Source organism: Schistocerca cancellata, chromosome 12, assembly GCF_023864275.1.
Source record: "Schistocerca cancellata isolate TAMUIC-IGC-003103 chromosome 12, iqSchCanc2.1, whole genome shotgun sequence".
Lineage (NCBI taxonomy): Eukaryota > Metazoa > Arthropoda > Insecta > Orthoptera > Acrididae > Schistocerca > Schistocerca cancellata.
In genome coordinates this window covers 74,447,029-74,519,117 of record NC_064637.1, presented here as the reverse complement: position 1 = coordinate 74,519,117, position 72,089 = coordinate 74,447,029, and the positions used below count along the sequence as shown (strand labels likewise).

Sequence of the window (72,089 nt, the reverse complement as noted above, 5' to 3'; positions counted from 1 at the left end):
CGCCGGCCGATGTGGCCGAGCGGTTCTAGGCGCTTCAGTCCAGAACCGCGCTGCTGCTACGGTCGCAGGTTCGAATCCTGCCTCGGGCTTGGATGTGTGTGATGTCCTAAGGTCAGTTAGGTTTAAGTAGTTCTACGTTCTAGGGGACTGGTGACCTCAGATGTTAAGTCCCATAGTGCTCAGAGCCATTTTTTTTATCTCTGCGTCTCCAGGGCACTCATTTTGTACATTAGCAGATAATATTTTTCCTGTCATAGCTGTTAACACAACACTGTCAAATGAGCCCTGCTAAAGACTGACACTGCTAAAGACATGCCACTTCGCACTCAAGAGGTCCCTTGTGATCGCACCGCCTTCCAGTCCTACCACCAAGGAAACATCCCTGGCAGTACCGGGAATCGAACTCGCGTTCTCTGCATGACAGTCGTCGCGATGACAACTCTGCTACGGAGGTCTTTGGACTAAGATTTCGTATTCACGAGCAAACGTCATGAGTCAAAGCAACTGTCTAGTGATGGTCCGTTCATTCGAATCAGGAAGTGTATCGCTATGTTGTTATACTCGCGCATCGCCGTTGTGCCTCTGCAGCTAGTGGCCTGTTGGAGGTGCTAAGTGGCGCTTTATGCCGCTAACCAGACGTACCGTACCACTGTCACTCCACGCTCATGCTGAAACGGAAAACAGCTCCACATACTGGCTCTCCCGCACCATTATACTGCCTGAAACCAGACCACTCCAGCAAAATTTTTGAGGTTGTTCAGGGACATTTTGTAAGTATTTTAGTTCAAAGGATGCATGGCTCACCACAGAGTTTGTTTCATTTCTTATCTCCCGCGTCCCTTTAGCTTTGTATCTGTTGCATTCGGGAGGACGACGGTTCAATTCCGCGTCCGGTCATCCTGATTTACGTTTTCCGTGATTTCCCTGAATCGTTCCAGGCAAATGCTGGGATGGTTCCTTTGAAAGGGCACGGCCGACTTCCTTCCCCATGCTCCCGCAATCCGATGAGACCGATGACCTCGCTGTCTAGTCTCCTCCCCCAAACAACCCAACCCAACATTGTATTGCACTGAAAATATGTCCGCCCCCGGTAGCTGAACGGTCGGCGCGACGGATTATCAATCCTCTGGGCCCGGGTTCGATTCCCGGACGGGTCGGGGAATTTTCTCCGCCCAGGGACTGGGTGTTGTGCTGTCCTCACCATCTTCCTACCATCCTCATCGACTGCAGGTCACCGACATGCCGTCACATTGAAAGACCGGCACCTGGCGAACGGTCTACCCGACGGGGAGCCCTAGCAATACGATTAAATAAATAAATACTGAAAATATCTGGACAACATTGCAAATGTGCACGGTATACACTCTGTCTTGTTTGGAAACAAACTTGTTTAATTCATTCGCGACACTGTTAAGGGGCTCCGGAACGCCCTATACTTGCAATGTTAAAATAACGCTTATAAATTACATCTTTCCCCACAAAGTATTTGAGGTAGGAAGTTGAACTTTTTACAGATTATTTATTGGAATATGGGCTACAACTTAACACAAGGATTTTACAAAATTTTAGTTCAGTTATTAAAGATGATTTTTATTTCAATTGTAATGAAAATTCACAACATTTTTTTGCAATTTTTTATTTATATATTCAAAAATATACAGTTTTTTTGGAAAAAGGCTCTGTTAAATTATGCAGAAGGTACTGTGTAACATTTACTGAAAGTTTGAAACAAATATGTTTGGAAGATCCTTAGAAAACATGTAATTAGTATGAGAAAATAAAAGTTTTGGGAATCGAGCGACAAAGATTGGATTAACTTTTTAGTGCATTCCAGGTCCATAGGATGGATTATCTTCATCCTCTGCAAACTCCTCCTCCAGCTTCCTCTTGTTCCTCCTCCTGTTTACTCTTGCTTGTATTTCTAGACTCTTTACAGCCCTGTCTGCAGCCCAAAGGCGTTCCTTGTCTAAAGCAAGCATCGCTCGTACCATGTTAGAACCTATCTTCATTCCCATATTTCTAAATACCTTGCACCTTACAATGTTGCCATCATTGAAAGTCGCAACATTATCATACACACCAAAGTGAAGTGTTTCTATTTCAACAAATACAGTCTTGGGGATTCTCGACCATATAACACTATTTACACTTTCATTGGGGTTTTGAGTTTTTCCGTGAATACACTTTTTCAACAGTTCAGGTGCTGCTAAGTCTCTGAAAATAGGTTTTATCACCTCCATTATTGCATTTCACATCACTAAAATGTACCTGATGAACACGGACGTTAATAATAACACCATTTGACAGCAGTTTAACAGCGCCACAGTGGGGCACGCCCATATAGAACACATTTAAAAAAAATTTAAAAATAGTTGTAGTCTTCGGAATTGAATAAATTATATATCTATTAAAAGGTAATAGTCTGCAGATTCGGAAAACGCAAAAAAGTAAAAATTGAACTTTTCATGATTTTGAGCCTTTCCGGAGCCCCTTAACGGCAGTATTGGCCACTTTACTCTTCCCTATCAGGCATCACTCACTGTAGCTCGGTTCTATCTAGGGTTTGCTTTCCGGCAGTGTCAGTTGTGCGTTAGCACCTTCTCTCCAAAAATCAGCACGGAATAAGAAAACATCTGTCACGCGAAAGGTTGCACTTTTGTCGCATGATATCCTAAGAACCAGCGATGGAGGCCACTAGGGGAATTCCATATTCCTACACTTCCGGGAAGCATTTGATACGATGCCTCACTGAAGACTGTTAACGAAGGTCCGAGCATACGGTTAGGTTCCCAAATAGGTGAGTGTTCGAAGACTTTTTAAGTTATAGACTCCAGTACCTTGTCGTCGATGGCGGGTGTTCATCAGAGACGAGAGCATCAAAAATGGTTCAAATGGCTCTGAGCACTATGGGACTCAACTTCTGAGGTCATCAGTCCCCTAGAACTTAGAACTACTGAAACCTAACTAACCTAAAGACATCACACACATCCATGCCCGAGGCAGGATTCGAACCTGCGACCGTAGCGGTCCCGCGGTTCCACGCTGTAGCCCCTAGAACCGCTCGGTCACTCCGGCTGTTGATTCCGCAAGGCACCACTGCGTAAATTTAGAGAACATGCATTTGAGGCCGCCTGCCAACGTAACTTTCACGTAGGGACGATGAAGATGAGATGCGAGAAATCAGTTTGTATGGAGGAATTTGGACAGTCCGTTTTTCCCTCGCTCTGTCTGCGAGTGGAACAGGAGAGGAAATGAGTCGTAGTGGTACAAGATATCCTCCGCCTCTCATCGTACGTTGTTTTGCGGAGCATGTATGTACACTCCTGGAAATGGAAAAAAGAACACATGGACACCGGTGTGTCAGACCCACCATACTTGCTCCGGACACTGCGAGAGGGCTGTACAAGCAATGATCACACGCACGGCACAGCGGACACACCAGGAACCGCGGTGTTGGCCGTCGAATGGCGCTAGCTGCGCAGCGTTTGTGCACCGCCGCCGTCAGTGTCAGCCAGTTTGCCGTGGCATACGGAGCTCCATCGCAGTCTTTAACACTGGTAGCATGCCGCGACAGCGTGGACGTGAACCGTATGTGCAGCTGACGGACTTTGAGCGAGGGCGTATAGTGGGCATGCGGGAGGCCGGGTGGACGTACCTCCGAATTGCTCAACACGTGGAGCGTGAGGTCTCCACAGTACATCGATGTTGTCGCCAGTGGTCGGCGGAAGGTGCACGTGCCCGTCGACCTGGGACCGGACCGCAGCGACGCACGGATGCACGCCAAGACCGTAGGATCCTACGCAGTGCCATAGGGGACCGCACCGCCACTTCCCAGCAAATTAGGGACACTGTTGCTCCTGGGGTATCGGCGAGGACCATTCGCAACCGTCTCCATGAAGCTGGGCTACGGTCCCGCACACCGTTAGGCCGTCTTCCGCTCACGCCCCAACATCGTGCAGCCCGCCTCCAGTGGTGTCGCGACAGGCGTGAATGGAGGGACGAATGGAGACGTGTCGTCTTCAGCGATGAGAGTCGCTTCTGCCTTGGTGCCAATGATGGTCGTATGCGTGTTTGGCGCCGTGCAGGTGAGCGCCACAATCAGGACTGCATACGACCGAGGCACACAGGGCCAACACCCGGCATCATGGTGTGGGGAGCGATCTCCTACACTGGCCGTACACCAATGGTGATCGTCGAGGGGACACTGAATAGTGCACGGTACATCCAAACCGTCATCGAACCCATCGTTCTATCATTCATAGACCGGCAAGGGAACTTGCTGTTCCAACAGGACAATGCACGTCCGCATGTATCCCGTGCCACCCAACGTGCTCTAGAAGGTGTAAGTCAACTACCCTGGCCAGCAAGATCTCCGGATCTGTGCCCCATTGAGCATGTTTGGGACTGGATGAAGCGTCGTCTCACGCGGTCTGCACGTCCAGCACGAACGCTGGTCCAACTGAGGCGCCAGGTGGAAATGGCGTGGCAAGCCGTTCCACAGGACTACATGCAGCATCTCTACGATCGTCTCCATGGGAGAATAGCAGCCTGCATTGCTGCGAAAGGTGGATATACACTGTACTAGTGCCGACATTGTGCATGCTCTGTTGTCTGTGTCTATGTGCCTGTGGTTCTGTTAGTGTGATCATGTGATGTATCTGACCCCAGGAATGTGTCAATAAAGTTTCCCCTTCCTGGGACAATGAATTCACGGTGTTCTTATTTCAATTTCCAGGAGTGTAGATGTAGACGAGGATAAACAGTAGTATGCCAAAGTTTACTGATGACGAGGTGGTCGATATCTCGTGTATGGATTCACTGAAGATTTCGAAGAAATCGAGGGGTGTAAGTAATGCAGGCTAATGATTTTCAACGCAGACTGCCATTCGATTACACTGCGCAAGACTGCAGCGCCCAACTTCTATAGTTTTCACTTCAATACAAATGAGACCTCTTTCAGCAGTGGTGATGTTTTCAACTGCCGCAACAACCACGCTTGGCTTAGACCACCAGCAACGATTCCTTATCAACTTGGGGGCTGGAATCATACATCAGCTAATGGTTGAATTCCTTTCGTTCAGCACATATTACCTGATGTTCAGTCGAGATGTGCTGTCGGAATTGCTGAGAACTGTACCTCTTCCTCGTGCGAGGGTGTGTTTTCAACACGTGTTACACCCACTTTGATGACAATGTGATTGAATATCTGACCAAAAGATGGTCTGAATGTTTAATTCCAAGTGTAAGTGCTGTCCCTTGGCTAGTCTTATGGATTTTTTGGCATGGAGTTACGTGATATCGTTGGTGTATTGGTGCGCCCCTTTCCGTCCCCCCTACCCCCCCCCCCCCCCCCCAAAATGGGATGTTTATTTTGGTTAGCGACCAGTTTCGGTCTATAAATTAGTCTTCGGGCCGCATGCGTTGCAGTACAATAGTAATATATATTCAGGGGATTTCTGTGAAAAGAGATGCTAACATGGCTAAAAACATCTAGAATAAAAGCTACGATAATTATAAAATGAAATTTTGTGCCCACCATGGTTACTGGTGGCACTGGACGGAGCATGCAGCATTACATAGTGCACAACCATTCATGTATTTACTACGGGGAGTATGGTACATTAAATGGTATGGTTAAAATTTACCAGAAAAGGAGGCAGAAAAAGCATACAGAAATTACGTACATAATGGTTCATAACAAATCCTTTCATAATCTTTTTAAAATAAAAAATTGCAAAAACAGACACGATTTGATCGCTTTGGTGTGTAGACTGCCCTCTAAGGGCGTCTGCACGAACTCGTTGAAAGGAGTCGTAGCCGATAAGGCTGTTTCGGTTACCATGGCAATGGCTTGCCGATATCGATAGTTACGTTCCAGCGATGCCCGCCACAGACACCATAGTAGAGGACGGAACGCTGGGGACACGGCAGCTGTCCTATGGCTTGGAATTCAGTGGTCGTGTTTCATAGAGGGCAGTCTACACGCAAAACGGATAAAATTACGTCTGTCATTGTATTTCTTTATTTTAAAAAGATCATGAAAGGATTTGTTGTGAACTAATATGAATGTAATTTTTGTATGTACTTTTCTGTCTATTTTTCTTGTATATTTAAAGTATACCATTTAATGTAACGTACCTTACATAACAAGTACGTGATAGGTTGTCAGTGACGTAATGTTGTATGCGATGGGCGGAGCTTACAGTATATATTCTCGAGAAGTGTTACCTTATTCAGCAGTGTTCTTACGGATGTTGCTGCGTCCACCGCCACCAGCCGCTCTCATGGGTATAACACTTTACTCTGTTGCTATTGTAGCTTTTATTCTAGATATTTTTAGCCATGTTACCAATCCTTTTTACAGGTTTCCTTCTGTATAAGTGTTATTACGGTACTGCAGTGCTTATGGCCTGAAGATAATCTAAATGATAGACCAATACAGCCGGCCGATGTGGCCGAGTGGTTCTAGGCGCTTCAGTCTGGAATCACGCGACTGCTACGGTCGCAGGTTCGTATCCTGCCTCGGGCGTGGATGTGTGTGATGTCCTTAGGTTAGTTAGGTTTAAGTAGTTTTAAGTTCTACGGGACAGATGACCTCAGATGTTAAGTCCCATAGTGCTAAGAGCCATTTGAGCCATTTGAAGACCGATACAGGTTGGCAACCAAAATAAACGTCGGTTGCGATCGAGACTGTTTTATCGAAATTTAATATTTTACAGCGATCGCTTAAAGACAAATGCATATTTCAGACTGCTAGTTCCTTATCTTCGAATACCGAGTTCACAGACCTTTACCTTATGTGCAATTTACATCGCACAGTGTTGGGACAACGCGAATACTTCCAGAATGAAATTTTCACTCTGCAGGGGAGTGTGTGCTCTTATGAAACTTCTTCGCAGATTAAAACTCTGTGCAGGACCGAGACTCGAACTCAGGACCTGAGTTCGAGTCTCTGTCTGGCTTACGCAGTTGTAATCTGCCAGGAAGTTTCAATGCGTATACTGTTCTCTACTTGCCACATGCAGACTGCCTCAGATTTCTAAGAGGAGTCACTGCAGCGGCTGCGTGGTTGACGTCAGTTGTTATAAGAAAACAATGGTAGGTGCACCGGCAGACAGTTCCCTGACAGGTGCGGCAAGCATAATAGCGCGTCTAAGTTCGCTTCGGCCAAGGTTCCGCAAGGCACAGTGCTGGGACCCGTATTGTACCTATAGTAATAAACGCCTTGGAAATTCCGTTTTGGGACTGTGTGTTTGTATTTGATCTCAAGGGCAGTCTTAGTTTTATACATAGGAAATTGTGACACTGTGGAGACCGCGTCGCTGACTTCTACAAAGCCGGAAAATCTAAATTTGCACTAAAAACGTGCTGCAATCGTATTAACTTTCAAAGTATTTTATGTCAGAGTGAATGTCAGCTTCATTCTCGACTAAACGCTGAGGAGAAAGTGAGAAACCGAAATCAATGTATCGTCGTCGGCGTAAAGGAGGGAAGAGGGACGCCTCGTCGATAACAGAGTCATTGGCGTTGGAGCAAGAGCTCTTGTTCTTTCCAGAGGAACTGTTCCCGCATTTGATACCAGCCGTTTAGCGAAGTCCTAATTCTGTATAGCCAGACTCGCTTTTCAGTTTTCAGTCTGGATCTGCACGCCTTCCCCCCACCCCCCACCCCCACCCCCCCGTCCTCCCCTCCACATGTTGGTTTGGCTTGATGACAGTGACGATGTCGTAATGCTGGGAGACTGTTGATCCTGGAGTGGTTGTGGTTTCACTGGAGGAGGTCTTGTGGAGCTTGATGACCTGCTGCAGGTAAAAATTTGTACAGGGGCAGATAATAATGTAGTGTGGCGAGGACCTCCCGTCGGGTAGACCGTTCGCCTGGTGCAAGTCTTTCGATTTGACGCCACTTCGGCGACTTGCGCGTCGATGGGGATCAAATGATGATGATGATGATGATTAGCACAACACAACACCCACTCCCTGAGCGGAGAAAATCTCCGACCCAGCCGGGAATCGAACCCGGACCCTTAGGTTTGACATTCTGTCGCGCTGACCACTCAGCTATCGGGGGCGGTCTACAGGGGCAGTGGGAGGAAGTGACAGCATGGGGTGGGTTATGGGACTGGGATGTGGAAGCTGGTGTGGGGTTGTGGGACGGGGAAGTCAGCTTTTCAAGCGAGTATTGTGAGCATGCAGTAGCATCTGGGTATCTGATTATGCTTATGTAGGGGAGAGTGAGTGCAGGAGAGCAACAGGTTCTGCCCAGAATTAGATGAGATTGTGATTAGATGAGTGTCCATACTGGAACAAGTGAAGTAGGGCTAATCTGGAAGTAGGTGGCGGTGGCACTAAGATGGAATGCCGAACGAATGGGGAGTATGGTGCGATGCAAGGGCTCCAAAGGCTTAATAATTTGGAAGACACTTTTACATCTACATCCATAACTTGCAAACTACTGTGAACTGCATTTTACCACGTACTAGGTTTTCCTTTCGCGGATTGAGCGTGTGAAGAATAACTGCGTAAATGTCTCTGTCCGTCTGTAATTAGTCTAATTTTGTTTTCGCGGCCCCTACGATACATGGGGATTGCAGTATATTCCAGGATTACTCAATACTGGTTCCTGGAAAATGTAAATAGCGTTTTCTGAATAGCCTGATTTAATTTGGGAAGCTCCATTATCGTTGTATTAATTTCGTTGGTGTTCGTCTTATAAAATTTTTTATGATACTGTTCATTCAGTTGATCTGATCTCCCAAGTCCTTTGACGTCTCTGACGACATTTCAATGTCATCAGGAATCCTCAAAGTTCTTGTTATTTCTCTCTGAACTTTAAGTCTCCATAAAATTTTCTCTTTGGTTTCTTTTACTACTCGCTTGATGAACAGATTCAATAATATGATGAATAAACTACATTCGTGTCACACTCCCTTCCAAACTACTGATTACCTCTTGGAAAATTAAAACTGTGTGGCTGGTCGGGACTCGAATCTTTGTCTTTTGCACGCACTTGCTCTACTACAAAGTTCGAAATGAGCGCACAGTACACTGCAGACCGAAAATTCTTTATGCAAACAGTTCCCCAAGCTTTGTCTAAGCCATGTCTCCGGATTATCCTTTTTTCCAGTAGTGCTAGTTCCTGAAACTATGCAACGGAACTACTTAGATGTTTGGAAGATAGGACATGAGGTACTGGCGGAAGATAAGTTACGAAGATTAGAATTATATTAGTACCGTCAGCTGTTTACGGTCGTTGATATAGATTAACGGGGGCGGGTGAAAATGTGTGCCCCGACCGGGACTCGAACCCTGGATCTCCTGATTACATGGCAGACGCTCTACCCATCTGAGCCACCGAGGGCACAGTGGATAGGGCGACTGCAGGGAGTATCTCGCACACGCCTCCCGCGAGACCCACATTCTCACCTTGTATGTCCACACACTACATTCGTAGTGCCCCACCCCAACACACTCATTACTCGTGGAAGACATTCTTACCAAGTCCCATAAGAGTTCTGGGAATATGTGTGCATCTGCACTGAAGAAGAAGGTCAAGGCCGGTATTGCCAGAACTATATACTTATATGGATATGGTGTCTGTTCTAGCGGACAAGTCGACATTTTTGTCAGAATTCCGAACATCTTGCACCATTTTACATTGTCAAACGCTTTTTCAAGTCGACAAATGAACGTGTCCTGATTTTACTTTAGTCTTGCTTCCATTATTAACAGCAACGTCAGAATTGCCTACCTAGTGCCTTTACCTTTCCTAAAGCCAAACTGATCGTCATTTAGCGTATCCTCGATTTCCTTTTCCATTCTTGTGTATATTATTCTTGTAAGCAACTTGGATACATGAGCTGTTAAGCTGATTGTGCGATAATTCTCGCACTTGTCATCTCTTGCCGTCTTCGGAATTCTGTGGATGATGCTTATCCGAAAGTCAGATGGTATGTCGCCAGACTCATACATTGTACACACCAAGATGAATAGTCGTTTTTTTGCCACTTCCCCCAATGATTGTAGAAATTGTGATGGAATGTTATCTATCCCTCTTGCCATATTTGTTCTTAAGTCGTCCATAGCTCTCTTAAATTCTGATGCTAATACTGGATCCCCTGTCTCTTCTATATCGAATTTTTCCGCTTTCTCCTCTGCATTTAACAGTCGAATTCTCTGTGCACTGTTTATGTTACCACCCTTGGTTTTAATTTCACCGAAGATTGTTTTGACTCCGCCACACACCGTCAGGTGGCTTGCGGAGTATGGATGTGGTTGTAGATGTAGACTTTTTGATGTGCTGAGTCAGCCCTTCCGATAATAATTCATTTGTTACTTAAAATCCGTCTTGATTGCAATTTTTTTAGTATTCATATGACCGGTTTCGGTTCATTCAGAACCATCTTCAGATCTTGTGACGTAGCATGTGAAAGTTGCTGGATTTGGACGGGTTACTCCTGTAACTGAAATATCAGATCTGAAGATGGTTCTGAATGAACCGAAACCGGTCATATGAATAATAAAAAATTTGCAATCAAGACGGATTTTAAGTAACATTATTAAATCACTGATTGCTGTTGTCCCATAAGACATTATGTCTGTTTTTGCAAAATAATTCATTTTTCTATTTCTTCACATTTTTCATGCAGCCATTTCGGCTTGTATTCCCTGCACTTCCTGCTTATTTCATTCCGCAGCGACTATATCTCTGTATTCCTGAATTTTCCTGAACATTTTTATACATAATCAAAATATCCACGTGTGTGCTGCCGGTCTATAGTGTCCAACGGGCACAATATTTCGGCGATCATGCATGTCGCCATCATCAGGTGAACTGACGGACTGAGCTCCTGTGAAAGTGGGAACTGAGCAGCCATAGCGTACGGATCTCCGTGCCGGCACTTTCACAGGAGCTCAGTCCGTCAGTTCACCTGATGATGGCGACATGTATGATCGCCGAAATATTGTGCCCGTTGGACACTATAGACCGGCAGCACACCCGTGGATATTTTGATTATCAAATACGCCGGGAGAAACTCAAGAATCACATTTTTATACATCTTTCTTTCACTGATTGTCTCTCATATCCGTAGCGGGCAAAAATCTTGTCAGTCGGCGTGCCATCACGGCGTAGCGACCTCTGACAGCTCGTTCGGGCGTCGTTAACTGCGGCGGAAGGCGGCGGGAACCGCTTGCGCCACGGCGACACCCGCCCCCGCAGAAGTCCCTCATTAATTCGGTTTCCGCGGCAGATCTGCCCGCGATAGCGGCTGCGCTGCGTGTGGAAGGGGCGGCCGGGGTTTTCACAAGAGCCCGCGGCCCGCATCAGATGGAGAAAGAAAACGTTTCATAAGCCGGTGTCGCAACTGCCCTCCGCCCTGCTCCACGCAGAGTCCACTCCACTCCTGGCGATTGTTCTCGCCGCCTGGCGCGCCATTGTCTCCCTCGCCTATGCACGCTGTCAGATCCTCCTCCCATCTGCCAGATAAGGCCTTCGGCAGAATACAGTTTTTGTGCCGTTTCCCCGTGTTTCAGCCTCCGGGCAGTTGCTTATTACGGGGGCCGCTTGAATAGCAAGTAGAGATTGGAATCACGGCTACTGTCCTCCGACAATATCTCTGCTGTGATTTATTACCACAGGCAAACAGTGATCGGTGTTATAAGCACAAGGCTGCAGTGTGGCGAAAGATTAACAGATGGCGCTATCATCATCATCATCATCATCATCATCATCATATTGAAGATTTATGCCTACAGGAAAATACCTTCTTCGAGAGAAGTTGTCCTCCCATCTGGTGAGGTACCTTCTACGTGAGTAAACCCCTCGATCCGTAGTCTCTAAAGACTGGGACTCCTATACATAAAACGTCTTCAAAAGACTGATTTGGAATGAGCTGATGTGCATAATATTTTTAAATATTAGGCTTTAAGCACGTAAGCGAGAAAAGGTTAAGATCATCCATTTTGGTTGCCTTAGAACCCGAGACTATTTGGTTCAAATGGCTCTGAGCACTGTGGGACTTAACATCTATGGTCATCAGTCCCCTAGAACTTAGAACTACTTAAACCTAACTAACGTAAGGACATCACACACATCCATGCCCGAGGCAGGATTCGAACATGCGACCGTAGCAGTCGCGGGGTTCCGGACTGAAGAGCGTAGAAACGCTCGGCCACCGCGGCCGGCATTCTGCTCTGTTCAAATGTTCAAATGTGTGTGAAATCTTATGGGACTTAACTGCTAAGGTCGTCAGTCTCTAAGCTTACACAATACTTAACCTACATTATCCTAAGGACAAACACACACACACCCATGCCCGAGGGAGGACTTGAATCTCCGCCGCTAGCAGCCGCACAGTCCATGACTTCAATGCCTTACATTCTGCTCTCTAACGCTAATGACTACTGTGGTCGCTGATATGGAGTACCTGGCAGCAGGTGGCAGCTTAATGCACCTAATATGAAAAACGTATGTTTTTTGGGGGTGTTGAAAAAATGGCTCTAAGCACTATTGGACTTAACATCTGAGGTCATCAGTGCCCTAGACATAGAACTATTTAAACCTAACTAACCTAAGGATATCACACATAACCACGCCCGAAGCAGGATTCTAACCTGCGACCGTAGCAGCAGCGCGGTTCCGGACTGAAGCGCCTATAACCGCTCAGTCACAGCGGCCGGCTTTTGGGGGTGTTCTGTACATAGTTCCACGTAGTCAGCGCGTACACAACTTTCCCACTAGAGCGCGCCCCGCTAAGCACAACAGCGCAGGCGCAGCGCTCGTCCGTCTGTGCACTACGAGATGGCGCTGCCATAGAGACGGACCAAATTCTGCTTCCGCCGATCCGCGTATTAATATGTCACGCAGCCAATGAGATTGCTGCTTACGTAGAACCTTTTCTCCTCGTGGATCACACTCGCGCAGTGATACCTGAACGCGCGAGGTATTATAACGAGTGTACAGACCTCCGATTAGTCAGTCTGCATTAGTCTGTAGTCAAGTTTCAGTCTGCGCATAATAAGATTAAAATGGTTCAAATGGCTCCGAGCACTATGGCACTTAACATCTGTGGTCATCAGTCCCATAGAACTTAGAACTACTTAAACCTAACTAACCTAAGGACATCACACACATCCATGCCCGAGGCAGGATTCGAACCTGCGACCGTAGCAGTCGCTAATAAGATTATCATATTGCTGTACGTAGCCATGGAGAGAAATGAATAGACACTTCGTCAAGTATCAGAGATATACCAGAATAAGATTAACGTACCAATACCAAAGGAACTTCATATTGTCAATTGTAAACAGCATCCAGAATCCAGTTACGCAATATCTATGAGTTTTATTATATTAATAAATGTGTATGAAAATTAATCAAGTTCTGTTTAAAGTTGGTCACCGTCAATCTGCTACTCTAAGCGTGCAAGTGGCATTTCTATCGTCTGACCCAACGGCAGAAGATAAACACGCCACGATAAGACCACGAGACATATTGCTGACACTCGCCTACTTCGTTAGAGCGACAACTCAAATAATCTGATGGTGTCTGTACCGAAGGTCTTACAGTGCGCACACCACAGAGGGTGTGCGGATAGTTTTGATCACATAGTGTAGATGTAGATAGGAAGTGTTTTCAGTTATGTGGGAGCCATTGCGATGTTGCACGAAGGAGACGTACAGTGCTCGCGTTCTGACAGCCTCTATAAATGGCTTGGAGAGTGTCGGACTAGCGAGGAGATGGCGCAGCGGTCGTCGGGCGTCGCGCTGTTCTGTTCATCTGATCGCAGAGTTACCTGCTCGTTACTGCGGCCGCAGCGCTATGGAGCGTTGGAAAGCTTGTAAGCGTCCCAAGTTGAGCTGCCGCGAGCGCACGCCGAGGGTTACATAGTCAACAACGGCGGCAGCCGGCCCGTGTTGGGAGGCTGCGACCGACTTTCACTGCGCAGGAAAGCTGGGCCGCCGGCCGGAAGTGGGCAGACCGCACCTCACACCGCAGTCGCGCGTCATCTCGCCGCGTAGCCCGGTATGGGCACCGTCTGATCAGGCGTACTCCTGTCTAATGCGGAGTTGACTACTAGATGTTGCACAATGCGGGGACATAGCGTTGTCGGTGGAGAGCCAGCACCAACATAGATGGTCGGCCAGGAGAGCTCAAACGTGGGCTAGTCGTTTGATGTCACTTTGGTAACAAGAAGGAGAAAGAAGGTTCAAATGGTTCAAATGGCTCTGAGCACTATGGGACTTAACTACTGTGGTCATCAGTTCCCTAGAACTTAGAACTACTTAAACCTAACTAACCTAAGGACATCACACACATCCATGCCCGAGGCAGGATTCGAACCTGCGACCGTAGCAGTCGCGCGGTTCCGGACTCAGCGCCTAGAACCGCTAGACCACCGCGGCCGGCGAGAAAGAAGGGAAAAGGGAGTTAAAAATCTTCAACATTTCGCGGCCCTGTCAGCTACTGTATATATATATATATTCGTTTTAATAATCAACAGCCTCAGTTGCACCGTTTACCTAGAATTTACCTAGGTTTTAGTCGGGATAGCCCAACTTTCCTCACAAGGGAACCTCCCCATCGCACCCCCCTCAGATTTAGTTATAAGTTGGCACGGCGGATAGGCCTTGAAAAACTGAACACAGATCAATCGAGAAAACAGGAAGAAGTTGTGTGGAACTATGAAAACAAATAAGCAAAATATACAAACTGAGTAGTCCATGTGCAAGATAAGCAATATCAAAGAAAATGTGAGCTCAGGAGCGCCGTGGTCCTGTGGTTAGCGTGAGTAACTGCAGTACGAGAGGTCCTAGGTTCAAATACTCCCGCGAGTGAGAAGTTTATTTTCGCAAATTATGAACTGTCCGTTCGGTCATTGACGTCTCTGTTCACTGTAATAAGTTTAGTGTCTGTGTCTTGCGACCGCACCGCAAAACAGTGCGATTAGTAGACGAAAGGACGTGCCTGTCCAATGGGAACCGAAAACATTTGATCGCAAGGTCATCGGTCAACCGGTTCCTCCACAGGAAAAGACGTCCGATATATTTTATACGACACTGGTGACGGCATGTGCGTCACATGCCAGGAATATGTTGTCGACCCACCTAAGTTGTACACTTGGCGAATGGGTAAAAAGATTCTTCTAACTTGCCCGATTTAGGTTTTCTTGTGGATGTGATAATCACTCTGAAAAAAGTGATGAAAACATAAGAGTTTGTCACATGAACTGCAACAAATGAATGCAACAGTTTCACAGTCGCACAGTTTTCCCTGTGCTCTGTCAAAAGATGTTTTTAACGTTTTCAAATTTTTCCGTGTGTAGACCGTCAAATCCTGCATATGTCAAAGCAAATCTGAACATGTCCTGGAATTTTGGAGAGCGACCTTGATATATAAAAAATTAAACTTTCCAATCGAGGGAAGACTTGAATCAAGGACCTCTCGTTCCGCAGCTGCTGACGCTAACCACGGGACCACTGTGCCGCGGTGCTCTTAGTGTCCTTGATGTTGGCTATGTTGCGCATGGACTACTCAGTTTGTATATTTTGCTTTTTTTTTTTTTCATAGTTCCACACAACTTTTTCCTGTTTTCTCGTTTGATCTGTGTTCAGTTTATTAAGGCCTATCCACTGTGCCATCTTATAACTAAATCTGAGGGGGGTGCGATGGGGAGGTTCCCTTGTCAGAATAACACTATGGACAAACGGTAGTTACTGTTATTCTGAAGAAGGTCGGGTTATCCCGACTGAAATCTAGGTAAATTCTAGGTAAGCTGTGCAACGCAGGCTGCTGATTGTTAAAATTAAAATTAAGAAAAGCTAGTTGTCTGAATTGTGTAATCAAATATACGTGACCAGGAAATGGCCGAAGGTCTTAACAGAAAGTATCTTTAATACCTATAGAAAAGAAAAAGAACAGCAAAAAGTTTGAGGAACATAGAACAGTGAGCCTGATATCGCACGCAGCCAAAGTCTTGCTGAGGACGCTCAACAGAAGGCTAAATGGAAAGCTGAATTCCGTAATAGGAGATTTGGTTTCAGGCGAGGAGTGGGAACTTGAGATGCCATTGGGCTGCTGAGAGTGATAGGGGAAAGGTACATGGGGAAGAAAAGGAAGGTGTATGCTGGGTTCGTTGATCGTGAGAAGGCTTTTGACTGTGTCAGATGGGACGAACTGATGATGGAAATCCTAAGGAAACATGAAGTTGACTCGAGGGATATGGTTCAAATGGCTCTGACCACTATGGGACTTAACTGCTGTGGTCATCAGTCCCCTAGAACTTAGAACTACTTAAACCTAACTAACCTAAGGACATCAGACTCATCCATGCCCGAAGCAGGATTCGAACCTGCGACCGTAGCGGTTGCGCGGTTCCAGACTGTAGCGCCTAGAACCGCAGGGCCACTCCGGCCGGCCTCGAGGGATAGACGGCTAATTAGAAATTCATATTTGAACAAGAGAGCAAGAGTAAGAATAGGAGGTGTGATGAGTGAAGAAATTGAACTGGGAAGAGGTGTAAGACAAGGTTGTTGTTTATCACAAACACTGTTCAAGATATCTCCGGAGGAAATTATTGATGAAAGTTTTGGTAGAAGGAGACGAGTTTGTATAGGGGGTTGGAGAGTGGAGTGTATAAGATTTGCAGCCGACATGGTTGTGATGGCAGAGAGTGCAAGAGAGATAGAACAAATGTTAGACGATCTAAACACAAAATTAGAAGAATATAGAATGAAGATCAACAAGAAGAAAACGAAAAGCACGGTAATTGGAGGAAAGGGGACAAAATGCCGTGTGAAAATAGGGCGAGAGGAAATAGAGCAAGTGAATAACTTCAATTACCTGGGGAGAGTAATAATGGATGATATGTATTGGTCAACAGAAATTAGGAAAATAATTGCAATGGCAAAAGAAGGATTCAAGACGAAACAGAAATTACTTTGCGGACCACTAAACAAAGACCTGAGGAAAAGACTGGCCAAATTTTACATCTGGAGCGTTGCACTGTATGGTTTGGAGACCTGGACATTGAGGAAGGAAGAGATTGGATGCACTAGAGATGTGGATAAGGAGAAGAATGGAAAAAGTGAAATGGCATGACCGAGTAAGGAATGAAGAAGTATTAAGAAGAGTTGGAGAAGAAAGAAACATGCTGAAAGTCATCATTTGCCCGGGTTCCCGGGTTCGATTCCCGGCGGGGTCAGAGATTTTCTCTGCCTCGTGATGGCTGGGTGTTGTGTGCTGTTCTTAGGTTAGTTAGGTTTAAGTAGTTCTAAGTTCTAGGGGACTTATGACCAGAGCAGTTGAGTCCCATAGTGCTCAGATCCATTTGAAAGTCATCAGAAAGAGAAAACTGAACTGGATTGGACATTGTTTGAGGAGCGACTGTTTACTGAAGGAAGGAATAGAAGGAATGGTAGAGGGGGAAAAAGGGCAAGAGGAAAAAGAAGATACAGACGCTGTACAATATCAAAGGAGACAAATATTCAGAAATGAAAAGACTGGCTATGGACACACAAAAGGGGAAGGGGCTTAATCCATGACAAGACCTGCCGTAAGGCAGAATACCATACTACTACTGGTAACAAATCCAGTAGGAACATTTCAACCCTCCTAAGACCGCCCAAATCGACTGTCTGCGATGTGATCGTGAATCGTGAAGGAACATTCACAGGTAAAACATCAGGGACACCTCACGTACTCACGAACAGGGACTGTCGAACAGTGCGGAAGAAGGTGGTACGTAATCGCTTGAAATGAGCGGATAGAATCAGTCGTGAGAGCCAAAGTGCTACCGAGAGTGCAAATAGCTCAGTGACTGCGGGTAGGGAGAAAAAAGGCAGGGTACAGTGGTAGAGCCGCTCCTACTAACTGTAGTCAGTGCTAAACGATGCTTGAAGCGGTGTAAACAACGACGCCGCTGACAGCGGATGACTGGAAGCGAGTGATTTGGTACGATGAATCAACCTATGCCATGTGGCAGCCCGATGGAAGGATCTGGGTTTGGCGAATACTTGGAAAACCGTACCTACCATCATGTGTAGTGGCAACAGTGAGTAACGTTATGGTATAGGGGTGTTTTTCATTGTTGGGAGGATGTTACTGTTACTGCGCTTAAGAAACAATTTATAGCATTGTGTACTGCGTGCAGTAGAGGAACAGGTTGTTTGTATTACCATGATCATGCACCTGTCATAAAGCAGCATAAGTGAGACAATGTTATGTCCATATTGACGACCTAAACCCAACTGAACACCTTTGGGATAAGTTAGAAAGTCAACCCCTCCAGAGCCGCGCGGGATTAGCCGAGCGGTTTGAGGCGCTGAAGTCGTGGCCTGTGCAGCTAGTCCCAGCGGAGGTTCGAGTCCTCCCTCGGGCATGGATGTGTGCGTTAGGATAATTTAGGTTAAGTAGTGTAAGCTTAGGGACTGATGACACCTTAGCAGTTAAGTCCCATAAGATTTCACACACATCTGAACATCATCAACCTTTCCAGACCCCAGCGCCCACCATCGCTGCCTTCCCTGGTGTCGGCTGGTGAGGAAGGATGAGCTGTCATTCCTTCACAGATGCTCAGACACCTCACTGAAAGTCCCCCCGACAGAAGTGAAGCCGCCATAAAGGCGAAGGGGGGATACACCCCGTATTAATGTGGACTAATAATTCCGAAGACGGCAAGAGCTGACAAGTGCGAGAATTATCGCACAATCAGCCTAACAGCTCATGCATCGAAGCTGCTTACAAGAATAATATACAGAAGAATGGAAAAGAAAATAGAGAATGCGCTAGGTGAGGATCAGTTTGGCTTTAGGAAAAGTAAAGGGACGAGAGAGGCAATTCTGACGTTATGGCTAATAATGGAAGCAAGGCTAAAGAAAAATCAAGACACTTTCATAGGATTTGTCGACCTGGAAAAAGCGTTCGACAATATAAAATGGTGCAAGCTGTTCGAGATTCTGAAAAAGTAGGGGTAAGCTATAGGGAGAGACGGGTCATATACAATATGTACAACAACCAAGAGGGAATAATAAGAGTGGACGATCAAGAACGAAGTGCTCGTATTAAGAAGCGTGTAAGACAAGGCTGCAGCCTTTCGCCCCTACTCTTCAATCTGTACAGCGAGGAAGCAATGATGGAAATAAAAGAAAGGTTCAGGAGTGGAATTAAAATACAAGGTGAAAGGATATCAATGATACGATTCGCTGATGACGTTGCTATCCTGAGTGAAACTGAAGAAGAATTAAGTGATCTGCTGAACGGAATGAACAGTCTAATGAGTACACAGTATGGTTTGAGAGTAAATCGGAGAAAGACGAAGGTAATGAGAAGTAGTAGAAATGAGAACAGCGAGAAACTTAACATCAGGATTGATGGTCACGAAGTCAATGAAGTTAAGGAATTCTGATACCTAGGCAGTAAAATAACCAATGACGGACGGAGCAAGGAGGACATCAAAAGCAGACTCGCTATGGCAAAAAAGGCATTTCTGACCAAGAGAAGTCTACTAATATCAAATATCGGCCTTAATTTGAGGAAGAAATTTCTGAGGATGCACGTCTGGAGTACAGCATTGTATGGTAGTGAAACATGGACTGTGGGAAAACCGGAACAGAAGAGAATCGAAGCATTTGAGATGTGGTGCTATAGACGAATGTTGAAAATTAGGTGGACTGATAATGTAAGGAATGAGGAGGTTCTACGCAGAATCGGAGAGTAAAGGAATATGTGGAAAACACTGATAAGGAGAAGGGACAGGATGATAGGACATCTGCTAAGACATGAGGGAATGACTTCCATGGTACTAGAGGGAGTTGTAGAGGGCAAAAACTGTAGAGGAAGACAGAGATTGGAATATGTCAAGCAAATAATTGAGGACGTAGGTTGCAAGTGCTACTCTGAGATGAAGAGGTTAGCACAGGAAAGGAATTCGTGGCGGGCCGCATCAAACCAGTCAGTAGATTGATGACAAAAAAAAAAGTGTGGCAAGGGTCCAAGACTGATAAGGAATTTTCAAGCGTAGGCGACTAGCAGCGTTCAGTAATTATGGTAGTCATATTATTTGGTACAGTACCATGGTCGTAGCTGATGACTTAATTGACTCTTCAGCGAAAGGGGTTTGCAGATATGAAGGTCGTTCGTCGCTGTCTGAGCCCCACCACAACGTACTGGCGTTCGGAAATTCTCGAGTCAGGTGGCGCCAAACTACGCCACTGCACTTGCTGCGATGCGATAGCACCTGCGGGTGATATAAGGCCGATGCAGTGACGGGGGCGGTGCTAGAAAGCATCCCGGATGCTGTACGCACGCCGCGTAACCAAGGACGGCGCAAGGACGGCGGTGTGGGGAAACCAGGCCGCTTTCCACATGTCTCGTCTCGTCTTGTCTTGTCCTGTACCTCACAGCCGCTGCCCACCTGCGCCGACAACATACCGCCGGCACACGCCAAGGTGCCCGCAGCTCAGCCACTGACCTGGGCTAACAGCCTCTCCGCCTCCCGCAGTGGGTCACACCTCGATCCACGCTTCATGCAACATTCCTCCTGCATCTTGCAGTCGTCATCGTTATCACCATCGTCATCAGCCATCAAAAGTCCACTGCTAGATAGACGCCTCCTCTAAGCTCGTCCTTACATTCCGGTCTCAAATACACACATCGTTGCAGCTCATGCCTGCCATTGAATGCCATACACTGATCGTCCATCAGGTCACCTATTTATCTTTATTTACGATTCTAGCATAGAGCATTCTTGAGCCACCTACCACCGACTCTCCTGCCCAAAAAAAAAAAAAAGGTTCAAATGGCTCTGAGCACTACGGGACTCAACTGCTGTGGCCATCAGTCCCCTAGAACTTAGAACTACTTAAACCTAACTAACCTTGGGACATCACACACATCCAGGCCCGAGGCAGGATTCGAACCTGCGACCGTAGCGGTCGTGCGGTTCCGGACTGTAGCGCCTTTAACCGCTCGGTCACTCCGGCCGGCTCTCCTGCCCACTTGTCCGATCAAACCTCCACTTCATGTTCATCATAGCTGTGGTTACATTTGTCTCTTCACTCTGTTCGCTTACCCCTCTCTTTGTTTCCATGTCTCTCACAGTAACAGATTATAAGATCAATATCAACAAAAGTAAAAAAAGGCAACTGGAATGTAGTCGAATTAAATCAGGCTATGACGGTGCAACTAAATTAGGAAATGAGACACTAAATGTAGCCCTGACTTTTGCCTAACTTGGGCAGTAAAATGACTGATAATGGTCGAATTCGAGAGGGTATGAAATGCAAAGTGAAGAGCGTTTTTGAAAAAGAATTTATTAAGAGAGATCAGCACTCATTTAGAAATGCTGTGGAGACCGTCATCAAATCAGTTTTCCAACAGAAGACAACACGGTTTCAATGAAGCCTATTGACAAATGTGGCGTTGATAGATGCATTCGTTGAATAGACGCCCTAATTATGAACGTATGTCAGTATGCTTTTATTTGACTGAGTTGGATCGTCGCTAAGTCTCTGGCTGTGTACTAGCAAAGCGCGACAGAAAACTGAGTCACTGTACTTGTCAATATACTGCTATGTCCATTTGTGTTAGATACCGACGTAGTAACCTGTAGAATAGCTCATCCCGCGTCCCTCTTTTATTTTGAGCCTGAGGTATGTTATTGTAACGTGAACTTCACCATACACACGAGGTGTTTAGGGGTTATGTTGATCAGAGGCCGGTCATAAACGATAGCTCAAACGCAGAGGCTGGTCAGGTCTGTACACCTGAAGTGCTCATGTAGTCCAGTGGCGATGCGGATGTAATCAATAGGATAAAGGTCAGACGATCGTTAGGAAAATGGAAAAGGAGACGGAACACATGTTACCAGTGAGCAGCTTGGCTGTAGGGAAGGTAAAAACATGATAGCACTGAGGCAGTTCTGAAGTTTTCTTTGATGACTGACGAAAGAATTAAGACAAATAAAGACACCTTCACAGGGTTCAGTGACCTATAAAAAGCATTCAGCAATGTAAAATGCAGCAAGATATTCGAAATTCTCAAAAAAATAAGTATAAGATAACTGGAGGACTTCAAAAAGTAAATTACACTTCATAGTCTCAGGTCAAGTAATTGTTATTGAATGCCGCACTGCACTTCAAAGTGACGAAGATGGATGACACTATTTTTGAACGTAGTTGCCAAGTCTATGGAAGGAACGGTAGGAAGGCTTTTCTAATCGTTCAATTCCTTGACGACAGAAATGTGTGTGAAAATCTTATGGGACTTAACTGCTAAGGTCATCAGTCCCTAAGCTTACACACTACTTAACCTAATTATCCTAAGGACAAACACAAACACCCCTGCCCGAGGGAGGACTCGAACCTCCGCCGGGACCAGCCGCACAGTCTACATCTACATCTACATGATTAATCTGCAAGTCACATTTAAGTGCTTGGCAGAGGGTTCATCGAACCACAATCGTACTATCTCCCTACCATTCCACTCCCGAACAGCGCGCGGGAAAAACGAACACATAAACCTTTCTGTTCGAGCTCTGATTTCTCTTATTTTATTTGGATGATCATTCCTACCTATGTACTCTGGGCTCAACAAAATATTTTCGCATTCGGAAGAGAAAGTTGGTGACTGAAATTTCGTAAATAGATCTCGCCGCGACGAAAAACGTTTTTGCTTTAATGACTTCCATCCCAACTCGCGTATTATATCTGCCACACTCTCTCCCCTATTACGTGATAATACAAAACGAGCTGCCCTTTTTTTGCACCCTTTCGGTGTCCTCCGTCAATCCCACCTGGTAAGGATCCCACACCGCGCAGCAATATTCTAACAGAATACGAACGAGTGTAGTGTAAGCTGTCTTTAGTGGACTTGTTGGATCTTCTAAGTGTCCTGCCAATGAAACGCAACCTTTGGTTCGCCTTCCGCACAATATTATCTATGTGGTCTTTCCAACTGAAGTTGTTCGTAATTTTTACACCCAGGTACTTAGTTGAATTGACAGCCTTGAGAATTGTACTATCCATCGAGTAATCCAATTCCAACGGATTTCTTTTGGAACTCATGTGGATCACCTCACACTTTTCGTTATTTAGCGTCAACTGCCACGTGCCACACCATACGGCAATCTTTTCCATGACTGCAGCGCCTAAGACCGCTCGGCTAATCCCGCGCGGCTGGTCACGAAGTGCTTCGAGAGCCACTGTGTGAACATCCTCATCGTCGGAAAATTTTCGATTCTTGCGAATCGTTATGTCGACAGTCCGGACATTGTGGCCTGTGTTCGACGTCGAAGGCCTACCTTCCCCATGAGCGTCATCCACGTCAGTGCGGCCTTGGTCATGTTGTTGGCAGCATTTCAGTGCGACTGGTCGCGACACTTAGCTGGGTTCATATACAGCCAAAATTTCAAGGTGAACGTGTGTACAGTTTAGGCACTTTGCCAGCAAGAATCGTACCGCCCTGCGTAGTTCTACTTTGGAGTTCGTGTCCAGTTGCCCCGCCTGCCACTCGCACACTGTGGCGCACCTGTTACCCGTACCGCAGCAGAACCGCTTCTGCAACAAATCCGCAATACGTACTCTCTGCTGGCAATGTGTCGCTCATGTTGCGCATTGGCCTTAGCGTGGGAAACACGTGTAACTTACCTTCTTAAGCCCCGTCATATATCAAAAGACGGGTATGTACAAGAACGAAGAGGGAACAATTAAAATGAAGAAAGTAATCAGATCAACAAGGATGTATGATAAGACGGCAATGTTCTTGCCGTGCTGTCCAAGTTGTACAGCGAAGAAGCCTCAATTTCCAAACATCTAGGAGGCAAGCATAGTCACTGCTGAGAAAACTAGGTAGCAGCCCACCAGCACAACGACAAAAAGCAGCTGTAAGACCAAATGCCAAAGCTGCTCATCTAGTTAACACGTCTAGGATACCAAAGGATAAAACACATTCAATCCAAGTGAAGCGAGAACTCAAAATCTTAAAAAATGAAGCCACAGAAACTGAACACTCTCACCCTTTCTCCAGCGAAGACATAGAAAAAGCTCTGAAAGATGTGAAACCAACAAAGTCACTAGGTTTCGACAACGTTCACCCTGAATTCATAATAAACTGTGGCAAGTATGCGAAAAGTATGGCTGGCTCAATTTTTCACAAACATCGTCCAAACTGGTAATATCCCACAAGAACTCAACCAATCTAAGGTAATAGCTATTCTAAAGCCTGGGAAGCCAGCTGACAACCCAAAAAGCTACAGATCAATTGCCCTGCTGTCTGTAATTTACAAATTACTAGAAAGGCTTATATATAACACAATTAGCTTAGAATTGTTCAGGGCGATCTCAGTTGAACAGGCAGGCTTTCGGCCAGGTTCAAAAATGGTTCAAATGGCTCTGAGCACTATGGGACTCAACATCTGAGGTCATCAGTCCCCTAGAACTTAGAACTACTTAAACCTAACTAACCTAAGGACACCACACACATCCATGCCCGAGGCAGGATTCGAACCTGCGATCGGAGCGGTCGCGCGGTTCCGGACTGAAGCGCCTAGAACCGCCTTGCCACCGCGGCCGGCTTTCGGCCAGGAAGAAGTTGCACTGACCAGGTGTTGTCATTCACTACTTACATTGAGGCGGGATTCCAGAGAAAATTAAAAATATCAGTCGCCTTTATTAACCTCTCAGCAGCTTACGACACTGTGTGGAGAGAAGGCATCATGTACAAAATTCTTCGAGTAATAGGATGATTTCTGGAGTGATTAAACCCACTCCAATGCAATGGCTCCCAATATCCAGCCACATCTCGCCGCCACACCTGCATCGTACTGGCGCCCTCGTACGTGAATACAAAAACATTATGGGTAATCGAAGCCTGCCAATCCACCAAGGCATTGAGGCTGCAAACACTAATAGGCTTCGATCTAGGAACCCGCCAACAAGAACAGCAAGGACCTGTGTACAAGAAGGTTTCAGTATCACAAACGCATGGTCTGAAAAATGGAACGCATGACAAAATCATAACAAGCCTTGCATCACACAAAAACCACCTGGTTTTGACCTGCCACACTAAACGTGGTCCACTCTACATAGGATTAGAACTCGTCATGGCAGGTGTGCCTACTCCCTGTATACACGGGGTAAAATACCATCCCCTCAGTGCGACTGCGGAGAAAAAAAAACCATCTGCCACATTGTTGAAGAGTGTTCTAGAAGAGCCTATAATGGGAGCCCCGACGACTTCCTGCTCGCAACTTCAGAGTCGACAGATTATATTAATAGACTTGATGTTTGTTTGTAATCCTTAAACTCTGTTATATTAGTAATGTTTGTTTGCAATTATTAACGTTTGTTATATTAGTGATTTGTCTGTTTCTTTCTTATGTGTCTGTATTGGCATACGATAAATAAATAAATAAATAAATAGCGAAGAAAGAATTACAGAAACTGAAGAAATTGAAGAAAGGCTTAGGACTAGTACAAAAATTTAGGATCAAAGGATTTCAATGATAAGCCTAGCTAAAGATACGGTTAGCTTATAAGTGTTGTAAAATCAATAAAGTAGATATTTACATTATTCTTTAGTTGCCAGATGGCAGGCATAGTCAGCTGTGTTTAACAGAAAAAATGGGATCAAACATAGCGGAATCATTTTTCAGGTCGTAACGCGAAAGTCCCCCACGGCAACCGTAATTTCAGCGTCCACGAGTGAAATGAATATCTCTATGAAACCTGCTCATTTTCATGATTTAATGTAAGTTACAAGAGTAGCAACAGTACCTTCTCAGAGAAAAACGTTGTCATTTTTTGGGTCAGTGGTCAGAAATAGTGTTCCTCCAATTTTGGAGTTACAGTTACCTGGAGCTCACGTATCTTGCTTCCTCTCTGTTTAACGCATTCCAGCTTCCTCGGTTCTTTAGTTTTCAACTGATGTATCTAAAAAGAACCACCGTAGGTGATTTCCATCGTTTACCAAGCGTCTTATAACTTCTCGTCAGGAAATACGGGCAGCGTCCAGTGAATTCTGAGGCAATAAAAGAGTACGGGGGTATACAGCAGGCGAAGCTGATAGCTCCGCTTTAATCTTCACCAAGCGATTGTCGCCGCCTAGCGCCGGCCGCTGTGGCCGAGCGGTTCTAGGCGCTTCAGTCTGGAACCGCGCTGGTGCTAAGGTCGCAGGTTCGAATCCTGCCTCGGACATGGATGCGTATGATATCCTTAGCTTAGTTAGGTTTAAGTAGTTATAAGTCTAGGAGACTGATGACCTCAGATGTTAAGTCCCATAGTGCTTAGAGCCATTTGAACCATCTCGGCGCGTAGCAATCGGGTGAAAGAAGGGGAGGAGCGGGGGTGGGTGGGGAGGGGGGGAGGGAGGGAGGCTATTACAGCGTAAGGTTTTGGGACCGAGGATTGCAATAGCAATCAACGAGCATGATGCAATGATGCAGTTTTGCGACGAATGAAAGAAACATATGGAAAGTATAGATGGTTTCGGGGCGACTAGTGTAAAGGTACTTTCCAAAGGATCCCAAGGGAATGTAGGTGTGCCAGATTCGTTTACAGTTCGTACAACTGACTGACGACAAATTAAGAGAGGTTATTAGCTTCAGTTCTGTTAGGCGTAGGAAGATCTCATCGCCAGAAGGCTGGAGGCAGACCTGCTGGGTTTCGATGATTGGTGCAGACACTGGCAGCTGACCCGGAACCTAAACAAATGTAAGGTAGTGCGCAGGTGAAAAAATCCACTGCTGTTCGATTAGCGACAGATTACTGGGAACAGTAACTACGGTAAAATAGCCAGGAGTAACCACCCGGAGCGACCTAAAGTGAAGCGAGCACCTAAAGCAGACTGTAGGGAAAGTAGATGCCAGGCTCTTTCATTGGAAAAACTGTTAAGGACATGTAACACACCCACGAAAGAAGTGGCTTACAGGACATTCGTTCGACATATTCTTGAGTACTGTTCATCAGTCTGGGATCCTTACTAAGCAGGATTAAGTGAAGAGAGAGAGACGCGATCCAACGACGAACGGCGCTTATCGTCACGGGCTCCTTTAAAAAAAAAAAAGGACGATAGCGTCACGGACATGGTCTCGAAACTCCGGTAGAGCCGCTACGAGAGAGACGTAGGGTGGTGTGAATAAAACGGAGAGTGTACTTTATTCTCGGAATTTCGGAGAATATGCTTCACCTAAGAATATTCTCAGCTTGAGTAAAAGTGTGGGGGAAGTTACTCAGCGCGAAGAACATTCTCCGTTCATGGAAGTGAGCCCTGTAACATGCTTCGAGCTGGGTGTGCTCTGTTGCTGTTACGTTAGATCGAAGTTGAAAAAAAATCGTTGCTAGGCAGGATGAAAAAGATATACGTAGCCCGAAGAAGTACGGAAGAGAGGAACTGCAGAGGTTTATACAGGATTAACAATAAAAACATTATTTGGCTGGTGAACTTCATTCTCGAAAGTTATGAAAGAAGATTGGCGACCTTTGAAACGAAGAGACAGTGAAACGTTTTTGTGCTGTTTAGCAGCCCCAGATTGGTGTAGGAAAAGACTTAGGTATAAGAAATTGGAAATTTGTGGTAAAGTCTTATGGGACCAAACTGCTGAGCTCATCGGTCTCTAAGCTTACACAAACTAACTTAAGCTAAGAACCACACACAAACACACACAAACACACACAAACACACACAAACACACACAAACACACACAAACACACACAAACACACACAAACACACACAAACACACACAAACACACACACACACTCACCCACGCCCGAGGGAGGACTCGAACCTCCGACTGCGGGAGCCGCACGAACCGCGACAAGACGCCACAGACTGCGCGGCTTTCCCGCGCGGCACTGAAGTATACACCAGAAAACTGTTGTCACTGACATTTTCAGATATTCATCATTATGTTTTCTGACGTTATAAATCTTACATATTGTTATGTTAGAAATAAGTAGGCGGACCATGAAAATTAATAACTGCTTTACCACAAACCAAGCGATCTGTTTGTCGTAACGAAACCGGAAGCGCAAATGCTTAAGTACGTGACGCACGAGCGGATCACTATGCGCCATATTGAAGCAATACTGTGTACATTAAGAAACGTCTGACAGAATTCCGGTTTGCAAAAGATGAAAATGTGATGTATTCTTAAGATTTCGTTCGCATAATGTGTTACCTACAAGTCTCCCCCTTGTCGAAAATTCGGTAACATACGGTAACATCGTTGTAAAATGAATTTTCGTAAAATGTCCGTAATCATCTCAACAATTTGTTGCCGCACGTGGAAGTAAAATCGAAACTTTGTGCAGCTCTTCCCACCGACCGAGGTGGCGCAGTGGTTAGACATTGGACTCGCATTGGAGAGGACGACGGTTCAATCCCGCGTCCGGCCATCCTGATTTAGGTTTTCCGTGATTTCCCTAAATCGCTCCAGGCAAATGCCGGGATGGTTCCTTTGAAAGGGCACGGCCGACTTCCTTCCCTAATCCGATGAGACCGATGACCTCGCTGTCTGGTCTCCTTCCCCAAAACCAACCAACCAGCTCTTCCAGAACACATTGAGGCCAATCCCATACTTGTGCACTGAATAGTTTGCCTGTTGGAGCGAGTTGCATGAAATGTAATCTTACGTGTGTGTTCTGTGTCGGACGCGGCAGACGACACACACTGAGAACGTTCTTAAGGAGGAGGGGAGATAGTGAGTAAGAACTCTTTCGTCAGAGAATATGTTTCGAATTTTTTTATTCGTATTAAACTGAGAACCATCTCAGAGGACGTTCGTTTCCTCTCATATTCTTCTCTGGAGAATGTTCTCTGTTGCATTCATACTGCCCATCGTGAAACACGAAGGAGCTTGAAATTCCGAGACCGTACGTTCGAAGACGAGACTGCAACATCTACATGGATACTCTGCAAACCACATTTAAGTGCCTGGCAGAGGGTTAATCGAACCACCTTCACAATTCTCTATTATTCCAATCTCGTATAGCGTGCGGAAAGATGAACACCTATATCTTTCCGTACGAGCTCTGATTTCCCTTATTTTATCGTGGTGATCGTTCCTCCCTATGTAGGTCGGTGTCAACAAAATGTTTTCGCATTTGGAGGAGAAAGTTGGTGGTTGGAATTTCGTGAGAAGATTCCGTCGTGACGAAAAACGACATTTATATTGTTGCTTAAAATCCGTCTTGATTGCAAAAAAATTTTTTATTATTCATATGACCGGTTTCGGTTCATTCAGAACCATCTTCAGATCTGATATTTCAGTTACAGTAGTAACCCGTCCAAATCCAGCAACTTTCACATGCTACGTCACATGTAGCATGTGAAAGTTGCTGGATTTGGACGGGTTACTCCTGTAACTGAAATATCAGATCTGAAGATGGTTCTGAATGAACCGAAACCGGTCATATGAATAATAAAAAATTTTTTGCAATCAAGACGGATTTTAAGCAACATTATAAAACCACTGATTGCTGTTATCCCATAAGACATTATGTCTGTCTTTTTTTTTTTTTTTTAATGATATGCACCCCAAATCCTTTATCATTTCTGTGACTCTCTCTCCCATATTTCGCGATAACAAAAAACGTGCTGCCCTTCTTTGAACTTTTCCGATGTACTCCGTCAATCTTATCTGGTAAGGATCCCACACCGCGCAGCTGTATTCTAAAAGAGGACGGACAATCGTAGTGTACGCAGTCTCCTTCTTCTGAAATGTCTTGCAGAAACATGACAACAGGAAAATAAGTGAACTTAGAGCTTGTGCGGAGAGTTACGGACAAACGCGTTATTCGTGATTGGAACAGTGTAACAGAAAAGCCATAACAAATAATAATACCTAAAATATCCGCCGCCACATACTGTAAGGCGGGTTACTGAGTACAGATGTGGATGTAGTGCACCAAACGACCTTCTGATTCCGAATTGGAAATAAAGAAGAAGAGAGGGTGGACTAGTGAAGAAAACGGCTTGCGTTTTGGAGGAGGCCTGGAGTGATTTAAGCCGTGATGGTGCTGTTTGCGTCTTGGAGAGCGCAGGTCGACTCCCGCCGGCCCCCGTCCTTGTTGCGCAACCGCTCTACAGGCCAGGCCAGGCCAGAGCAGAGCAGAGCAGACAGGCCGCTGTTCACTTTCCCTTTCCCCTGCTGCCGGGGCGTGGGAGGGCAGGGGCTGACACCTCGTGACGTCACCGCTGCCCTGCTGTCACATCTGGGATCAAACTGCTACATGCATTATACGACGCGTTCTAGAGAACCCAGCGTGTCACCGAATTCTCGTACAGCACTGCAGCCATTCATTCCCGTTGTGACGTATAGCTTTCCGGAGTTAAAAAGCGTGGTCTAACAGCGTCTCATAAAGCAGACATTTCTGTAGTCACTGCTAAGCGACGCTTGAGGTTGTGAAGAGGCCGAGGCCACCGAACAGTGGATCACTGGAAACGAGTCATCTGGAGTGGTGTATTATACTGTACCCTGTGGCAATCCGACGGAACCGACTGTGTTCGGCGAATGCCATCCGCAGCTCGTGGTCTAGTGGCTAGCGTTGCTGCCTTTGGATAACGGAGTCCCGGGTTCGATTCCTGGCCGTGCTGGAGATTTTCTCTGCCCGGCAACTGTGTGTTTGTGTTGTACTCATCATTTCATCATCATCATACGTGATAGTCGCTAGATTGGACAGTGTAAAAAAACTGGACTGTGAAAAGATTGGGACTTTGTACAGGCACTGATGACCGGGCAGTTGAGCGCCCAACAAACCAAACGTCGTCATCATTATCGGCGAATGCCTGGAGAACGTTTCTTACTATCATGCATAGTGCGAAGAGTCAACTGCAAAAAAGGTGGTGTTAGGCATGGGTTTGGGTGTGGCCCCGGCATTGCATTTAAGAAAATGGTAAATGCAGAAGCGTTTCACATCGTTGTGTACTATGTACAGTAGAGGAACAGTTCAGAGGTGGTAATCCTATCAGCATGACAATGGACCGTTTTTTAAAGTACGTGGGTCACTCCAAAAGAAATGCACACTATTTTTTAAAAAAAATTCATCTTCTATTCTACATGTTTGAAAGTTTTACAGTGTGTAGATACATCCTTTCGGAACAATATTTTCATTTCTTCACATAATTTCTATCCCTCTCAACTACCTTACGCCATCTTGGAACCAGCACCTGTATACCCACACGGTAAAATTCTGGACCAACCTGTTGGAGCCACTGTTTGGCATCATGCACAAGGGAGTCGTCATCTTCAAACCTTCTTCCACGAAGAGAGTCCTTCAGTTTCCCAAAGAGATGATAGTCACATGGAGCCAGGTCAGGACTGTAAGGTTCAGTGTTGTCCATCCAAATTTCGTGATCGCTTCCATGGTTTTTTGACTGACATGTGGCCGTGCATTGTCGTGTAACAGCAAAACATCCTACTTTTGCCGATGTGGTTGAACACGACTCAGTCGAGCTTGAAGTTTCTTCAGAGTCGTCACGTATGCATCAGAATTTATGGTGGTACCACTTGGCATGATGTCCACAAGCAAGAGTCCTTCGGAATCGGAAAAACACCGTAGCCATAACTTTTCCAGCAGAAGGTGTAGTTTTGAATTTTTTTTCTTGGGTGAATTTGCATGCTGCCACTACATTGATTGCCTCTTCATCTGTGGTGAAAAATAATGGAGCCATGTTCCATCGCCTGCCACAATTCTTCCAAGAATTTCATTCTCGTACTGTTCCAAAAGTTCGCTGCATACCGTTTTTCTTGTTTCCTTGTGAGCCACTGTCAACATCCTGGGAGCTTTCAGTATTCTACAAACACTTCCTTCCCCTATCCCAACGTAACATGACAATTCGTTCGCTGTGATGCGTCTGTCAGCAGTCACCAATTCGTTAACTCTCTGTACATTGTCTGGAGTGCGTGCAGTACGAGACCTGCCGCTGCGAGGACAATCCTCAATATTGCCGTGCCCGCTTTCATCACGTAACCCGCTTGCCCACTGACTAACTGTACTACGATCGACAGCAGCATCTCCGTACACCTTTTTCAACCTCTTGTGGATGTTTTCCACTGTCTCGTTTTCACAGCACAGGAATTCTATGACAGCACGTTGCTTCTGCCGAACGTGAAGTGTAGCAGCCATCTTGAAGACATGCTGTGACGTCGCCACTCACGGGAACAGGTTGAACAAAGTTTGAAAACAAGCGGAAAGGATGTATCTACACACTGTAAAACTCTCACACATGCAGAATGAAAACTGTATTTTTACAAAAATAGTGTGCATTGCTTTTGGAGTGACCCTCGTAGTATCTGTGAGGAAACGATCTGTGGATTCAAAAATGGCTCTGAGCACTATGGGACTTAACATCTGAGGTCATCAGTCCCCTACAACTTAGAACTATTTAAACCTAACTAACCTAAGGACATCACACAACACCCAGTCATCACGAGGCAGAGAAAATCCCTGACCCCGCCAAACGATCTGTGGAGAATAACATCCTTGAAGGGAATGACCTACCTACAGTTCCGAATTGGACCAAGTGGAACACCTTTGGGATGACTTAGAGCTTCGAGTTCGATCCAGACCCCAGTATTCAACATCACCGCCTTCTCCGTTAAGGGCTCTAGAAAGCAAAATGGGCTGCCATTGGCCCATAGATATTCAAAGTGTCCCCAGCGCAGTTGAAGCAGTCACACGAAGTGCATTCACGTTCTAAGGCCTCCGATTTTTTTTCTAATTAACTACTCACCCGAAATCGATGAAACTGGTGTTACTTCTCGACGTAATCGCCCTGCAGACGTACACATTTTTCACAACGCTGACGCCATGAGTCCGTTTTGACCACTGGAAAATCGCTGAGGCAATAGCAGCACGGCTGGTGAATGTGCGGCCACGGAGAGTGTCTTTCATTGTTGGAAAAAGCCAAAAGTCACTAGGAGCCAGGTCAGGTGAGTAGGGAGCATGAGGAATCACTTCAAAGTTGTTATCACGAAGAAACTGTTGCGTAACGTTAGCTCGATGTGCGGGTGCGTTGCCTCGGTGAAACAGCACACGCGCAGCCCTTCCCGGACGTTTTTGTTGCAGTGCAGGAAGGAATTTGTTCTTCAAAACATTTTCGTAGGATGCACCTGTTACCGTAGTGCCCTTTGGAACGCAATGGGTAAGGATTACGCCCTCGCTGTCCCAGAACATGGACACCATCACTTTTTCAGCACTGGCGGTTACCCGAAATTTTTTTGGTGGCGTTGAATCTATGTGCTTCCATTTAGCTCACTGGCGCTTTGTTTCTGGATTGAAAAATGGCATCCACGTCTCATCCATTGTCACAACCGACGAAAAGAAAGTCCCATTCGTGCTGTCGTTGCGCGTCAACATTGCTCGGCAACACGCCACACGGGCAGCCGTGTGGTCGTCCGTCAGCATTCGTGGCACCCACCTGGATGACACTTTTCGCATTTTCAGGTCGTCGTGCAGGATTGTGTGCACAGAACCCACAGAAATGCCAACTCTGGAGGTGATCTGTTCAACAGTCGTTCGGCGATCCCCCAAAACAATTCTCTCCACTTTCTCGATCGTGTCGTCAAGACTGGCTTGTGCGAGCCCGAGGTTGTTTCGGTTTGTTGTCACACGATGTTCTGCCTTCATTAAACTGTCGCACCCACGAACGCACTTTCGACACATCCGTAACTCCATCACCACATGTCTCCTTCAACTGTCGATGAATTTCAATTGGTTTCACACCACGCAAATTCAGAAAACGAATGATTGCACGCTGTTGAAGTAAGGAAAACGTCGCCATTTTAAGTATTTAAAACAGTTCTCATTCTCGCCGCTGGCGGTAAAATTCCATGTGCCGTACGGTGCTGCCATCTGTGAGACGTATTGACAATGAACGCGGCCTCATTTTAAAACAATGCTCATGTTTCTATCTCTTCCCAGTCCGGAGAAAAAAAATCGGAGGCCTTAGAACTTGAATGCACCTCGTAAAAGCGAAGAGCGGTGCACGCACCTCGTATTACTGTCCACTAAAAGGTGGCTCGATACTTTGGTTATACACATCATTGCAAGAGTCTCAGCAGAATTCAAACACCTATTAAGGCGAAGTGTGGACACGCCCCACGTTAGTGTCCGCCAGTACGTGTCCAGACAGAGTACCTCTCAGGTGGAGGTACGAGTCCTCCCGCACAGAGTGGCTAGCGAGTGGGCGCCTTGGCGCTCCCCCATAACGCGGTCAGTGGCAGCGCCTAGCCGGACGTCCGCCCACGCCGGCGGCATTGCCCTTCTGGAGGCTGGGGCTCGCCTCGCGTGCCGGACGCCGCTGCCGTGTCGCAGGAAGCTCCCTCCAGCCGCAAGGTCGCCGACAACAGCGTGTCGCTAGCTACTTGCCGCCGGAAAGCGGGCCCGTCCACGACGCACGCTGGCCTGCCGTGAGCCTACAAATACTAGAAACCTCGAGGAAGATCCGGGGAATAGGAAAGAAATGGTTCAAATGGCTCTGAGCACTATGCAACTTAACTTCTCAGGTCATCAGTCACCTAGAACGTAGAACTACTTAAAAGTAACTAACCTAAGTTCATCACACACATCCATGCCCGAGGCAGGATTCGAACCTGCGACCGTAGCGGTCGCGCGGTTCCAGACTGTAGCCCCTAGAATCGCTGGGGCACACAGGCCGGCTTTGCGTGGTCATCGTCCGCAGCAAACACAGAAACACGTTTTGTAAATAAACCGCCTTTTCTTGCTGCAACTTACTTTACTTTTCCCAGAAAGGAAAACCCTGTTGAATGATCAATTACACATGCCACACAATTCATTGTTTATATTAAAAGATCATAGAATAACGCTCCCAAGGAGGACTAATATAATAATACCACCCAATGTAATAGTAATAGTAATAATAATTGATACAGTTCCTAAACATACAGTTCCTAAACATAGTAATAAAAAATTGGAAAACCACACTTAATATACAAACAAATTCAAATAATATCACATCACAGCCAATACAGATTAAGCGTGGAATATACCAAGGAGACTCATTAAGTCCTTTCTGGTTCTGCCTTGCTCTGAACCCACTATCCGACATGCTAAATAATACAAATTATGGATACAATATTAATAGAATATACCAACACAAAATCACACATTTGCTATACATGGATGATCTAAAACTACTGGCAGCAAGAAATCAACAACTCAACCAATTACTGAAGATAACATATGTATTCAGCAATGATATAAATATGGCTTTTGGAACAGACAAATGTAAGAAAAATAGCATAGTCAAGGGAAAACACTAAACAAGAAGATTACATATTGGATAACAACAGCGACTGCATAGAAGCGAAGGAAAAAACAGATGCCTATAAATATCTAGGATACAGACAAAAAATAGGAATAGATAATACAAATATTAAAGAAGAACTAAAAGAAAAATATAGACAAAGACTAACAAAAATACTGAAAACATAATTGACAGCAAGAAACAAGACAAAAGCTATAAATACTTATGCTATACCAATATTGACCTACTCATTTGGAGTAGTGAAATGGAATAATACCGACCTAGAAGCACTCAATACACTTACACGTTCACAATGCCACAAATATAGAATACATCACATACATTCAACAACAGAAAGATTCACATTAAGCAGAAAGGAAGGAGGAAGGGGATTCATCGACATAAAAAACCTACATTATGGACAGGTAGGCAACTTAAGAATATTCTTTCTAGAACGAGCAGAAACTAGCAAAATACACAAAGCAATCACTCATATAAATACATCGGCTACACCACTGCAATTTCATAACCACTTCTACAACCCTCTAGATGACATAACATCAACAGATACGAAGAAAGTAAATTGGAAAAAGAAAACACTACATGGCAAGCACCCATATCATCTAACACGGCCACACATCGATCAAGACGCATCCAACACATGGCTAAGAAAAGGCAATATATACAGTGAGACGGAAGGATTCATGATTGCAATACAGGATCAAACAATAAACACCAGATATTATAGCAAGCATATTATTAAAGATCGCAATACCACAACAGATAAATGCAGACTTTGCAAACAACAAATAGAAACAGTAGATCACATCACAAGCGGATGTACAATACTAGCAAATACAGAATACCCCAGAAGACATGACAATGTAGCAAAAATAATACATCAACAGCTTGCCTTACAACATAAACTTATAAAACAACACGTTCCCACATACAAGTATGTACCACAAAATGTACTGGAGAATGATGAATACAAATTATACTGGAACAGAATCATTATAACAGATAAAACAACACCACATAACAAACCTGACATCATACTCACCAATAAAAAGAAGAAATTAACACAACTAATCGAAATATCCATACGCAATTCAACAAATATACGAAAGAAAACAGGCGAAAAAAATGGAAAATACATCCAACTGGCTGAGGAAGTCAAGGACATGTGGCATCAGGATAAAGTTGACATTATACCAATTATACCATCAACTACAGGAGTCATACCGCACAATATCCACCAGTACATCAATGCAATACAGCTACATCCAAACTTATATATACAACTACAGAAATCCGTAATTATTGATACATGTTCAATCACCCGGAAGTTCCTAAATGCAATATAACATATACCGTACAGTTAAAAGGAAGTCACGCTTGATCAAGGTCCGCGTCACTTTCCATTTTTGACCAGACATAACGTCTGAGAAATGAAAAGAAAGAAAGAATAATAATAATACCCAACATCTTTACACTCACTTATCCATGAACCCCAACACGGAACATTGAAACGAAAAGTCAAATCAGCCGTCACGAAAGCTTTCAATCACTCGCTAGCAGCTATTACATTCCTATTCAACACTGTACAACTCAAACCACCAATCCCCCACCCCCCACACACTATATAAACATCATGAATAGAAGTTGGGTTTGAACATATACATCGTTAGGTTGGCAACATGTCGGTAAACAAACCAAAGAGGAGGAAACACAATATTTACGTTATTAAAAGCACAGTGTCCGTAGAAATAGCTATATCGAGTGGCAAAAGAATAATAATACACCACAAGAGGAGAAACGTGGTGAACAATGCGCAAAAGTTCGGAATACAAAATTGTGCTTATGTGTGGGAAATAAGGTGGTAGTGCGACCTCCAGACCACATGAAGGGAAACGCAGATCACAGCAAATCGTAAGTAATTTCTTACTTACATAAAAAATGGCGACGTGAGCTGTTTGGTAATTTAAAAAAATAAAACTGTATCTTTATGGATGCCACTGATGATGCTTTAGAGCAAGAAAAAGACGAAACGCATCTGGGAAACATTAATTAAGTTGCAGCAAGAAAAGGCGGTTTTATTTACAGAACAAGTTTATACTTGCTTTAACTGTATGGAACCAGATATTGTAAGGAATGACCGGCTGTGGCTGTATTCGTCTATACGTCCCTTCACTGTGTTTCGACGCTCGATTTTAATCTTCCCATCGGCGCCTGTCTCATCAGGGGAGCTTCTGTACAGTTTGGAAGGCAGCTGACGAGGTACTGGCAAAAGTGAAGCTGTGAGGACGGGGCGTGAGTCGCGCTTGGGTAGCTCAGATGGTGCGGCACGGTAGCTCAGCGTGTTCGGTCAGAGAGCTGTTTGGCCTCTGTAATAAAAAAACTGAATCCAAGGATCAACAAACGAACTTGACTGGATGTCATGTGACATCCGCACCGAGCAAACAAAACGATCAAACACGAAAAAAATGAAAAAAAAACCGGGTTCGATTCCCGGTGGGGTCAGGAATTTTTCCTGTCTCGAGATGACTGGGTGTTGTTGTGTCGTTTTCATCATCATCATTCATTCCCATTACGGTCGGAGGAAGGCAACGGCAAACCACCTCCATTTGGACCTTGCCTAGTAAGGTGGTGCGGGTCTCCCGCATCGTTCCCCTACGCTCTGTAAAGAAGCATGGGACTTCATTTCCATTTCCATTGCAAAATCAGCGTGTTCGGTCAGAGAGCCGGTTGGCCTCTGTAATAAAAAAACTGAGTGGAAGGATCAACCACCGAACTTGAACAGGATGTCTTGCGACGTCCGCAACGACCAAACCCAACGATCAATAACGAAAAAAATGGGAAAAAAATGGTAGAGCACTTGCCCGAAGAGGCAAAGGTCCCTAGTTCGAGTGTCGGTCCGGCACACAGTTTTAATCTACCATGAAGTTTCATATGTAATATAGTCTGTTCCCATGGCGGTATTTTGATATTTTTAAATGCTGTCTTCTCTAAACCATCGATTGATACGTTGTTGTTAGCGTGTCCCTTGACCCAGAAAAAAAATTCCGTGACGAATTCTGCACAACGGTCGACGCGAGATCGTTCTGACCTCGAAGTTAGTTGTGTGTCGCGTTCCTCGTACGCTAGCACGAAGCTGCGGACTCTTGCAGATTCAGAATCAGTGTGTACGGTTTAGTGCTGCATAGCAATGTTGCGTCGTGTTTATTTGTCGCACAATATGATTACTGTGCGAGCGGTGCAGATCGGGAAACGGCACAGTAGGTGTGCTAACGCGTCACATTGCTAGACACGGCGTATTGTCGGCCAGCACGTACGTCGCTCGTGCGGTGGGAACATTGTGCCGCGGCTACAAGGTGTCTCAAAGCCGCGGCACAAAAGCACGCCGGCGGCTGTGACGCGGTGCCGCCTTCCCCGTCCCCGTACGCTAGCGGGTCGGCGTGCGACCTCGTGGCCTTTACCGCTCATTGAGCTGCCAGCCCGCGGCCGTTACATTACGGCCTGTCTGGAGTCCTGTAACGCTGGTCACGAAGCGGACTTTCCGGAGCCGGAGGTTTCGCGCGGTTTCGCTCGGATACCTTGCGTGCCTCCACGATACAGGTAGCCGTACCGTAGGTGCAACCAGAACGGAGATGTATCTCCCGAGAGGCCACACAAGCGTGTGGTTCCTGAAGAGAGATAACAGCCTTTTCAGTGGCTGCAGGGCCAACAGTCTGAATGATTGATCTGGACTTGTACCAACACTCAACATGACCTTGCTGTTCTGAACGCAAGGGGGACTACAGCTGTATCTTTTTCTCTTCGGACATGCAGCTCGACAGTATTGTTAAACGATGATGGCATCCTCTTAGGTATAATATCCCAGACGTAAAATACTCCCCCAGTCGTATCTTCGTGCGGGAACTACTCCACAGGATGTTTTCATCACAACACACAAAATTCAAATGGCTCTGAGCACTAAGGGACTTAACTTCTGTGGTCATCAGTCACGTAGAACTATTTAAACCTAACTAACCTAAGGACATCACACTCATCCACGCCCGAAGCAGGATTCGAACCTGCGACCGTAGCGGTCACGCAGTTCCAGACTGTAGCGCCTAGAACCGCTCGGCCACTCCCGCCGGCCCACAAGACACTAAACTGGCGCTCTACGCGCCGGAGTATGGGATGTTAGATTCTTTATTCGGGAGGTAGTTTAGACAGTTTAAAAAGAGAAATTGATAGGTTGAAATTAGATGTAGTGGGGTTAGTGAATTTCGGCGGCACGATGAACAGGACTTTTGAACGGGTGAATACTGCGTTATAAATACAAAATCGAGTAGGGGTAATAATGAATCAGAAAATACGAATGCGAGGGAGGTAATATGAACAGCATAGTGAACGCATTATCGTAGCCAAGATAAAAACGAAGCCAGCACCCACCACGGTAGTGCAAGTTTATGTGCCAACTAGCTCCGCAGATAAAGAAGGGATTGAGAGAATTTATGATGAGATAAAATAAATTATTTAGATAGTAAAGAGAGAGGAAAACTTAATTGTGGTGCAGAACTGGAGTTCGGCTGTAGGAGGAGGAAGAGAAGGAAAAGTAGTAGGTGAATATGGACTGGGCGAAAAGAATGAAAGAGGAATCCGCCTGGTAGAATTTTGCACAGAGCATAATTTAATGATCGCTGATACTTGGTTTAAGAATAATGATTGAAGGTTGTATACGTGCACCAGAAGATTTCATATTGATTATATAATGGTAAAACAGAGAATTCGGAACCAGATTTTAAACTGTAAGACATTTTCAGGGGCAGATGTTGACCCTGATCACAATTAATTGCTTATGAACTGTAGATTAAAACTGAAGAAATTGCAAAAAGGTAGGAAACTAAGGAGCTGGGACCTGTACAAGTTGAAAGAGCCAGGGGTTGGCGAAAGTTTCAGAGGGAGCGTTACGGAACGATTGACAGGAACATGGGAAGCATTTGTACAGTTGCAGAAAGTTTTTGACAATGTTGATTGGAATACTCTCTTTGAAATTCGGAAGGTAGTTGGGGCAAAATACAGGGCGTGAAACACTATTTACAGCTTGTACAGAAACAGGCAGCAGTTACAAGACTCGAAGGGCATGAAATAACAGTATCATGCAGTGGTTAAGAAGAAAGTGAGACAGGGCTGTGCCGTATAACCGATATTATTCAATCTGTACATTGAGAAAACAGTAAAAGAAACCAAAGAAAAATTTGGAAAACGATTTAAAGTTCAGGGAGAAGAAATAAAAACTTTGAGGTTTGCCGATGATATTGTGGTTGTATTAAAGACTGCAAAGAATTGGGAAGAGCAGTTGAACGGAATGGGCAGTGTCTTGAAAGGAGGATATAAGATGAACAGCAACAAAAGCAAAACAGGGATAATGGAATGTATTCTAATTAAATCAGGTGATGCTGAGAAAATTAGATTAGGAAACGAGGTACTTGAAGTAGTACATTAGGTTTGTTAATTGGGCAGCAAAGAAACTGATGATGGCCGAAGTAGAGAGGATATAAAATATAGACTGGCAATGGCAGGAAAACCGTTTCTGAAGAAGAGAAATTTGTTAACATCGACTATAGATTTAAGTGTTGGGAAGTTTTTTTCTGAAAGTGTTTCTATGGAGTATAGCCGTACATGAAAGTGAAACGTGGACGATACAGAGTTTAGACAAGAAGAGAATAGAGGCTTTTGTAATGTGATGCTACAAGGAGATTATGAAGATCAGATGAGTCTCTCACGTAACTAATGAGACCGTACTGAATAGAATTAGGGAGGCAAGAGATTTGTGGCACAACTTGACAAAAAGGAGGGATCGGTTGACAGGACAAATTCTGAGCCATCAAGGGATGAAATATTTAGTACTGGATGGAAGTGTGGGAGGTAAAGATAGTACAGGGAGATCAAGAGGTGAAACAGTAAGCATATTAAGATGGATGTTGGTTGCTAATTTGGTTAATTTAAAACTTAATAGTAAACTTCAGACCATCTATCTTTAAGACTACGTTTTAGCAGCTATTCAGAGATAAAGAGGCTAGCACGGAATAGAGTAGCATGGGGAGCTGCATCAAACTACTGTTCGGACTGAAGGCCGCAGTTACTACTTAGACTTGGTCCGACAGACAGGAAGCGCCTGGAGTTTATGTCGCTAGAGTGACCTAACTGCCTTCTCTTTCCACCGCAAGTTTTTGAGACAAATTTTTTTCGGAAATTGTCGCTTTTCTATGCGACCCAGAGGTGTTACAAACGCCGAAAAGAATACAATTATTGAAAATCTCCTGCTGCCTTCTGAATGCATGAGAACGAAACGACTAATTTGATGATAAAAGTCACTCTCAGACGAAACATCCGGAAAAACGGCCAAATTGCAGGGATAATTGCTACGTTTCACTTGAGTTATTCTATGGAACAGAATGCTTGCATATCGCACGCGCGCACGCACACACATATATATATATATTCTTACGTGAGAGATATTGAATGATTACGCAGTTTTTGAAACAGGGAAATTATTTCACTGGAGAACAGCTGTGAGGATGCAACGTTACTTGTTTCACCCTGAATGTACGTTACATTCATTTTCAACAACTTCCTTTCATTCTGCCGGCCGCGGTGGTCTAGCGGTTCTGGCGCTGCAGTCCGGAACCGCGGGACTGCTACGGTCGCAGGTTCGAATCCTGCCTCGGGCATGGGTGTGTGTGATGTTGTGTCTAGACAAGACAGCCTAGACACAATGAGAGGAAGCCGAAAGGCACGCGCTTAAACTCACGCAGGCTGGCGTGAGGTCTGAAACAGGATACATAATGAATGCTATAAAGAAAAGTACGTAGCTTCTGGAATACTTAACTTTAATCCACATTTGTAGAACATCGCTCTTGATGATAAATTAATAGAATCTCAATATCAATTGAATACGGGGCCTTGTTAGGTCGTAGCAAATGTAGCTGAAGGCTATGCCAACTATCGTCTCGGCAAATGAGAGCGTAGTTCTCAGTGAACCATGGCTAGCAACGTCGGCTGTACATCTGGGGTGAGTGCTAGGAAGTCTCTCTAGACCTGCCGTGTAGCGGCGCTCGGTCTGCAATTACTGACAGTGGCGACACGCGGGTCCGTCGTATACCAGCGGACCGCGGCCGATTTAAAAGCTACCACCTAGCAAGTGTGGTGTCTGGCGGTGACACCACATGTGATGTCCTTAGGTTAGTTAGGTTTAAGTAGTTCTAAGTTCTAGGGGACTTATGACCTAAGATGTTGAGTCCCATAGTGCTCAGAGCCATTTGAGCCAGCCTTTCATTCTCCTTTTTTTTAACAGTATCGAGTTCTTTTGTTATCCGACTTTGTTAGTTACTCCTGTACCACGAACCTTGACTTGTTTCTGTCGTATGCAGAACTAGCAGCGTATCTCTTGTATGAAGGCAGTGTATATGATCTGAGAGCATTGGTCTCAAAAGGGCGTCCAATTTCTTCAGCTAACACCACAGTTGATAATTTCCATCTGTAGAACTGTGCATTTCATGCAATCTGTCTTGCTTGTAACATCAGATATCTAACACCGTTTCCTTTTGTTCGCAGGTATGTTGTAATTCCAAGGAAGCGCTTCGCATTCATTTGCTGGGCCAACTTACCAGTCTGGATGACTGGATGAACGTCGCTTCTGCTCTGCAACACGGAGATAACAAACAGGTCGGCTTACCAGCTCTTCCAATATTTCACTGAGTGCAAAATTCTGTGCAGGAGCACAAGAAGCTCAGCTTCGATTTTTTTTTATTGGCTTGCAAATCTAGATTTCAGCTGACAGTGCAACTATCATTAGCGCTATAAATAGTACAAATAATACAAGAATCAGGCATAGATAGAGCAGATGTCCAAACGCTATGTCACAAATGTACCCAGTTACAGTTCCAGAATTGCATAGTGTTACATGTAATCATGTACACTGAACGTAATTATAGCGACACACATTCCATTCCAACTCAGCCATGTACAAGCATTAGCTTAACTGGGGCCGCTGCTCGGAAGTCCATACAGCTAACCTCTGTGTACGTCATACCGAATAGCCTGCGCCCTCTGCATATTACCCATGTGTAAAAGAATGGGTTAAGGTAAAATCTTTTTATACATAAAAGTACAGGGAAATCAAAGACTGATTACAATAAAACACAATTTTGTCTGGAAGTACACAATTCAAAAACCTTTGTGACAAATTAACATTACGTCATACTGCATAGTAAACGCCCTCTACTTTTACTGCCTATACGTACAAAAGAAAAGATTAAACTAAACTTTTTTTTACGTATATGCTTGTCATAATGATGTTTTTTAATTGTTCACCTCCAGACAAAATTTTGTTTTATTATAATTACTGTTTGAATTCCATGCATTTTTATGTATAAAAATTTTTCGCTTAACTCATTTTTTACATATGGGCAAGAAATAGAGGGCCTTGCCTACCCAGTACGACGTAAACCAAGGTTAGCTGTATGGATCTGGAAGCAGTGGCGTCAGTTAAACTAATGCTTGTACATGTCTGACTTAGATTGGAATGTGTGTCATAATTACGGCCAGTGTACATGATTACTTATAACCGGGTATGATTGTGGAACCGTTATTATGTAAAACTGTGACATGACGTTTGATCAGTGTGATAGATCTATTCGAAATGTGGTAGTGTAGAAGAATGAGGAAGATTAGGTGGGTAGATGGAATAACTGATGAGGTGGTACTGAATAGAATTGGGGAGGATATACATTTGTGGCACAACCTGACTAAAAGAAGGGGTCGGCTGATAGAACACATTATGAGACGTCATGGAATGACCAGTTTAGTACTGGTGGGAATTGTCGGGGGTAAAAGCAGTAAGCAGATTCAGAAGGATGTAGCTTGCAGTAGCTATTTGGAGATGAAGTAGTTTGCACAGTATAGAGTAGCATGGAGAGCGGCACCAAGCCAGTTTTTCGGACTGTAAACAACAACATTATCGTACTGAAGTATTGGGATCAGCGTCTGAGCTTACAGAAAATAATGAGTTGACGTTAAAACAATAATTTGTTTACTTGGAGAAAGGCGGACTTGTGGTGTCACCGCCAGACACCACACTTGCTAGGTGGTAGCTTTTAAATCGGCCGCGGTCCGTTAGTATACGTCGGACCCGTGTGTCGCCACTATCAGTGATTGCAGACCGCTACACTGCAGGTCTAGTCTAGAGAGACTTCCTAGCACTCGCCCCAGTTGTACAGCCGACTTTGCTAGCGATGGTTCACTGACAAAATACGCTCTCATTTGCCGAGGCGATAGTTAGCATAGCCTTCAGCTACGTCATTTGCTACGACCTAGCAAGGCGCCATTACCAGTTACTATTGATACTGTAATAATGTACCGTCAAGACCGACGTTCTTCATTAACGGATTAAAGTTAAGTATTCCACCATCTACGTCCGTTTTCCTAAATTCTAATTTCCTTGTCCTGTTCCAGATCTCACGCCAGCCTGCGTGAGCTTAAACGCGTGCCTTTCGGCTTCCTCTAGTAAAACGGTGTTGGCTCTCCTGCCAACCCACAACAGGACTCAGTCTCAATTTATTATGAGCAACAATATCGTTTTTGATTAACTTCTCATGGTCAGGGTTCACAGTCCTGGAGAATTTTTTAAAGGTCATCATATTCGTCGTTCACTGTAGGAATTATTTATTTTACAATTGTAATTTGTGCCTTTGGGCTACTTTCAAATGGACTGCAAAAGAATTTGCTGCATCAGATGTGACAGTAGTGTCCTCTGACACGTGTACATATGATCGTTAAAAATAAGCCTATGCGATGTACAGTTTTTCACACTCGTATGATGTTACTGTATTTCTACAGTGAAAATGCTTATTGTGGTGTCACCGCCAGACACCACACTTCCTAGGTGGTAGCCTTTAAATCGGCCGCGGTCCGCTAGTATACGTCGGACCCATGTGTCGCCACTATCAGTGATTGCAGACCGAGCGCCGCCACACGGCAGGTCTAGAGAGACTTCTAGCACTCGCCCCAGTTGTACAACCGACGTTGCTAGCGATGATTCACTGACAAAATACGCTCTCATTTGCCGAGACGATAGTTAGCATAGCCTTCAGCTACGTCATTTGCTACGACCTAGCAAGGCGCCATTATCATTTGCCATTTGTCTTGTGATGCATGTACCGTCAGACAGATGTTCACCAATTATGGATTAAAGTTAAGTATTCCAGCAGCTACGTACTTTTCTTCCTACTATAAACTCCTATAACTGTTCCAGACCTCACGCCAGCCTGCGTGAGCTTAACGCGTGCCTTTCGGCTACCAATCATAGTGGCTTGGCTGTCTTGCCAAGTCACAACACTTATTTTTGATGATGATAATAATAATACCATGTGGCACACATGCAAGTCTTTCAATTGGACGCCACTTCGGTGACCTGCGTGTCCGTCAGCCAATGGCACCCCTTTTTCCCGTACGGTCTCCCATCTAAGTCATAACCAAGCCCAACGTTGCTTAACTTCGGTGATTGTGCGGGAACCGGTCTTTCTAACGTGGCAAGGCAGTTGCTTTTTGACGATGACATCTATACATCTCTGAAGGTTTTAAATTCTGGCGTCTGCTGAAGCGAAATCTTTTGCAGTACCACTTGAAAATGGCCCAAAAGGTCGATATTGCAATTGTGAAATAAATAATTTCTGTCGTTAACAGCGAATATGATGTCCTTAGAAAACATAGTTTTTATTTACTTCGTACACATCTTGGACATGTTAAAAGTGCCAATGACCACAAAAATATTCTTTTTGATGGGGGGGGGGGGCGGTGAAGGAGGGGGGGGACACAAAGAGTGGCAAATTACGGGGAATTTCCGGCCTTCCCCTTGCAGTAGTTAATGCATCCACGTTTGAAGAATCGACTAAGTCTTTTTCTATCCTCCAAACTCCGCTTCGGTCGCCGTCTCGCCGGGCCGTGTCCACGAGCGTTCCCAGTCGCCGGCGCTTATTATCTGCCTCCTGCCGGTCCCTCGGCACGTAATGAGCGCGGCGACAACTTTCTCCCCGAAAACTTTCCCGCTACGTTGCCTCCAAGAGGCCAGCCAGGTTCCACGCCGTTCGCACGCTGCAGGTCCACAGCGTGTGTGCGTAGCCCGATGAGTCGCGGAACCTCCGGGCTCCTAGTGGAGAGGCGCGTGCGAACCACGCCGCCCGCGCTCGGCCCCGGCTAATTGATGCGGGAATTAAGCGCGCCCCTAATTGGCCGCCACTTTCACTGCGCGCTCTGGCCGGCCGCTCCTGCGGGAAATGCACCTGCCAGGTACTCCGGCCAGGGAAGGAACAAACGGCGGAGGCGAGTGAAGTCGTGAGCCGCACTAATTGCACAGACGTCGTCGCCTCGTAGAAAAGGAGATTCCTCGCCTCACAAACGACTGATGACGTTAGTAGCGCCACAGTGGGGCCCCACGAGAAACAAGGGCCACGCACACTTCCCGCCTTGTACACCACACTTACGCCGTCGGCACACGGACCGTGCCGTCGAACGTTAAGGGGCTCCGGAACGCCCTATACTTGCAATGTTAAAATAACGCTTATAAATTACATCTTTCCCCACAAAGTATTTGAGGTAGGAAGTTGAACTTTTTACAGATTATTTATTGGAATATACACAGGGATTTTACAAAATTTTAGTTCAGTTATTAAAGATGACTTTTTTTCAATTGTAATGAAAATTCACAACATTTTTTTGCAATTTTTATTTATATATTCAAAATATACAGTTTTTTGGATAAAGGCTGTGTTAAATTATGCAGAAGGTACTGTGTAACATTTACTGAAAGTTTGAAACAAATATGTTTGGAAGATCCTTAGAAAACATGTAATTAGTATGAGAAAATAAAAGTTTTGGGAATCGAGCGACAAAGATTGGATTAACTTTTTAGTGCAATCCAGGTCCATAGGATGGATTATCTTCATCCTCTGCAAACACCTCTTCCAGCTTCCTCTTGTTCCTCCTCCTGTTTACTCTTGCTCGTATTTCTAGACTCTTTACAGCCCTGTCTGCAGCCCGAAGGCGTTCCTTGTCTAAAGCAAGCATCGCTCGTACCATGTTAGAACCTATCTTCATTCCCATATTTCTAAATACCTTGCACTTTACAATGTTGCCATCATTGAAAGTCGCAACAGCATCATACACACCAAAGTGAAGTGTTTCTATTCCAACAAATACAGTCTTTGGGATTCTCGACCATATAACACTATTTACACTTTCATTGGGGTTTTGAGTTTTTCCGTGAATACACTTTTTCAACAGTTCAGGTGCTGCTAAGTCTCTGAAAATAGGTTAGCCACAACACATACTTTGTCTCACATCACTAAAATGTACCTGATGAACACGGACGTTAATAATAACACCATTTGACAGCAGTTTAACAGCGCCACAGTGGGTCACGCCCATGTAGAACACATTTCAAAAAAAATTTAAAAATAGTTGTAGTCTTCGGAATTGAATAAATTATATATCTATTAAAAGGTAATAGTCTGCAGATTCAGAAAACGTAAAAAAGTAAAAATTGAACTTTTCATGATTTTGAGCCTTTCCGGAGCCCCTTAACGTTGAGCGTGCTGAACGCTCAGGAACGATGCGACTTGCGCACACGGTACGTGGGCCCCAACGTGGTATACGCGATCGCAACGCACTCCAGTGGCAGTTGTGGGATGTTTCCACGTTGTAAAACACACTGGTTACTCAACGGGCGCGCGTAAAATTCCCACGTTAGCTCTATTAAAACGCACATTACCTCCATCGTCCACGAAAAGAAAAGTACCATGCCCAGTCAATAAGGACACAGGCTTATAAAAGTTCCTTAACAAACAGTGCGGCACAAATTTGGAATAATTCTCCGCATAAGATAAACATTATTTCATCATTCCCACATTTTAGTAAAGTCCCAAGGACAGTCTTACTTGATCACTGTTCCTACCAAGTAGCAGAATCTCTGCAACATATGAATTACGAAGCGTAAAAGAAAAAAGGAGCAAAATATATTTATACAAATAGCGAAAGCTGTCCTGTAGATTGCCGGCCGGATTGGCCGAGCGGTTCTAGGCGCTTCAGCCTGGAACCGCGCGACCGCTACGGTCGCAGGTTAGAATTCTGCCTCGGGCATGGACGTGTGTGATGTCCTTAGGTTGGTTAGGTTTAAGTAGTTCTGAGGGACTGATGACCTCAGAAGTCAAGTCCCATAGTGCTCAGAGCCATTTGAACCAGCCAATGGTGCAGAAGATAAACAAAACTAAAAAGTAAACTCCGTCCGAACAGGCCTTGGAAGTCCCACCGGTACCGACCGGCCGCCGTGTCACCCTCAGCCCATGGGCGTCACTGGATGCGGATATGGAGGGGCGTGTGGTCACCACACCGTTCTCCCGGCCGATTGTCGGTTTGCGAGACCGGAGCCGCTACTTTTCAATCAAGTAACTCCTCAGTTTGCCTCACAAGGGCTGAGTGCACCCCGCTTACCAACAGCGCTCGGCAGACCGGATGGTCACCCATCCAAGTGCTATCCCAGCCCAACAGCGCTTAACTTCAGTGATCTGACGGGAACCGGTGTTACCACTACGGCAAGGCCGTTGACGAACCGTATCAAAATTAAAAAGTGACTGCTTGCATGTGGTCTGTGCTACTAAACGCCTATGGTCAAGCAGTCCAAGTTCAAGATGCCTGTCTAAGAGCTTCCAGAGGCGACAAAAATTTGGGTTTCAGCGTTTCTTAGAGGGTGATTCAGCTGGCCCAATCAATGGGCTTTATTTAACCAGCAGCGCCTTCAAAAACCATGTGTGAGATCTTCATGTGATCTCGCTTGCTATGCGCAAACTGTTAGTCTTACAGAAAGAAATGAATAAGACCTTTTTATAGGAAATTTGATTTAGTTAAATTTTGTACTGGGATACGTTTTCACTGGAGTCCGTGGTTTTCGAATTATTCAAGAAAAACGCATTTGAGGGTAACTCTTGCACCTTTTTCTTGAATAATTCAAAAACTATGTCCTCTAGCGAAAACGTATCTCACTACAAAATTCAAGTACATTAAATTTTCTACAAAAAAGTCCCTGTTAATTTTTTTTTTTCTGTACGGCTAAAAGATTACGCTTAGTGAGTGAGAGAATATGAAAATATTGGGCGCGTTATTTGAAGGCGTTGTGGGTTGCATGAAACCCATAGGTAGGGGCAGCTACACCCTATACAATTACTGACCATATTTAAAAGTTAATATGCTGTTAAGGATTTAACAGAGTAAGTCAAATTTAGAAACTGTGCATACTATGTGTAGGGGCAGTGTAACTTACAACTCACAAATTACTCAGACTATAGTCATCCGGTATTTTAGAATGAGAACTCTTAACGACTTGCAACAAACTGTACACATAATTTCAAACCTTTGCGAAAGTTTTTGTCGCTAACACCCACACAAAACTATAAAAGGAAACAGGTTTATCATCGTGCATGCAGTAAAACATCAACGTCAAGCATGATGTATTAATTTATTACTTTACTAATAACTGTATTCGCGACACAGTTTACAGACAGAATCTACATACAGTGTTGAATGTACCTCGTAAAATTATAACACTGTACGACACATAGTGCAGGACCTATCACGTAATAAAGATGTTTGAAAAGATTCTTTAAAGGATTCGCGGGTTTGGGGGCGGGGGGAAGGACTTTCACTGGTACCTAAATAAACTGCCAGTTTAAATCACAGTTGCAGTTCGTCATCCTCAATGGATGTAATGAATCAGCCGCGTACTGCCTTTACGAGCTCCGTTGCGGAAGTAGCCCCAAGTGCGGGCCACTGCTCTGCTAGACGGCCAGCAGGAATTCTCCCCGCTTTGCAGTTGACTCACGAATCGCACCAGCGTACTGAAGATTCCCCTAGAGAGAGAGAAAGAGACGCCGGATGACTCGAGAAAGCCTTAGGAATGCCGTACAGGCGCGTTAAGGGAGCCTCACCTACCCGGAATACGTACGCTGTTGCGGCTCTCCGTAACGGGACTCTGGAGGATCCAGTCTCGATTCCCAGAGTGTTCACAAAAGGAGGGAAGCAACTCCTCCGTTCCAGTACTGTTTTCTCCACAGGACGACGCTCGTACGTGTGTTAATTAGATTCCAGTGGGACTTAGTTAGTTTAATACACGTGCCCCGAGAAAGCGTAACGGGACCTATTGGTTACTTGAATTAATTCTCTCGTTTGGTGACAGAAATCACACGTTTATTTTAACAGAATGGTGTAAGGTAACTTACTGAAAGTAGAGTTCTTAGGTAACTACAACCTTTTCCGACGTTTCGGATTAGAAATGGACGCCACATAACAAAAATTCAGGTCCTTTTGAGGTGACCCGCTCATGGACCCAGATTTCGAGATCGCTAAAAGGACTCACTTGCTGTCCAGAAAGGCCATGCTGCGTGAGCCGAAAGAAATGACAATGATTTATGGTTAACATGGTGGGTGGGGTAAGATACCCCATCGAAGGCTCTTCAGTAGTTCCTCCACTCGGTTTGCAACAAGTAGTTTGGCCCTGTCACGAAGCAGAGTGACTTTCTCATGTCTCTGAGCGTACAGCAGGCGTTTGTCTTTAATTACGCGATTCAGTTTAACTAGCAAACGGCGACTTCTCACAGCATATTTCTTGAGATGAAAGCAGAAGTGTAACATTTCCCGCAATTGCTGTTTTATAGATACAAAACTAGCCATGTTCAATGACTTTTTTTTTTTTTTACACTCCGCTCGAAAGTTACCCGTCCGGATAGCCGTGAGTGTAAAAGCGCCGCTTCCAGGACGGGATGGGGCACTGGCCCCGGATCGACTCTGCCCAGCTGATCAACGTCGAGATTCGATGTGCTGGCCAACCTGGATGTGGTTTTAGGCGGCTTCCCACATCCCACTAAGTGAATACCTGCCTGCCACCCAAGTCCCGTCTCATTTCCACAATTCGCAGACTTCTATAAAACTGAGACTGCAGGATTTCACGGCGAATCTCTACGATTAAATCATCTCGGGTTGAGAACCGAGTCACTGCATCGTTCTCCGCTAACGATTCATCAAGTTACTTACTAGCCATCTTCAGGCGAAAATGGCAAGTGTTTGCTGTTTCAGGAGGCACCATATCGAAGATTTATCCCGCATACAAGGAAAGCGGAAAAACATCGTCCGCTAAGTCACAACACGGGCGAAATTGTGTGTCGAGTGATCGTGACGAACGGCCATTGAACAGCGTTATGACGAAAAATACGACGATAACAAAATGGTTCAAATGGTTCTGAGCACTATGGAACTTAACACCTGACGTCATAAGTCCCTTATAACTTAGAACTACTTAAACCTAACTAACCTAAGGACATCACACACATCCATGCCCGAAGCAGGATTCGAACCTGCGACCGTAGAGGTCGCGCGGTTCCAGACTGAAGCGCCTAGAACCGCTCGGACACTCCTGCCGGCGGAATTCCAAAACCACTCATTAATGATGCACATTCCCGTAACAGGAAAACCTGCCGAAGCTATAAAACCTGGGCTATGGAGCGATGGAAGAATGCGATATGATCGGACGAGGTTTGTTTCACACGCTTTCCAACTTCTAACGAGTTTGCGTCCCAAGAGTGGAACATGGCGGTGGTTCGGTGATTAATTGGGCAGTCATATCGTGGTATTCCGTCGGCCCCATGCGGTTACTCTGCTATGTCGCATTACTGCCAAAGATTATGAGACAATTTTGGCCGATTAGGCACGTTCCATGGTAAAATGTTTGTCCCCCAATAAGGATGCTGCGTCCCAAGACGACAGGTTCGCTGTTCACATGTCTCGCATCGACTAGGACTTGTTTTGTGACCGTAAGGACGAAGTGTCGCATCCTCTCTGGCCACCACTGTTGAAACATCCCCTTAGAAAATTATGAATTACTTTGCTGGTAAAGCTCTTACGTTATTTGGTTTTCCAAACAGCTGAGCAAAACTGAACGTACTCAGACATTCCGCTCTTTACTTATTCTGATCAACACTAAACTGACACACAATATTTTTAGCGCAACGCAATCTGACTCAATAATCCGTATAAAAGAATGGTCCTGACTAACAATAACTTATACCTCTTATGAATCACTTACCTCACAAAAAACGTCGTTACTCAAACCACAGCGAGCGCCAATACTGCCAGCTAAATAAAAGATCCTAATTACTGAAGGCACTAACTACTGATAGGCATAGTTAGCAAATGAAAGATTTTGATTGAGAACAAACAATGTAATTACATTAATAGTGTTCAAAAGATTATATATATATATATATATATATATATATATATATATATATATATATATATATATAGAGAGAGAGAGAGAGAGAGAGAGAGAGAGAGAGAGACATCCAGTCTTACAAATTTCGTTTTTCCGACGGACACACGTCGAGATCGTCCGCTCTCAAAAGTCATCTCTCTCCCCACATCCACCACTGCTGGCGGCTCATCTCCAACTGCGCAACGCTACGTGTTGTTCACATCCAACTGCCCAACACTACAGTAGCGAATATTCCAACAATGCAAACCAACCACAGGCTGCACACAGCACAGTCAGTGATTTTCATACAGAGCGCTATTTGGCGTTACCAACATAAAAAACCTAAACAGCCTGCTTACATTGTCACCAGAAGGCAAATGTTATTGAGCCTTTGTGGCCTACTCTGGACAGAAGGATGTGTGATCGCTATCTACCTCTACCATCGTTACCTGAATTTGTCACTATTGTGCAGGTAGAATGCTCTAAGCTTTCCTTGGAACCTGTGTTTAACCATTGCGAGACGCCTGGAAGTTGTTTTGAGTGCCAACGGGTTCTCTACACCGTAGTAGTCATGGTAATGTGTTGTGCTTTTCATGATTCCGTGCTTTTGTGCACTCCCTGTAGCTCGCCATCTACAACATACCTCGCAATAGATCATTGCGTTGCAGATGGCAAGCTCTACTATAAGAATGCAATAAAGGTCCCACAGAGCCTAACCTCCTAAAGAATAAAGTAATTTCCACAATAGGCAAACATGTTTTGATGACAAATATTCGTTTCCAAGTACGGTTACTCAAAACACAGAACACTGAATGAAAAGGTGAGGAAAAAAACTCCAACAACGTTCTACCAAGCAGCGGTAATACCATCTATACTTTCGGCAGTGAGACTTGGTCAGTGAAGGACGAATTAAAATTGCCAGAGTGTGGTCTGTAAGAGGAGTAGCTGGATATAAACTGTCTGAAATGAAAAGGAACACATCAGTCAGAATAAACAGATCAAGGAGTATTGAAATAAATTGAGACATGTCACAAGAATGAATGTACATAAAATCAACAAACTAATTATCTAGTATGATGAACTGTCGAGCAGTAGGAAAAAGATCAATAGGTAAACCAAGAAAGAGGTGGAGAAGAAATCAAATTGAAAGTAACCACAGCTTAACGTTTGAAGAAAGAAGGCGATAGGTATTTACACAGTACATACCTGAATAATCGTATTCACTGATAATAGCGTAAATGTGGTGAAACATGTTTGGGCATAAAAATGAACACTTGTTTGTATAATTGTCGGACTGAATTACCATGATTTAAAAGTAGCTTATTAGCTGATCTTACGAACAACTTAAATTGGAAGGAACACACAGAAAATGTTGTGGGGAAGGCTAAGCAAAGACTGCGTTTTATTTGCTGCCAATACCACGCTTGTCCGTCCTCTTTTAGAATACTGCTGCGCGGTGTGGGGCCCTTGCCGTACAGAACTGACGGAGTACATCGAAAAAGTTTAAAGAAAGGCAGCACGTTTTGTATTATCGCGAAATATGGGAGAAAGTGTCACAGAAATGATACAGGATTTGGGCTGGACATCATTAAAAGAAAGGCGTTTATCGTTGCGGCGGAATCTTCTCACAAAATTTCAATCAGCAACTTTCTCCTCCGAATGCGACCTACGTAGAGCGAAATGATCACCATAATAAAATAAGGGAAATCGGAGCTCGCACGGAAAGATATAGGTGTTCCTTTTTTCCGCGCTTTGTACGAGATTGGAAGAATAGTGAAGTGTGAAGGTGGTTCGATGAACCCTCCACCAGACACTTAAATGTGCAGAGTATCCAGGTAGATACAGGTGTAGATGTATGCACCTGGCGTCTCACTTGCGATGATTGTTTTGTGCGAATTTCTCGCTGATAGTGTACTGTTGTTGTTGTTGTTGTTGTTGTTGTGGTCTTCAGTCCTGAGACTGGTTTGATGCAGCTCTACATGCTACTCTATCCTGTGCAAGCTTCTTCATCTCCCAGTACCTACTGCAACCTACATCCTTCTGAATCTGCTTAATGTATTCATCTCTTGGTCTCCCTCTACGATTTTTACCCTCCACACTGCCCTCCAATACTAAATTGGTGATCCCTTGATGCCTCAGAACATGTCCTACCAACCGATCCCTTCTTCTGGTCAAGTTGTGCCACAAACTTCTCTTCTCCCCAATCCTATTCAATACTTCCTCATTAGTTATGTGATCTACCCATTTAATCTTCAGCATTCTTCTGTAGCATCACATTTCGAAAGCTTCTATTCTCTTCTTGTCCAAACTATTTATCGTCCATGTTTCACTTCCATACATGGCTACACTCCATACAAATACTTTCAGAAATGACTTCCTGACACTTAAATCTCTACTCGATGTTAACAAATTTATCTTCTTCGCCGGCCGAAGTGGCCGTGCGGTTAAAGGCGCGGCAGTCTGGAACCGCAAGACCGCTACGGTCGCAGGTTCGAATCCTGCCTCGGGCATTGATGTTTGTGATGTCCTTAGGTTAGTTAGGTTTAACTAGTTCTAAGTTCTAGGGGACTAATGACCTCAGCAGTTGAGTCCCGTAGTGCTCAGAGCCATTTGAACCATTCTTCTCTTCTTCAGAAACGCTTTCCTTGCCATTGCCAGTCTACATTTTATATCCTCTCTACTTCGGCCATCATCAGTTATTTTGCTCCCCAAATAGCAAAACTCCTTTACTACTTTAAGTGTCTCATTTCCTAATCTAATTCCCTCAGCATCACCCGAGTTAATTCGACTACATTCCATTATTCTCGTTTTGCTTTTGTTGATGTTCATCTTATATCCTCCTGTCAAGACTTTCAAGATAGTGTACTAGCAAATTATTAAGTTTCCATCAGCCTGCCTGCGTAGCTACTGTTCAGCCAACTTACCGGGGAGCCGCGTTACATCAGCGTAGCGATTTGAACGCCTGTTGCTTTCACCAGCTGTCAAAGCGTACAAAAGCAGCGTGAGATAACGGGATTGCAGGGGTACTGACTTCATAACTGAAGAGGCTGTTTGCGTCCTAAAAGCGCTGTCTGGTAAGCCTAATGCCACGCGCATTTTAACCGCGTTAGGCAACTCACAAAGCGCAGCCATTTTTCTGTAGCAAACGCTGCGCTCATAGCGTTTAGTCCTGAGTTTCCCAAAGGGTATTAATGTTCATCATTTATCTACTGCTTGCCAGAAATGTTCCTTGTCTTGTCAAGCGCTGGTTAATCGCACAGCTAAATGTTTTTCGTTATACGAACTGTATTCGCACTGCTTAGTCAGGGCAACCTCCATGACAGATATCGACGCTGCTCTGGTACAGTATTCATGTGCTCTCCCACAATGTAAGTTTTTTATTTTTATTTAATTTTTGTAAAATTTTTTTAAGTGTTCCATAGATAACATAAAAGACTTTTATCGAAATGATGTGAAACGAGTCAGTTTACAGGACATCTGTACGCGATGAGTGTTAACATTAATGAACATATTATTTTATGATCCTACTCCTGCAACCACATGTTATTACAGGTTACTAGAAGCAGGCCGTTGTGGCCGAGCGGTTCTAGGCGCTTCAGTCCGGAACCGCGCTGCTGCTACAGTCACAGGTTAGAATCCTGCCTCGGGCTTGGATGTGTGTGATGTCCTTAGTTAGGTTTAAGTAGTTCTAGATCTAGGGGACTGATGACCTCAGATGTTGAGTCCCATAGTGCTCAGAGCAATTTGAACAATTTTTTAATCATACAATAATGGACTTTCCTGCCTGTTTACGCACAGTACAAATGGTTCAAATGGCTCTGAGCACTATCGGACTTAACATCTGAGGTCATCAGTCCCATAGAACGCAGAACTACTTAAACCTAACTAACCTAAGGACATCACACTCATCCATGCCCGGGGCAGGATTCGAAGCTGCGGTCGTAGCGGTCGCGCGGTTCCAGACTGAAGCGCCTAGAACCGCTCGGCCACTCCGGCCGGCTATGCACAGTACGCTACGTTTGTTTATGCTGAGCGTAAATTGCCACTCCCTGCAACAGGCATCCATCCTCTGTAGCAAAAACACGTCTTTTGATCGAATAACTGCGAATGGCGAGTGGCAGTTGTCCATGTATTGTGGTGATGCCCAACTTCAAGTGTCTGTCAAATTCTTAGGCAGTGTGCCGCTCTGGTTGACGTGTTTGTCAATCATAGACTATTTTTGACGTGTTTGAGAGAAATTTTTGTTAACTATCGATTTGACAAACAAGTTTGACCGTTACGCAAGCGTTTGTCAAACAATAGCAAGTTGCATGCCAGCAATTCGAGGAGATTTGGAAGATGTAAATTTTGTGTGTTGCATTGCGCCTCGTGCATTGCCCACTTGTGTCAACATACTTCGCCACACGATACTCACAGCGTGACACCCGCTTCGAAAGCGAGGTTAGACTTGACAAACTGGGTTGGTATATTTGCACGCGCGTTTGACAAACTCCTGTTTAACAAACGGCGAGTTTGACAAACCTATAGGTTCCTTAGCTTGGAGTTGCGCCAGGTAGGCAGCAGGGCTGCTGAGAGAAGCGCGTAAGAGAGTCGGCGGCGGAGCGGTCGACCTCCGGCGGGGTCGAGCTGCGTATCGACTTTCTCGCCGACTCTGATGGCGCGCCACGGCACCTCCGACCCCAATTCCCGACAGGCGCTCGTGCATCCGCTGCGTCTCTGGACCGTGCGCGAGGCCTGGCGCAGGTGGAAGCGACCCTGTCGTCCCCCTTCTGTCTAGCGTCTCATTCCAACGTCCGTCAAATAAACTCAGACTGCCTCTCCATTCGGACTATACATAGCAATAAGCAAAATATACTGCTGGCCATTGAAATAGCAACGTCAGAAGGATCACGCCAAATTATACCCAAAATGAATTTTCGCTCTGCAGCGAAGTGTGTGCTGCTTTGAAACTATGTTCCAGACCAGGACTCGAACCTGGGACCTTTGTCTCTCGTGAGAAAGTGCTCTACCCATCCAGACATGGAAGCACGACTCACCGATCCGGTATGACAGGTATACTTCCCCCGGTACCTTTTCTCCCAGATTCCAGAGAAGTTCTGCGTATCTCGCCGGACTGCGGCTCCTGGAAGAAAGGGTATTGTGGAGAAATGGCTCGGCCATAGCCCAGGAGAAAATGAAGCTGTAAGAACGGGTCGTACTCAGCTGAGCACTACGTAACGAAAGGCAAAGGTTCCAAGTTAGAAAGCCGGTCAAGGGCAAAGTTTTAGTTTGCATGAAGGTTCGAGTAAATTATCCGTGTTTGCCGTATTTGGTAGAAAGAGTGCACGGTTAAATTTGTAGGTCATTCCTAAATCTACACCAGTACTCCGCAAACCACCTGACGATATGTGGTGTAGGATACCTCTGGTACCATTGATTGATCCCAACTTGCCTGTTGCATCTGCGAATGGCACATGTGAAGAATGATTGTCGGTAAACCTTCTGTAATTTTCTCGCTGTGGTCATTTCCCGAGACGTATTTGGGAGAAAGTAGTGTGTTGTTAAACTCTTCACGGACCGTACTCTCTCGCGTTTCAATACTGAACTACTTTGTGATGCTCAACGCCCCTCGTGTAGGGTCTGGGGTTTGTCGGGCAGTACTGCAACGTTCTCGCACTGACTAAACCGCCTGTGACGGAAAGCGCTGCTCTTCATTGGATCTTGTCCATCACTTCTCTTTGTCCTAGTGGGTAAGGGTCCCAGAGTGCCGATCAGTGCTAATGTACTGGGGCTATACAGGATACCACATTTAGTGGACAGCGCTGTCAATTCTATCAATAATATAAACGAAAAAATGGCTCTGAGCACTATGGGACTCAACTGCTGTGGTCATCAGTCCCCTAGAACTTAGAACTACTTAAACCTAACTAACCTAATGACATCACACACACCCATGCCCGAGGCAGGATTCGAACCTGCGACCGTAGCAGCAGCGCGGCTCCGGACTGGAACGCCTAGAACCGCACGGCCACCGCGGCCGGCTAATAATATAAACGGTTGGGCATTGAGTAAAACTGAGCTTGAATGAGAGAGAGGGGTTCGTCAACAGAAGCAATTTCAACTCTGTGCGAGAGTACAGTAGTGGATGGCGAGAGGATGGTCGGTCTCTCCACAACGAAGGACCACTTGTTTCCAGTGGGTGAGACATCCCGAGGACGTGCTAGCCAAGGCAGCAGTAGAACACACATGAGTGAAGTGCGGTCTTGCGTTATCTTGGTGAAACACAGCGTTCTGCAGGCACAGGAGTTAGGTATCTCTCTTTGGCCTTCACACGTCATAAATGTAATGGTTGCGCTTCACGTAACGGGCTTCTGTGAACCAGAGGCATCGTGTTGCGTTCGCGATGGTAGACAGTACCTACACTTCAGGAGCTGGCCCTGTATGGCGATGAGGAATTCAGTCTGCCACGTTATTTCATTTCGTACCTCCCCCCACACATATCTACTCCTACAGTGATGCTGTACACGGAACGAACTGTCGCCTGGACTAAAGAACTGGAGTCCGCAGCTCGTGGTCTTGCGGTTGCGTTCTCGCTTCCCGAGCACGGGGTTCCGGCTTCGATTCCCGGCGGGGTCAGAGATTTCCTCCTGCCTCGAGATGACTGTGTGTGTGTGTGTTGTGCTCATCATTTCATGATCATTCATGAAAGTGGCCAGATTGGGCTGAGCAAAGGTTAGAATCTGTACGGGCGCTGATAACAGCGCAGTTGAGTGCCCCACAATCCAAACGTCATCACCATCATCATCGCCATCATCATCATAAAGAACTGGATCAGGTAGTAAGGTGCGGTCCCCACTGTAGCGATACACCGGGCATCCTGTGGAAACTACTCGTCTTCCAGGCCAGACCAGCACCATTTAGCCGGATAAACAGGAGGCTGTCCCGCTACCTTCATGCCGGAGAACATTCCCCGTCCACGAGAAACCAGAGTACCGCATAAATCGCTTCATGTGAATGCCGGGATGATTCCTTTGAAAGGCGACGGCTGAATCCTTCCCAAGCCTTCTTTAATCCGATGGGACCCATGACCTCGCTGTTTGGTCGTTCATTCATTTCCGTGTCCGGTCAGCATTTCCAGAAGGTAGCAACCCCGACAGCCTTGTTGGTTCCCTTAATTAGGTCCTGTGTTGTGCAGGATTGTTTAAATTGAGGACAAATTAGCAGGTGGGCCGGGTCTTGTGTTGTTCCGCTCTCGCAGGATGTATCTCCATCAGAGCTATATGTGGTGTAAGTTCGAGAACCTCTTGTCGACCCCTATTCAATAGTCTGGGAATTCTGACATTGCCCTCACAGTATATATTTTCTTTAATGTCGTTTGTTGTTAGCAATATTAGCCTATTCCCAAGAGTTAGCAGCTTTCACTCAGTTAATACTAGGCAGAAATCCAATCTGCATGTGGAATGCACTTCCTTGACTCTTGTGCAGAAAGGAGTGCAGTATTCTGCTGCATCCATTTTCAATAAGCTACCACAAGAACTCGAAAATCTTAGCAGTACCCCAAACACTTTTAAGTCTAAACTGAAGAGTTTCCTCGTGGCTCACTCCTTCTATTCTGTCGAGGAGCTCCTGGAAGAGCTAAAAATTAAGTAAATTCCAGTGTTGCATTGTTGATTTTCTTTATTTAAATTTACGACTTGTCACCTGAATATGTTTTTTTATATTTCATTTTATCTGTTTCTAATATCGTGTTATAATTTCATGTATTGACTCGTTCCATGACCATGGAGACTTCTCCTTAATTTGGTCCCACGGAACAATAAATAAATAAAATAAATAAATAAAAAACTGGAAGAATGCCCCATTTTCGCATGTTGCATAGAGGAACGCCTACTCTAAGACAATTGAGCGATCTTCAAATAGGATAGGGCGTTTCCTGGAGCTAGCTCTTCCTTTACAGGGATATCAGGTGGTAGCTTGCTTCTCCACCTGGTGATGCGGTTAGATTCTGGTGTTCCCTCTAGTGGTTGAGTCCTGGCGATGAACCTCTTTCTCGTCTTCAGTCGACGGACTACAGCCTGATGGTCATGATGTGGATGTCGGGGATCATAAGTTTGCTCAGCCCTCCCTACATCAGCAGCAAGAGCCCTTCTAATAGTGGGGGGAGCTATTCCAACAATCGGGTGGATTTTATCGACTGGAGTTGGCTTCATACATCCCGACAAGATTCGGACGGTCTCATTGATTACAATACCCACCTGTTTGGTGTGAGTGGATGCACTCCACACGGGTGAAGCGTACTCTGCAGCGGACGCACACTAAGCAAGAGCCGAAATTCTCAGGTCGCGAGGACTTGCTCCCCAGGCGGTGGATGTGAGCTTCGCTGTTTGGTTCCCTCCCCCAAAATCAACCAACCAATCGAACACCGAATTGTTCCTCTAATGTACGCAGTGCTGTAAAGCATGTTTATATCCTCCCGCATTTAGTTCAAATGGTTCAAATGGCTCTGAGCACTATGGGACTTAACTTCTGAGGTCCCCTGGAACTTAGAACTACTTAAACCTAACTAACCTAAGGACATCACACACATCCGTGCCCGAGGCAGGATTCGAACCTGCGACCGTAGCGGTGGCGCGGTTCCGTACTGTAGCGCCTAGAACGGCTCGGCCACTCTGGCCGGCCCGCATTTAGTGTTTTCTTAAGCGCAATAATGGGGCCACACCTTAACCAGCAAGAACTCCTATAGCTTAACACCACCTGCTTCATACTTTACTGTTGGCATAATACCTGATGGCAGGTAAATTTTCTCCAGGCTTACGTCAAACACGAGAGTTCCCTGTGGCAACAGGGTACAGCGTAATTTATCGCTCGTTTCTTGTCATCCTCTGTCCAGCGACGTTGCGGTTTACACCACGAAGAAATGTGCGACTTATGTGGAACTGTACCATTGTCGTCGATTCTTTTTTTTTTTTTAAGTCTCTACGCATCGTCGATGTGCTAGCTGGTCTGCTGGCAGCACTTTGGAACTCTCGAGTGATTCTTTCCCCCGATTTTATGCAATTTCTTACACTCGCCTTCTGCAAATCCCGAAGATCTCATTTCGACAGTACATGAGGTATATCTGGTTACGATTAGGTGTGACTGTTTATTCACTTTCCTACTTGACAATCACATCACCATTAAGCCGGCCGCTGTGGCCGAACGTCTATAGGCGCTTAAGTCCACAACCGCGCTGTTGCTAAGGTCGCAGGTTTGAATCCTGCCTCAGGCATGGTTGTGTGTGATGTGCTGAGGTTAGTTAGGTTTAACTAGTTCTAAGTCTAGGGGATTGATGACCTAAGATGTTAAGTCCCATAGTGATGAGAGCCATTTGAACCATTCTTTTCAGCAATAGCCGACTTCGGCAGCCTTAGAAGGGTTGAAATGTCTCTGAAGCATTTGTTGCTCAGATGACATCCAGTGAGAAGTCCCTATTCGAAGTCACTACTGCGTTTCTTTGGCTGACCCATTCTGCTGTTACTGCTTCTGTACTGACAAGGGAACCTCCCCATCGCACCCCCCTCAGATTTAGTTATAAGTTGGCACAGTGGATAGGCCTTGAAAAACTGAACACTGGTCAATCGAGAAAACAGGAAGAAGTTGTGTGGAACTATGAAAAGATAAGCAAAATATACAAACTGAGTAGTCCATGCGCATCATAGGCAACACAAGGATATGATGAGCTACGGAGAGCCCTGGTCCCGTGGCTAGCGTGAGCAGCTGTGGCACGAGAGGTCCTTGGTTCAAATCTTTCCTCGTGTGAAAATTTTAATTTTTTATTTTCACTTTATGTGACAAACTGTTATGTTTTCATCACTTTTTTGGGAGTGATTATCACATCCACAAGAAAACCTAAATCGGGCGGAGTAGAAGAATCTTTTTACCCATTCGCCAAGTGTACAAGTTAGATGGGTGGACAACATATTCCTGTCATGTGACGCACATGCCGTCACCAGTTTGGTATAGAATATATCAGACGTGTTTTCCTGTGGAGGAAACGGTTGACCTATGACCTTGCGATCAAATGGTTTCGGTTCCCATTGGAGAGGCACGTCCTTTCGTCTACCAATGGCACGGTTTTGCGGTGCGGTCGCAAAACACAGACACTAAACTTATTACAGTGAACAGAGACGTCAATGTACGAACGGACAGATCATAACTTTGCGAAAATAAACTTTTCGCTCCAAGGGGGACTTGAACCAAGGACCTCTCGTTCCGCAGCTGCTCACGCTAACCACGGGACCAGGGCGCCCCTGAGCTAATATTAGCCTTGGTGTTGCCTATCTTGCACATGGACTACTCAGTTTGTATATTTTGCTTATTTGTTTTCATAGTTCCACACAACTTCTTCCTGTTTTCTCGATTGATCTGTGTTCAGTTTTTCAAGGCCTATCCACTGTGCCAACTTATAACTAAATCTGAGGGGGGGTGCGATGGGGAGGTTCCCTTGTGAGAACACGACACTATCCGCTTCCTGTAGTAATGGCGAGCTAGCCTGTCGTGACATCTAGCGTTCATTTACGCATTACATAGGGATGTCCGGAAACTTCTGATCCTTTAGTGCTCATTAATTTAGCGACGCTTGTTGCATCGTTCGCCCTTCAAGAGCGTTATTGTTAAGACTGCTTGGATTTATGTCTGTCCGGAGAGACAACCCGCGCACAGTTAGGAAATCGGAATGCGGCTAGTTGAATCAGGTGACTTAAGTAATTCTGTGCAATAAGACGCTATTTCATGCCGGTTTGTCGCAGTTGCTTGGCGTCGCCGCGCAATTGTCTGCCCCCACCGGCAGGCGGTGTCTCCACAAAGCGTGACTCGGTACTCTGCCGCCTTCTGGCATTACACGCCTGTCTTCGCAGTGCACTGAGTAAACAAGCGCAGTGTAAATATCAGGGAGCAGCTACTGCAGACTGATGGTCAACTCTGCCTCGGCAAGTGCGCATTTCACGAGGCGCTTGTAGGAACCAGCCACCTTCTGATCGAACTAAAGTGTGGGAAATTTGTGTCTGTGTAGTGGGACATATGTACATGAGAAAAGAAGAATCTGGCTGAAATGAAAGTAGAACTTTCCTCGTATGTTTTGGTATGTGCATCCTTTAAGCAGGACGTCTCTGGGACGACGGCCGTTTACTACACTCCTGGAAATGGAAAAAAGAACACATTGACACCGGTGTGTCAGACCCACCATACTTGCTCCGCACACTGCGAGAGGGCTGTACAAGCAATGATCACACGCACGGCACAGCGGACACACCAGGAACCGCGGTGTTGGCCGTCGAATGGCGCTAGCTGCGCAGCATTTGTGCACCGCCGCCGTCAGTGTCAGCCAGTATGCCGTGGCATACGGAGCTCCATCGCAGTCTTTAACACTGGTAGCATGCCGCGACAGCGTGGACGTGAACCGTATGTGCAGTTGACGGACTTTGAGCGAGGGCGTATAGTGGGCATGCGGGAGGCCGGGTGGACGTACCGCCGAATTGCTCAACACGTGGGGCGTGAGGTGTCCACAGTACATCGATGTTGTCGCCAGTGGTCGGCGGAAGGTGCACGTGCCCGTCGACCTGGGACCGGACCGCAGCGACGCACGGATGCACGCCAAGACCGTAGGATCCTACGCAGTGCCGTAGGGGACCGCACCGCCACTTCCCAGCAAATTAGGGACACTGTTGCTCCTGGGGTATCGGCGAGGACCATTCGCAACCGTCTCCATGAAGCTGGGCTACGGTCCCGCACACCTTTAGGCCATCTTCCGCTCACGCCCCAACATCGTGCAGCCCGCCTCCAGTGGTGTCGCGACAGGCGTGAATGGAGGGACGAATGGAGACGTGTCGTCTTCAGCGATGAGAGTCGCTTCTGCCTTGGTGCCAATGATGGTCGTATGCGTGTTTGGCGCCGTGCAGGTGAGCGCCACAATCAGGACTGCATACGACCGAGGCACACAGGGCCAACACCCGGCATCATGGTGTGGGGAGCGATATCCTACACTGGCCGTACACCACTGGTGATCGTCGAGGGGACACTGAATAGTGCACTGTACATCCAAACCGTCATCGAACCCATCGTTCTACCATTCCTAGACCGGCAAGGGAACTTGCTGTTCCAACAGGACAATGCACGTCCGCATGTATCCCGTGCCACCCAACGTGCTCTAGAAGGTGTAAGTCAACTACCCTGGCCAGCAAGATCTCCGGATCTGTCCCCCATTGAGCATGTTTGGTACTGGATGAAGCGTCGTCTCACGCGGTCTGCACGTCCAGCACGAACGCTGGTCCAACTGAGGCGCCAGGTGGAAATGGCATGGCAAGCCGTTCCACAGGACTACATCCAGCATCTCTACGATCGTCTCCATGGGAGAATAGCAGCCTGCATTGCTGCGAAAGGTGGATATACACTGTACTAGTGGCGACATTGTGCATGCTCTGTTGCCTGTGTCTATGTGCCTGTGGTTCTGTCAGTGTGATCATGTGATGTATCTGACCCCAGGAATGTGTCAATAAAGTTTCCCCTTCCTGGGACAATGAATTCACGGTGTTCTTATTTCAATTTCCAGGAGTGTATCTTGACAAAAAATAAAAACACCTACAGCCGTCCTTATGATTTTATTTTATTCCGTCACTACCAGTTTCGACGCTTCATTGCGTCATCTTTAGGCTGTTTTGATGCGGTACAGGGTACACGATCCCCATGTATAACCCATCAGTTGCCAGCATTACTGGATTCGCAGATAATGTGTCAGCACTCCAATCACCAACTATCAACTCAAACAGTACCTCGTCAAAACAGCCTGAAGATAACGCAATGAAGCGTCGAAACTGGTAGTGACAAAATAAAATAAAATCATAAGGACGGCTGTAGGTGTTTTTCTTTTTTTGTCACAATTTCCTCATATGTGTTGACACTACTGACGGAGGGAATGGGATGGAACTGAATGGCTGAAGCGAAGCTGTGAGTATGGGTCATGAGCTCAGTTATCAGAGCACTTGCGTGTAAAAGGCAAATGTCGTGGTTTCGAGTTCTGGTCCACCACACAGTTTTAATCTCCCAGGAAGTTTCACATCAGCGGGCACTCCACCGCAGAGTGAAAAATTGATTCTGAATGAATGAAAAACATTGTAAATTAGTCGCGGAACGTCGTACAAACGAAAAAAAAAAAACTTCTAACGCTGGTTAATTCAAACTAGAGTGCTATAAAGTACTTGAAAATTGCGAGAACCTGCTTCATTCATGATCCATGGCATACTTGCTGTAAGTGGTTCCGTTTTAACTGCTCATTTCTCGCCAGTAAACTGATGTATGAAAACAATCGAAATCGACTTAAAGTAGTTCTGTTGTATAAGCGTAATACACTACAGAAACAAGATTGGTGTCAAAGACTATAATTTTCTTACAACTGCTAATATTTGCTACATAAATTGCGCGCTTACGGTCTATCCGATGACGTATGTTTTTGGATAGAAAGTTTTCTAACAGACAGGGAGCAGTATGTCGTCCTGAATGGGGTGACTTCAACAGAAACAAGCGTAACTTCAGGTGTACCCCAGGGCAGCGTCATAGGTCCGCTGCTTTTTGCGATTTACATAAACGATCTGGTTGATGTTATTGACAGCGGCATTAGACTGTTTGCCGATGATGCTGTAGTCTACAGGAAAGTAGTATCACACGAAAGTTGCGAACAAATCAATTAGGATTTGCAGAAAATAAATGAATCGTGTAATGTCTGGCAGTTATCTCTCAATATTTGTAAGTGTAACCTACGGCGTAAAACAAGGCGAAAATCCCCCCTAATGTACGAGTACAAAATAAATGCCCAGTCTTTTGAAGCGGTAACGTCCGACAAGTATCTGGGAGTGACAATTCGAAATGATCTCAAATGGAATGATCAGATTACACAAGTAACGGGTAAGGCGAACTCTAGATTGCGATTTATTGGTAGAATCCTGAAGTGATGCAGTCCTTCAACAAAGAAAATTGCTTACAGTACGTTAGTTTGTCCAGTCTTGGAGTATTGTGCGTCTGTATGGGATCCTTGCCAGTTCGGTCTGATTCAAGAGATTGAGAAGGTCCAAAGAAGAACGGCAAGATTCGTGACTGGTACATTTAGCCATCGCAAGAGCGTTACAAACCTCATAGAAACTTTGAAGTGGGCACACTTGCAGATAAACGGCGCGCTAAACAGAAGGGGTTGCTCACTAAACTCCGAAATCCAATCTTGACGGAGGATGTAGAGCATATATTATTACCACCAACTTTCAAATCGCGCATTCAAAGATAAGGGAAATTAGAACTCGTTCTGAGGCGTTCAAACAGTCGTTTTTCCCTCGCGCGATCCGCGGGTGGGAACTTGCTGGCTAGCGGAATGTATATGTAGATGTAGATATAGATGTAGAACCATAATGAAATGAGGCACTGAGTATATTTAGAGGAAAAGAAGTTAAACGTTGATTTTTGAAGAAACAGAAGAAGATAATATGAAGTCAGAGATTACAGTGAGTGGGATACTTAGATCTAATTTCTTAAAAATATTTTGAACTCTCGTGTATTCACTCCCTGTCTTCTCGTGAAGTACGTGACAACATTACGTAATTTTTACTTTCAGTATCAAACACTTGCAGCTCACGACACACATTGCAGGAGATGTGACGTCGTAAACACTGAGCTCCGCTAAAAATTGCCGCATCATGACGGTTAAATTTATTATTTCTCCGCTACTAACTCTGATGATCGTAACACATTTGGCAGACAGTATGCAGCGTGAAGGAGGAGATGAACAGAGAAAGGGGCCGGCCGGAGTGGCCGAGCGGCTGTAGGCGCTACAGTCTAGAACCGCGCGACCGCCACGGTCGCAGGTTCGAATCCTGCCTCGGGCATGGATATCTGTGATGTCCTAGGGGACTGATGACCTCAGATGTTTAGTCCCATAGTGCTGAGAGCCATTTGAACCATTTGAGAGAAAGGGAAGAGGAGACGGGGAGAGTGACAGGTGGAGCAGGAGGAGGGCAGAAAATGATGGTGGTGGTGGTGGTGGTGGTGGGCGCTCAACTGCGCGGTTATCAGCGCCCGTACAAATTCCCAACCTTTGCCCAGTCCAAACTCGCCAGTTTCATGAAGTAGACAGAAAGAGGAGCGGGAGAAAACAGAGAGTAGGGGAGGAGTTGATGGACAGAAAGGAGGGTGGAGATAATGGACAGAGAGAGGAGCAGGAATAGAATTGGAATAAATGCATACCTGATCATCGCTGGCACTCAGCTAGTATGTTATGTTATGTTATGTTAACCGGGGACCTAGAAACGACGGAGAGGCTCCGTCCTCGCCACAGCCGCAGTGGTCCACAACCCCACGACGACTACCGCAGTCCACTTCACCCCTCCGCCGCCCCACACCGAACCCAGGGTTATTGTGCGGTTCGACCCTCCCCCGCCCCCCCCTCCAAGGGAACGTCTCACACGAGGCGAGTGTAACCTCTATGTTTGCGTGGTAGAGTAATGGCTCTGATGAGATGATGATGGTTGGTTTGTGGGGCGCTCAACTGCGTGGTTATCAGCGCCCGTACAATTACCCAATCGTTGCTCAGTCCAATTTCGCCACTTTCCTGGATGATGATGAAATGATGAGGACAACACAAACACCCAGTCATCTCGAGGCAGGTGAAAAATCCCTGACCCCGCCGGGAATCGAACCCGGGACCCCGTGCTCGGGAAGCGAGAACGCTACCGCGAGACCACGAGCGGCGGACAAGTAATGGCTCTGTACGCGTATGTGGAGAACTTGTTTGCGCAGCAATCGCCGACATAGAGTAGCTGAGGCGGAACAAGTGAAACCAGCCCGCATTCGCCGAGGCAAGTGGAAAACCGCCTAAAAACAGTCCACAGACTGGCGGGTTCACCGGACCTCGACACAAATCCGCCGGGCGAACTCGTGCCGGGGACCGGCACTCCTTACCGCCCGGACAGCTAGTATGTAAATAAAACTACATTTGTGTGGAAAGAAGTCTACTCTCCCGTGGGCAAGCGTGCGCTTGGTGAGTGTGCTCGGAGGGAACCGTTCGGCAGCTGCAGACGGCGCCCACTGTTTGGGTGGACCGGTACAGCGGTGGGCGGACGGCCGCGAGTGTTTGCTCCGAGCGAAGCGTGTCAGCAGGTCAGCGGGGCCTTGGCGCGGATCGTCGCCCTCCACCTGCCCAGCCGATGCCGCGGACCTGCTTCCGGGACCCGTGCCATCTCACCTGCTGGGCGTCCACTGTCTACCTGTAAAGCAATTCACGTGAATCCACCGACCTCAGAATTCAGAGATCGACCGCACTTAAGGAGCTGTTTTTCGTTTTCCATCATGTTCAGATCAGGCGAATTTAGTGCCAAAGACACTCGAAGTGAGTTCACTATCACGCTCGTCAAACCACTGTAGTACTATTGTGGCCGTGTGACATGGGCAGTTATCCTGCTGGAAAATGGCATGAGTGTAGTAGAACACATCAAGCTCGAAGTGAACTAGGTGGTCTCCACGGCTGTCACGTTGCTTTCTATTACTACCACATGCCCCATAGAAACCCAGTGATTGTTCCTCAAGCACAATACTGTCCCCACCAATCTAAACTCATGCTCATAAATTAAGGATAATTGCAGAATGTGGCACAACACAAAACTGGCGCTATTAGCATAGGCACATAGGTAACGCACATGACACAGATCTGTAACTCCACGGTATTGGTGATAAGCTGAGAAAACCGTCCCGAAACACTTGTGCTACAAAACGCCACTGTTTCCTGCGGATGTACCCGACATCAATATGGGATGCGATCAACATGCACACGTACACAGGCCGCACAACGGGTTGGCATACTCGGGATCAGGTGGCCGAGAAACTGCTGGGGTATAGCGTTTCATTCTTGCACCAGTGCCTGTCGAAGCTCGTGAAGTGTCCTAGGGGTTTGAAGATGTGCGGCGATAGGTAGACCGAGAGCATCCCAGACGTGCTCGATGCGGTTCAGGTCTGGAGAACAGGCAGGGCATTCGTTTGAAATCTTCTGTTTCAAGGTACTCCTCCACGATGGCAGCTCGGTAGGGCTGTGCGTAATCATCCATCAGGAGAACGATAGGACCTACTACACCCCTGAAAAGGCGGACATACTGGTGCAAAATGACGTCCCGATACACCTGACCTGTTACAGAATCCATGACCTCCATACAGGTCTCTTTCAAGGACATTAAAGGGTTGGTACCTGGTTCCTGGTTCATGTCAGATGAAAACCCGACGAGAATCTGTGTTCAGACTATACCTGGACTCGTCCGTGAACATAACCTGGGACCAATGTTCCAATGACCACGTACTGTGTTCTTGAAACCAGGCTTTACGTGCTCTCCTGTGACCAGGGGTCAGTGGAATGCACCTTGCAGGTCTCCAGACGAATAAACCATGTCTGTTCAGTAGTCTGTAGACTGTGTATCTGGAGAAAACTGTTCCAGTGGCTGCGGTAAGGTTCTGAGCAAGGCTACCTGCAGTACTCCGTGGCCGTCTGCAGGCACTGATGGTGAGATATCGGTCTTCTTGTGCTGTTGTACACTGTGGACGTCCCGTACTGTAGCGCCTGGACACGTTTCCTGTCTGCTGGAATCGTTGCCATAATCTTGAGATCACACTTTGTGGCACACAAAGGACCCGTGCTACGACCTACTGGCTTTGACCAGTCTCCAGTCGCCCTCGTATTCACACATTCACCATTAGCACGTCTGAAAACGTCTGTAGACATACTCGCTGCACCATACTCTGACATGCACCAACACCCCTGTGCGTATATGGACTGCTGCCAGCGTCACCGTGCGACGACCGCAGGTCAAATGCACCGCATGGACATACCCCGAGGTGACTTAAACCCGCAAATGGAAACGTGGAAAGAAGGATTGTCGGTATGCCTCTGTGTGGGCTCTAATCTCTCTGATTTTATCCTCATGTTCTCTTCGCGAGATATACGCAGGAGGGAGCAATATACTGATTGACTCCTCGGTGAAGGTATGTTCTCGAAACTTCAACAAAAGCCCGTACCGAGCTACTGAGCGTCTCTCCTGCAGAGTCTTCCACTGGAGTTTATCTGTCATCTCCGTAACGCTTTCGCGATTACTAAATGATCCTCTAACGAAGCGTGCTGCTCTCCGTTGGATCTTCTCTATCTCTTCTATCAACCCTATCTGGTACGGATCCCACACCGGTGAGCAGTATTCAAGCAGTGGGCGAACAAGTGCACTGTAACCTACTTCCTTTGTTTTCGGATTGCATTTCCTTAGGATTCTTCCAATGAATCTCAGTCTGGCATCTGCTTTACCGTTAATGTTTGCACTGAGCTGTTGGTAGCACAGTTGTCATTAGTGACTTTCTCCGCGTGCGGAGCTGTGCGATGTGTGCCAGTAGCTTTACCTGCTCTCCTGATACGTGACTACTAACTGAGACACGGACTGTAACAGTCCCACGGAACATATGACAAATGAAAGAGACCAACGTTATTCGAAAAAACGGTCGGCGGTCCGGAGCTTTGTTTCACCATGTATCAGCATTATCCTTAATTTACGAGCATGAGTGTAGCTACGTGACGTGGTACATGTTTCGAGTAGCTATTAGCCTGAGTGGCGTCGTACCTGGACACGACCGTCTACCTGGTTGAACAAGAAACGTGGTTCATCCGACCACTGATCCTCTGTCCAATCTCGATGACCCCGTACCCAAGTAATTTGGACTGACGATGTTGTTGAGTCAACATGGCGACACGTAGGGGTCGCCTACTGCAGAGCTGTCTGTTCAGCAGTGTGTGCTGAACGGTGTGCTCCGAAACTCCTGTGCCGGAACCAGAGTTGTGGTCTGTTGTGAGGCCTGCCACAGATTGTCGCCTGCACGGTTCGACAGAGCCGGCAAGTCTCCGATCGCCACGTTTTGTTTCGAGGCGTGGACGTCCACCACGGCACCGACTCACAGACCTTCAGCCAGTTATAACATCTTGTATCCGCTCCGCGTTCCATCACCAATAAAATGTCGTTGTTGTTATTCTGTAATATCGATATGAGATAACCTAAAGTCGCCGATAAGGAAGAAGTGTTCACTTCTGTCTACCTCCGTGTGTTTTGCCTTCTACGTCTACATCGATTGCAAATGACACTTAAATGCCTGGCAGAGTATTTATCGAACCATCTTCACAATAATCCTGTATTATTCCAATCTTGAACAGAGCGCGGAATACAACGAACGTCTACATCTTCCCATGCGAGCTCTGATTTCACTTATTTCATTATGATGACCATTTCTCCCTGTGTACGTCGGCGTCAGCAAAATATTTTCGCATTCGGAGAGGAAAGTTGGTGACTGAAATTTCGTAAGAAGGTTCCACCGCAACGGAAAAAAAAATGTTCAAATGTGTGTGAAATCTTATGGTACTTAACTGCTAAAGTCATCAGTCCCTAAGCTTACACACTACTTAACCTAA

General features: G+C 45.7%; 1 pseudogene; it reads right to left on the bottom strand.

Moving 5' to 3' along the window:
* Positions 1-48,801: 48,801 nt before the first annotated feature.
* Positions 48,802-48,919, bottom strand: LOC126110091 (5S ribosomal RNA; annotated as a pseudogene).
* Positions 48,920-72,089: the final 23,170 nt, after the last annotated feature.